The 71,209-nt window shown below is 48.4% G+C and overlaps 3 protein-coding genes across 4 annotated transcripts in view; 2 read left to right on the forward strand and 1 right to left on the reverse strand.

Annotated features, from left to right (window-relative positions):
* Positions 1-16,010: 16,010 nt before the first annotated feature.
* Positions 16,011-19,009, reverse strand: LOC122390122 (proteasome subunit alpha type-3-like). Its single transcript, XM_043382784.1, has 6 exons — positions 18,829-19,009; positions 17,969-18,051; positions 17,482-17,605; positions 17,060-17,305; positions 16,505-16,717; positions 16,011-16,306 (listed from the first exon to the last, which is right to left on the reverse strand). Exons 1-6 carry the CDS (start codon positions 18,847-18,849, stop codon positions 16,232-16,234), a joined length of 762 nt encoding a protein of 253 aa, XP_043238719.1. The 5' UTR covers positions 18,850-19,009; the 3' UTR covers positions 16,011-16,231.
* Positions 19,010-19,536: 527 nt separating this feature from the next.
* LOC122390123 (heterogeneous nuclear ribonucleoprotein U-like protein 1) lies at positions 19,537-48,415 on the forward strand. Of its 2 annotated transcripts, XM_043382785.1 has the most exons (15): positions 19,537-20,041; positions 26,104-26,190; positions 33,554-33,944; positions 34,229-34,420; positions 34,760-34,976; positions 37,908-38,004; positions 38,268-38,380; positions 38,530-38,814; positions 41,159-41,281; positions 41,541-41,669; positions 43,520-43,688; positions 45,708-45,887; positions 46,296-46,507; positions 46,864-47,127; positions 47,810-48,415. In XM_043382785.1, exons 1-15 carry the CDS (start codon positions 19,900-19,902, stop codon positions 47,852-47,854), a joined length of 2,646 nt encoding a protein of 881 aa, XP_043238720.1. In that variant the 5' UTR covers positions 19,537-19,899; the 3' UTR covers positions 47,855-48,415. The 2 variants fall into 2 exon arrangements, with proteins under 2 accessions (XP_043238720.1, XP_043238721.1); XM_043382786.1 differs by lacking the exon at positions 26,104-26,190 and having other exon boundaries at positions 19,762-20,041.
* A 15,709-nt stretch (positions 48,416-64,124) lies between these two features.
* LOC122390142 (paired box protein Pax-1-like) overlaps positions 64,125-71,209 on the forward strand; it is a 24,403-nt gene continuing 17,318 nt past the window's right edge. Inside the window, exon 1 of the mRNA XM_043382820.1 lies at positions 64,125-64,349. Coding sequence (XP_043238755.1) covers positions 64,268-64,349 — 82 coding nt within the window. The 5' untranslated portion in view covers positions 64,125-64,267. The remainder of the gene's footprint in view (positions 64,350-71,209) is intronic.

Genomic DNA, 71,209 nt, shown 5'->3' on the forward strand with positions numbered 1-71,209 from the left:
CAGGGCGCGCTAGCCGCGATACGCGCCTGACTTGTGCGTTTGCGAGGTACTTACATACGTATGTACCTCGCCACTGACCGCCCCTGCAGGCGCCACATTAGTAGGTAAGTACCACAATCGGTCCTCGAACATTAATGAGGTCCAAACTCAGGTCAGCTCCCGTCCTGACTGAACACAGCAGAAAAACGACACCTCAACAGATACCACCTAACGTCAGCCCGGTCAGCGCCTGAGGCATTTCCTTGCGCTCCTTCACTCGGTTCAGACGCCATTCATGATCCCGGTCCCTCGTGGCGGGCAACGGAAGACAGAAAAACGAGCCGTTCATGGCCCCTTACCTGTTGTTCTTGACTCCCTTCCCCTTGGGTCACCTGCTGCCGGTCCTCTAGCCTCCAACCTCCTTCGCCGAGTGCGAATCCCCCGCTGTCGATCTCGCCGACTCCCATCTCTTTCACTAATCAACACTGAACATCTCGCCATAGCTCCCTTGCCTGCGCGTCACACCCACGAGCGAAAAAAAAAAATCACTGCTGCACGTATTGCCGCGCTCGCTGCCCTCTGTCGACTGGCGCCTGGCGTGTCCCTCTCCGCTTCCCTCCCGCCCCTGCCTCCCCGCGGCCATGCGCCTCCCGCCGTCCCTCCCCCTCCCGTTGTTCCCCCTCTCTCCCCTCACTTCGCCGTGCGTCCCTATCCGATCCGTCAACATACCTTACCGTCTCCGCCGTTAAGGTGGCTAATGTTACACAAACTAATTTCCTCTCGCATATCGGCCACCAGGCGCCCCTTTTTGTCGCATGGAGCCTGCAACGCTATAAGCCCTCATATGTTCGTGTTGGCGTTCGGAGGCTATCGCCTTCAAAGAAGTCTCCATAAATGTTTCTTTTTCGTCCCACACACAGGCGCCCCTCTTTCGCATGCAGGCGCCCCTCTTCCGCATGGCGCGCTTCTCGAGTGGCTGCGCCCTCCTAGCCTTTATCGCCTGGCAAGATTATATTCGACAGGGTCGGCAGCATCTGCCTTTGTTTCAGATAAGGATGCCCTCCACTCTTCAGCATATCAAAAGATACTTTTCCCGTCATTGCCACCCTCTTCGTGTCACAAGTGCCTTTATCAGTTGCGGTGTCGCACTGCTCAGCTTTATGGCTGCCGCACCTCTTAACTTCCTGCCTCCTCTACATATTTTCGAGGCGCCCCTTTCCATAGCTTTAGGGTGCAGCTGCCCCCCTTGCCCCCCTGCTTCCGCCGCCACTGGAAAGGGATCTGTCGTAGCCCTATGAGTGTGATAAATACCCCCAGACATGAAGCCTTGACTTCCGGCTAATACCATCCGGTAAAAATATTATGAAAATGTCTCCCACAAATGGACTAGAAGGCCGGTTATGCGAACATTAGGAATGTGCAGCGTTTTGACAGAGTTTATGATGAGAGGCGCCCATTGCGAAGTCCTGAAGTCCATGCTACTGATAGCCCGATTTCAGGTGTTTAACCTGACCTTGACCCGAACTGTGACCTCAAAATTCAACTTTAAAGTACTCATCTGAAGCGTCTCGTCGCGTTCTTTCGTTTGCCGCCTCGTGCGTTTCGCTGCGCCTATTGGTTCTCGAGTTATCGGCTTGGGGCGTTTAACCCTAGAACGCCTAGGGGGGGGGGGGTTGTATCAACCCCCCCCTGAGGTTTTTTCGAAGTGCACGCTAAACGGCTTGTCGTAGCGGGCTGAAATTTTCAATACCCTCTGGGGCAACCTTTGCGCATCTTTTGCCGAAAAAAAAAATTGATCGGGTCATGTCAGGTCACGGAGTTATGACGTCATAAGAGGTACAGCCTCCGGCCGGATTTTCACAAACTGAGTGCCAACGCCCGAGGTTTCCTGCCGGTGGTACGGACATCGGTTGATGGATCGTGATGAAACTTCCCATGCATGTTGGGGCAAGTATTGGCTATCATATGGTATAAGAAATTTGACCGGGTCAGGTCAGGTCACGGAGCTATGACGTCACAAGAGGAACAGCGTCCGGTACTATTTTTGAAAAGCGCCCGAACCACTATTTTGCTAATTCTTGTCACCTCAATGGGAATATGCAGCAATATTAGCTTCTATAGGGAGCAAATGGACCTCCCAAATCCAAAAATACAATCAGATTTCAAAAATTTAAATTTTGATTTTTCGAATTTCTGCCGCCGACTGTGACCTTGCCGACTTCCGGCGCTCCCAACGCGCCTTTTTTAGAGCTAGGGAAACGAAATACATACCAAACGATAGAGAATTGATCAAGGAACACGATAGTGAATGTTTCAAGTCGATATCTCCCACCGTTTTGCCGCAATCGCCGCCGAAAGTTGAAAAAAGTCTATTTTTCCGAAAATTTGACCTTTGACCGGTCAAAAGTAGGTCAAATGTTGACCTAGGACCAAAAAATATACCACCAATCGCGAGATCTCGTTGAGAGCAATCCGTTGGTTTTTTCCGCTAAGCTCCACGACCTTCCGTTTCGAAACGCCAGGGGGGGGTCGTAACAACCCCCCCCCCCCTGGTCGTTCGTGTTATGAGAAATGGCCTGGTCGTGCGAGGGTTAACGCTCCCACCCCCGCCCCCAGCAAACGGCGGGTGGCGAAATACCCGGCCCCAGCAACTGCCGGGTTAACCCGCGCCGGGCCGGTCCTCGGTGCCAACCGCTCCGGACCGGTGGGTGTCTGAACATCCCCTCTCCTTCTAACTCGGCTTTTGTTGTATAACGTAAGTAGCGCCAAGTAGCGACACGCGGAAAGCGGCATTCGAAAGAGCTTCGAAAATCAGGACAAAAGCAGTCATTTTTTAAGTCTAGTCAAAGGTCAGGTAACCAGACGCAGAGAGAATCAAAGGAAAAATCTTGCCTATGTCAACACATTTCGAAATACCTACCGGCACATAACTCAAGAAACAATAGAGCTGCAGCGCCGCAGAAAACGCATCCGATAGCCCTTTTAAAGGTAGTGTGCCAGCTTTCCTGGACCGTATGGAGTTAATGGCCCAGATAAGGAGAACCGGATTTTTAGAACTTATCCATACCTTCAAAACTCATGGAAACGTCTTAAATTCTTCAAATTTTGAGTACCCCAGTGCGAAATTCGCCCCGACGGGTTGTCGGTCTTACCCCAACCACATTTCACACCACTATGAACAATAAATGCACACACTGAAATCGCTATTACCGATAGGCTCATCCAATCAAGTTTCGATAAACCCGTTCATCAGCATCTCCTGCGGTTTCGAACATGCCTGTTAGGTGGTGCGGTAGACCGCGCCCAAAGCCAGGGCCCCGGTAACGTGAGGTAGCCGAGTCGGGGCAGCGTGCGCTGACCCAAGCCGGAGCCGCGCGTCCTCCCGGTGTCATGTGATAGCCCGGGGCTGCCCGCGGGGATGCGGTAGACCGCGCCCAAAGCTGCGGCCCCGGCTTGGGTCAGCGCACGCTGCCCCGACTCGGCTACCTCACGTTACCGGGGCCCTGGCTTTGGGCGCGGTTTCTGCTCATACTTTGTGGTGCGGTGGTGGTGCGTCGGGCCGCACTCTGACTTCGGCCAAGAAAAATGCGTCAGCTGATCATTGTCATTTCTGCCACTTGCGTGTGGTGAAATGGGGTCATTACTTAAGAGACGGCTTTTTCATATCAATTATTTTACATAAAATCATATTTCAAACCATAAATAATGTTCGACAGCCAAATTAAAGAAACAATACCAATACAGGCTTACAGTTTAAATTCGACATTGTGTTGTCTACGATTAGACAGCTGATAACTCATTCCCGTACGTCGTAACTCTATAATGACCTTTGCTTATTGTCACATGTGCGCCGCATTCGTGATTGTTGCCGACGCCTGTTTGCAGGTCAGCCCACTACAGTTGTTATACATATCGAAAAACCGATAGACTTTTAGGCGAAAAAGGCACTATTCCAGGCCCATTTTTGATTTTTTTTTTTGCGATATTAGGTAAAAACAGAAGCTTCTTATCCTAGGAAAAATAAAATGGGAAATCTTTCAAAGGTGGCACACTACCTTTAACACTTTTTCTAAAGACAGTGCTCAGATTTGACCTAAGGTCAACGGTTTAAAATTGAAAAAAATATCTGCTTTTACTAACAATGCTTTTTTAAAATAATTTTTGACCCAAAAAACATCGAGATCTCTCGTCGAGATGGCTCGAATGAACTATAGGTAATTTGGCCTTGAGAGGTCAAAAAATATTTTGAAAATTTGACATTGGGTCAAGAAAATGCCACCTGATCGGAAAAATCATTTTGCATATCAATAGATCCGTATTCTCGACCTGAACAAATCGAATGTGTTTTCATTGCTCTAGCATGTCTCCATAAAAAAAGTTATTGTCAAAAAAAACTGCTGGGGCCTTTCATGACCTGATATGACCCCAGGGAAACAGAGGGGTCATGGTTACAATTTTTTGATTTAACGTGTCTGTTTTACCTGTAACCCGATGTTTGAGTGTTTGAAATGACTTTGGACCAAAAGAGTCGCCTTTCGATTTTCTCCCATTGACTTATAATAGAGAGGTCGCAAAATTGACCTGACCGTAAGTCACCGATAGGCGATGTATAAACTCCGAGATAAACATTTTATAAACATTTTATACATTCTGCTAGTCGTTGCAGGGGCGTCGTTTTGTATAGGCCTGGGAGTGCCCGAGCACTACCAATGTTCAGCTGAGCACTACCAATGTGTTGTTGAGCACTACCAACATTTTTCTTCACTTATTGAGAAAATTGCATTCAAACATGTCATACAAATAAAATGAATGAGGTTCTTATGTATAAAATCAACATGATAGCAAGTAACTTCAATGGTAAGTGGTAACTATCGATGAAAATCTATAGACTTACTCCACAAGTAGATTGAATTTGAATTGGTTGACCAATTCAATCTTCTTGTGGCGTTCCTAAGTCCATAAATTTCCATCAATACCTAGGTATCATTTTCACTTTCCACATCATGTCATTACGTCAAGTAATTTCAAGTTATGTGGTACCTACCTACCTACCTACCTACCAAGTTTCACAATAGTCAGGGGCGTCGTTTTGTATAGGCCTGGTAGGGCCCGAGCCTTACCAATGTTTATTTTGGCCCTACCAATGTTCGCTGAGCCCTACCAATCTTTAATCACTTATCAGTTGATAAAAAATCAAAATAAACAGATAAGCAAATATTAAATAAGCACATATGCAAGTACATAAATAAGGTTCTAGCCACAGTAGGTGCATGTAGCTGACAATGAGGTTTCACGTGTCTAGGACTCCGGTCCTTAACCCGCGCCCCGCTGGGGGGGGGGCAGAATCTGCCCCCCCCCCTCCCGTTTTTCGCCAATAACTTATAAACGCGTTACGCCAGCGACGTCAAACTTTCAGTACCTTATCATACATCAATTTGACACGTTCCCTGAAAATTTGAGCGAAATCCGTCGGAAAATTTTGGAGAAATTGACGTTTTAGTGACGTCATATTCGCCATTTTCGCCTCAAAAACGGCAAAATTTCAAACGCCGCTAACATCTTCATTTTTGAACGAATTAAGACGTAACAAAAAAGGTTATACGTGATTCTACTTTGTCTATCAAATGGCTATCTCGGTTTTTGAAAATTTTGGATTTTGGCCCAAATTTTTTTTTCAAAAAACTGACTTTTTTGGAAAAATAATTATAAAATCCAAACTTTTGAGTGTATCAAAAAAACTGGAATATATGTCAGAGAAGTGGTCTATGTGCACCTACATACCAATTTTTAGAAGAATCGGTTCAAAAATGTACGAGTTATTCAAAGTTTTATGACGTCACGACAAATAAAATTTTTGAAAAATGACTTTTTTTGGAATTTCTAGACCTCGTACGGGAACAAAAATAGCACCATTCGATTCGCCGTGAAAATCTGCATCAGATAGACACCTTTTTAGGCCTTAACAACCAACTTCAAAATTTGACCTCACTTGACCTGACCTTGACCTGACCTCGACCTGAAATTCATCCAGAGGTGGTCCATATCACTTATTGAGTGTGCCTATTGACAGACTTGTGATCAGCTCAGTTGAGCCGGCTCAAAAATCAGCTCAGCTCATGAGCCGGCTCAACATTTTGCCAAATTGTTGAGCTGTGAGCTGAGCCGGCTCAGTAATGCATTGAGCTGAGCTGCTGTCTGAGCTGAGCTGAATGAGCTTGAGCTGAGCTGAGCTGAATGAGCTTGAGCTGAGCTGAGCTGAGCTGAGCTGAGCTGAGCTGAGCTGAGCGAGCTGAGCTGAGCTGATTGAGCTGAGCGAGCTGAGCTGAGCTGAGCTGAGCTGAGCTGAGCTGATTGAGCTGAGCTGAGCTGATTGAGCTGAGCTGAGCTGCTTGAGCTGAGCTGAGCTGAGCTGAGCGAGCTGAGCTGAGCTGATTGAGCTGAGCTGATTTAGCTGAGCTGAGCTGATCCAGTTCTAATTCTTTTCAGTTCATGCTTGGAAATTAACTCAGGATTTGATGCTTCAGCTATGAGCTAGCTATGGAGTGAGCAATTACACTGCCTTCGTGATCGCACTTAAAAATATCAAAACTCTAAAGAAATCAATATTAATCACTAATCAAGCTTAAATTATTTCATCCATATTGCATGGAAATTGGAAGACCAGGGTCTTGGCCAATTTACAGGCTAATACAGCCAGTCTCAAGTTTCAAGTCCGACTGCAAGATGAATACCTACTGTCAGGCTTTGATGCTTCGCCTTGACACTCTGCTCCGCAATGTACAATTCAGCATTCTTCACTTTGTTATTTAATCAGTTATTTAAATTAATTTTATCGATAAGGTTTCTTACCTCTGCATAAAATATTTACAATTAGGAATTAGCAAATAATGTTCCTCTTCGTTGGTTGAATGTGGGCTAAGCAACCATATCCTATTGAAAGTGGGGTGGGGCAGAGGCGCTAACTGGAACTCTCACCTTCTGATGTCCATAATATGGGAAAAGCTCCCTTATTCACACGCCGACTATGAATTCTAATTGTGTTGACATTGCCTTGGTTGAGATCAGGGTGGTGTTTGGTTTCACTCAAGGTTTCACTGATACAGCACGCTGCTATCACACGTGTCAAATGGGGTTTCCATGGAGATATAAACAAACTCCTATCTCCAAGTTCCAACACTACCCCAAAATGTAACGTCAGCTCCTGGCAGGGTGCCAAGGGCGGATGGCGGCGTGGGCGTGCTGCTCTCGGCCGTGAAACACCGCCTAGTTGAGATGATTCCATGGCGTTTTTTTTTTCGTCTAGCAGATTTTCGTCCGACTTTTCTTCGTCTGGCATTTTTTCGTCTGTACATTTTTTCGTCTGTAAACTCTTTCGTCCAGACTTTTTTCGTTCGTATATTTTGAACTTATATGTTATGTTAACATCGCGGGTGCACACTCTAATGTTATGTTAACATCGCGGGTGCACACTCTGATAACATGTGATAACACTGCCAAGAACAGTCCATTTCATGTAACTATAGTCTGAGTCCAAGTAGACGCACGACTCGCAAAGTCTCAAGGTCTTAATGAGCTTATCTCTTTTGCCCATTGTGTAAGTTGCCTCGCTCCTTGTTAGAGGAGACTTACTTATGCGCCAAGAGTTGGTCTGTTTTTTAACCCTCGCCCGTATTGGTGTTTTTCCAGCCGCGAACGTATAAGGGGGCGGGGGTCCGTTGGACCCCCCCTTGCCGTTTCGTCCCTGATCGAACTAGAGCTTCGCGGAAAAAACGAGCGTGCTGCCCGCGACGAGAGGAAGCCGATGATACCCAATTTTAAGGTCCTAGGTTATCGGTTGACCTTCCAGGTCAGGTCAATGACCCAAAAGTCGGGAAAATCGGGACCTGTTAGAACGTCGTAAAACGTGGCTGCTATGAGGTTTTTCGGGGTGCTGATCACGAATATCATGTTAGTTATGATCACTGATGATGTCTTTATGCATTGAGGCCAGGTCGGGTCAGGTCAGGTCAACCAGTAAGGATTTTGCCGGGTATTCGTAGCAGCCTCTGACAGCTTCGTAACATGTTACGAAGGCACCAAAACTGCTTCGTAAATGTTCAAATGGTTGCTAAATTCGAATTCAGCTCCAAAAACTAGCCTAGAAACATGTAAAACTCGAAAAAGTGAACCGAGGTCATCAAAGGTCAATGACCTGACCTGACCTTCCGGTGACCTTGACACCCACCCTAATGCATGGGAGCAACATCATATCCCATGTTTGAACACTTGAAACCACAAAAAGACTGCTAACGCGCGGCTAATGCGAGCCGACATACGCCGAATCGCGATTCCGGCCAAACATGGTCTCGAAAAGTAGGTCAGAGGTCAAAGGTCATTAGGGTCAGGGTCATGAAATTTTCAGTATAGGTGTAAAATTGATTATCGCGAGGGTACTGAAAGTTTCGTCGCGATCGGCCGCTTTTTACGCGAGTTATTCGCGAAAAACAGAGGGGGGGTCCGTTCGACCCCCCCCCCCCTCTATACGGGCGAGGGTTAAGCATGTCCGATTTAAAAAGAACGACTGAACGATCTAAGCGTGAATTTAACTGAGCGGAAACTGAGCTAAGCTGAATTGAGCGGAAACTGAGCTGAGCTGAACGGGAACTGAGCTGAGCTGAGCTGAGCGGAAACTGAGCTGAGCTGAGCGGAAACTGAGCTGAGCTGATCGGAAACTGAGCTGAGCTGAGCGGAAACTGAGCTGAGCGGAAACTGAGCTGAGCTGAGCTGAGCGGAAACTGAGCTGAGCTGAGCTGAGCGGAAGCTGAGCTGAGCTGAGCTGAGCTGAGCGGAAACTGAGCTGAGCTGAGCTGAGCGGAAACTGAGCTGAGCTGAGCTGAGCGTGAGCGGAGCACAGCCGGTTTGAGCGGAGCGTGAGCTGAGCTGAGCCGTGTTAAACTGAGCGGGAGCTGAGCGGGAGCGGATAAAACGGAGTTGAGCTGAGCGAGCTCACTTTTTTCTTGAGCTGTCACAAGTCTGCCTATTGAATTCTATGAGTAAAATGACCCATTAAACATGTGTCGCACATGCCATTTTCTATATTTTGTTTTTGGTGACCTGACCTGACCTGACCTGACCTTGACCTTGACCTTTGAATGACAGTGTATGCAACGAATATTGTCTTGGTAGTCTAAGAACACGTTTTGGGCAATCAGTCTCAGTCCATTCTTCGGCAACTACGGTGCAAGGCCGATACTGTAGAAACTTGCATTTTGTACCCTTGACCTGACCTTGACCTGACCTCTGACCTACTTAAGCAAAAAAATTTGGGCTCTTAAGATCCGCCTTGTTGAGAGCTTTCGATTGCCGTTTTCCCCGTCTTTCTACGACCATCGGTTCGGAAGTTAGACAGGGGGGGCAGAATCTGCCCCCCCCCCCCCAGCAGGGCGCGTATGGCTGAATAGCCCAGCGGGGCGCGGGTTAATGGATTTTAAGAGGCTCGAAAACGCAATTGGTTATAGAGGTCCATAACTGCCTCTGAGTCCCGCATACCACGCGACCGCCCCTAATAGACCCCGATCCGTCTCCACACCAGCCGCTGGAGGCCCTACACCGACTTCGGAAGGTTCCGCGGTGCTCCAGAATAGGCCATAGGTATATTGATTTGAGTGGGTGATGCAGCCTGATTCCCCAGGGTTCAACGCCAGGTCATTACCGCATCAGACCCCGAAAACTGAAGCTCGTAACTACGAGGGGCGTTCAAAAAGTTTCGGGCCGAACAATGAAGGAGTTGGAATTTTGGCCTGCAAGGCGGTGTGTTAAATGATGTGTTATTGGGATGTCCACTTACGCAAATTAAGTAAGTGGCCATTAATTAAGTCTCTTCTGTGATTGATTCGGGCTTCTATTCGTAGCATAGTTCGCCATTTCGGTTAGGATGGGCGACGCCCAGAAGAGAGCAGTGATTCGTTTCATAGTAGTTAGTGCAGAAAAGGCACCAAGCGTTAACCCTCGCCCTGGGCATTTTTCATAACACGGCCTGGCAGGGGAAGGGGTCGATGCGACCCCCCTCCGCTCGTCAACTTTCCAAAACAGGGGCACACAATTGATGATGTGCGTCCATTCGATAAACATCGAGGAGAGGCTATAGGGAAGCTGACGTAAAGTGTGCACCTGATCCGCGACCACGCACCTGCGTACATGGGCGGGATGACGAACAGTGAAGCGATGAGCTTCGAGTTGTTGTCGCATCCACTTTTTTCTCTCCGAACCTTGCACACTCTGGTTAGTGGTTGCCACCTCTTCCCCAACATAAGAAAATTAGCAGCGGCAACCACGCTAACAGCAGGGAGACGAAATCAGCCGTCTTGGACGTGCAGGATGGGTCCAAAACCCACTTGGTTATGGAGGCCTTGAGGGCTCTCGCGAAGCGCTGCGCGAAATGTGTTTGTCTTAACGGTGTTTATTTGAATAAATGAACTTTTTGGTCTAATGAGTCGATGCTGTATCTCTCTGCTCCTTCATGGTCGGGCCTGTAGCTTTCTGAACGCCCCTCGTACTGTCATCCTTTTATTTTGGCAAGCAGGTCTTTCTAACTATCGTTGTGTTTCCACTCCTCGTTAGTTGTCGAACCCTTCAATTGGCGTGGGTCTTCAAAACCGTTCCTGGCCCCGCAGCCGTCTTTTTTAGTCGGCTTGGGCCCTCAAAGCTGTTCCTGTCCCCTTTCAGCACAGCCGTCCTTTTAAGTCGATGTGGGCCTCTTTCAGAATGGCGTGCATTCCTCAGACACTATTGCCTATATAACTGCACGTTTTGTGCATGGCGTCCGGTGTGGACCCAGATTTCCAAAGTTTTGTTTTTGTGTTTTTTTAGATTTCGGTTAGTCTTGTCAATGACCAGGGCGAAAAATAAGTGGCCGAAATCCGATGAGAAAGGCGGATTTGGGGGTACCCTACCTTGTAAGCCCCGTCATATATGGCCAGCCGCCGCCTTTGGGCACTACCAATCATTTTCGGAAAACGACACCCCTGAGTCGTTGAGTTGTAACCCGATGTGTGCATATTACTGCTACTACTAGTACCAACCGCTGAAAGTTTCAAGGTGATCATTCAGTCGGTGTAGCTTTGACGAACATTCAAGTTTTTTTTTTAGGTGAGGTTACTTGAAGTGACGTAGCAACTTGACCTTTAGGGACCTGCAGGTTTGAAATTTTTAACGTGTCTTTTTTACCTGTAACCCGATGTTTGAGTGTTTGAAATGACGTTCGTCCGAGTCGCCTTTCGATTTTCTCCCATTGACTTATTATAAACATTTTATACATTCTGCTAGTCGTTGAGTTGCAACCCGATATGTGCAAATTGTGCATAAACCGCGGCGCGTAGCGCCGCGAAATTTGGTACGACTATTCTCTCATCAATTTTACACATGGTGTGCAAGTTTGAACCTCCTAACTTTTAAGGTCAGGTCACCAGGTCACTTTGAATGACCCAACCTCAAGTCACTTTTTGGCAACTTTGTCACCGTGCCAGAGCTACAATAGATGTCAGAGGCTTTTGAAAGTCGCAGAAAGTTATTAGGTCATTAGTAGCTACAATTTGGTCATCTCGGAATTTTGATATCGGTGACCTAAGGGCAGGTCAATTTCTCGATCTTCCCATTATAAGTCAATGGGGGAAAAATCAACTCCCCGTTTTTACCTCTAAAACGGGTCGGAATGGCCCCATAAACCATACATGACTTCATATACGATCAACCTTCACTACCTTGAGGTCGGTTTTGCTGTTGGGCAGCTGTAAGGTCATGTGACGTCATCAAAGGTCACCAAAGGTTTTTTTGCCAATAACTCCGTACAGGAACAAGATACAGCCGCGCGGATGGTCTCATTGTGTTCGGCTCGTCAAGGCCCATCGATTAATACACATGATGACCTCGAGGTCACGTGACCTGAGGTCAACCTTTGACCTTGACCTTTCGAGGTCAACATATATCATTCGATGCGGATTGACGAGAGAATCACGATGATGTCCTTAGTTTGTTCCTATCTTGACTAATTCGAAAGTTATTCGAGAAAAACTCTCCATATCTAGCGCCGCCATTTTGACTTTTTTGATCCCTGTGACGTCATCTTTGACCTGACCTAAAAATGACCTGTGTAAAAATTGTAGACCTTGTCCGTGCGTATCCGATGCCGTTTACCGCTTGTCGCTATCGTGCTTCGTTCTCGAGATCTCAGGTCATGCATCCGCCCCCCCCCCCCGTCGGTACTAAGTTGGCGCAGACCCCCGTCGGTGCGCGTGTTAATGTTTGCTATATTGTTGGTACACGCAATGGCAGAAACGGTTGTCCGACTCCGAAGCAGGAAGCTAATCGAACTTTAATCACGGTTGTCACTTTCCAATATAGTATTGGAAGAGTTCAACAGCTCTAATTTTAGGTCTTAGGATACCAAAGGTTGGGTCATTGACGTGGCCGAGTCCGAGAAGGTCAACCAATGACCTAAGATCTTAAATTTGGTTATAATAGAGTCCCTCTCGTCAAGGAAAACACGCTCATTTATTCGGAAGCGCTTGTCTGTTTGTGAGTTTGTCCAAAATGTGAGGGCATCCAGTCGCCATCACGGGCCGAATAGGGGGGAAGATGGGGGGAGGGGTCCGATCGATCCCTCACACGTTAGTGACTGTGAAAACGCCGATACGTTGTCATGTAAAAAGTCAATTTTGCTCAAACGTTTATCCAAAGTGTAGTGATTGAAATAAGGAAGGCCTTTTCTCCACGCGTTTTCATAATCCCTGCCGACAGTGACATTCATGGCCGCGGCGACATCAGACAAATAGGTAATCCGCTTCGGCATATGACATGACAGCGACTGTTTCGACCGTGTCAGAATTTGGGTCACGTGTTCGCCATCCGTAACCAGGGCCCAATCTTACCAATGCCGTGAATAGGATTTGGCAGCACTGGCCGGAATTTACGGCACTGATATCAAAGATGTCCTTTTTATTTACCTCCAGGTAATCTTGTCCAATGATTTTGATAGCGTGAATGATTATGAATGTCGCCAGAACGAATGAATAACTGAATGTGGAATAGTTCTGAATGTTACCAAATGCCGTGAATGCGCATTCACGGCATTTGGTAAGATTGGGCCCAGGAGCCAACCCCAATGGCACGGATCCGCCCAAATCGGCTGCACATGTGGGGGTGAGGAAGGCAGCGCGAGTGATGTCAGCGCCATGTCAGCGCCAACGCTGACATGACGCCTGTCATAGGAAACTCGTCAGCAGTCAACAGACGACCCTGTCACAAAAACACATCCTACAGGCTGAAGTGGGCGCTTAGCGCACACTTCACCACTTGCGCAGCAAATCCCACACAAAAGAACACGTTCTAACATTCAACAAAAACACACCTGCGGGCTGCGAACCAGTTGCCATTTGCTTATGGTGCAGGTGAAGGGGGTCAAATGTGTGATGGCGGCTAAATCAAAGGCTGTGAAAACTACGCAAATAACAGGACTGAAAGAGAATATCAGTAAAATGTTTACCAATAACAGAGCATTCGAATATACCTACTGCGGGCGACAGGTGGCCGTAGGTAATATCCCAAACCAGTTTCAGAAGGCCACGGGCCAATAAAATTCCAATCAAGGTTATTGACGCGATTAATAAGATTATTGAAGTGGCCATCACACCTTAACCCTCGCCCGTATTGGTGTTTTTCCAGCCACGAACGTATAATATAATAGGAGCGGTCCGAGGATGGATCCCTGCGGGACTCCGATATCTATTGGTACTGCTTTAGATTTTGTTTGGTCCGTTTGGTCTAGCTGAACACACTGAGTTCGCTCTTTTAAGTACGATGATATCATATCGTAGGCCCTATGTTGTATCCCATAACTCTTGATTTTGTTTAACTCGCGCCGGGCCGGTGCTCTGAGATTCCGCGCCGGGCCGGGGGGGTGTCTGAACACCCCCCTTCTAACTCGGCTCCTGGGCCACGTAGCGACATGCGGTAAGCGGCAATCGAAAGAACGTCCAAAATGAGGACGAAAACACCTGGTCATTTTTTGGGTCAGGTCAAAGGTCGGGTCACCAGAGTTCACCAAAGGTAAAATGTTGACTATTTAAACATTTTGGAAACTGCCAACGGCTATCTCGGGAACCGATAGAGCTACAGCGCCGCGAAAAAGCGCATTCGATAGCTCTTTTACAGACCTTTCTGAGCAATGTTCTCAGATTTGACTCAGGTCAACGGGTTGGCCTCCAGACAGAGGGCAAAAACTCCAAAAATAGCCGTTTTTACGAAAAGTGTTTTTTTCGCGATAACTTTGACTCAAAAGAGCCATGACATTACTTTTGCCAGCATCGTGTTCCTCTCGTCGAGACGCGTCGAATGAACTATAATTTGGCCTTGAAAGGTCAACTTGAAAATTTGACCTCAGGTCAAGGTCATGACCTGACCGGAAAAGGTCATGTTGCATATCGGTCGATCCGCAACGTCGAGTCAAACACATCTAAGGCGTTTTCAGCGCTCTAGCACGCCTCTATCAGTCATCAGAAGATATTAGCGAAAAACTGTTAGATTCTGTTCGTGACCTGACATGACCTCGGGGACATAACGAGGGGTCACAGTTGCCATTTTCCGGTTCAGTGTGTCAATTTTACCTACATCGCGATGTTTGAGAGTGTCTTGAATAGTGTTCGTGCAAAACAGACGCTTTTCAATTTTCTCCCATTGAAATGGAGAGGCCGCAAAATTGACCTGACCTTAATGTCTATGTTAACTGTGTCAAATGCCTTTCGGATATCCAAATAAAGCCCACATACAATATGATTTAGTTCGAAAGCACTCAAGATCTTTTCTTTTTTGCTACAAGCATACACAACAGGAATAGATAGGTATCGATAGGTAAACGGCAAGGGGGTGGGGGGAATAGATAGATAAACGGCAAGGGGGTGGGGTCCGCTGTATCCCCCCTTGCCGTTTCGCCCCTGATCAAGCTAGAGCTTCGCGGAAAAAAACGAGCGTGTTGCCCGTGACGAGAGGAAGCCGATGACACCCAATTTTAAGGCCCTAGGCCATCGGTTGACCTTCCAGGTCAGGTCAATGACCCAAAAGTCGGGAAAATCGGGACCTGTTAGAAAGTCGTAAAGCGTGGCTGCTATGGGTTTTTTTCGGGGTGCTGATCACGAATATCATGTTAGTTTTGATCACAGATGATGTCTTCATGCATTTAGGCCAGGTCGGGTCAGGTCAGGTCAGGTCAACCAGTAAGGGTATTCGTAGTAGGTGGCAACCGCCTCTGACAGCTTCGTAACATGTTACGAAGGCACCAAAACTACTTCATGAAAGTTCAAATGGTTGCTAAATTCGAATTCAGCTCCAAAAACTAGCCTAGAAACATGTAAATCTCGAAAAAGTGAACCGAGCTAATCGTTATCTGAAATAGGAATTGAAACGTCACGTTAATCGTTATCTGATCACTGATGTCAAGGTCACCTTGACATCCACCCTAATGCATGGGACCAGTGGGATAGGTAATGGGGCCATGCATCATTCAGATGCTAGTGTTGATCAGGATGAAAGGTATGTGCCGTCGATTTTGGGCGAAATAGAAAGTATCCTTGACTTTTCTATTGTCGTCGACTCAACTCGGGAAACTACGTCATTAGATGCCTTGCAAAATCCCGCTGGGTTTGTGAATGGGGTGTTATGATCTAGCTTTGCGGTGATTTTCAGCCAAGTCGAAGAGGCCGTCGAATTCGAGCATCTGCTGAATGCATGATTATGAATGAACTTATGTAGAACTGCTGTTACATCTTTACAAATAACATTATTTTGGCTGGGCGAAAATTTGTCATGCGTCGCGAATTAGAGCCCATTGACCTGTGACTTTTCGGTGACACATCAACAAATGAGGAGACATACTTCAACAAGCAATCATATGATGACCTTTCGACGTTACATAAAAAATAGCATATATCCGACGAAGTCAGGTGGTGAAGCGATTTTTTTTTAATGAGCCAATCCAATATTCAATAATGGTAAAGCACGGCATCTCTTTTAATTATATTATCGAACCGGCAATACGAGAGTAGCAGCGACAAAACACAAGAGACAGTGTGCCGCCCCTGTCGGCAGCAGTGCGGCCGGACCGTTTATCTTGTCCCGGTCGGCCTCAGCAACGGACACTGGCGCACCTCCGAGGCACCCGTGTCAGAAGCACGCACCGACCGCGTCAGAAACACGCACCGCTCGGGGAGAGGCCGTGGGGAGATCACATGGCCTCGTCCGAGTCCGAGTCCTCCTCCAGGGCCGCCTTGGCGTACCGCTCGGCGGCCTCGTGCACGTCCTGTGGGCCGGGGAGGACGGGTGTCACCACGGCGCTGGATAGCCACAGACCACACGCAGACAACAGAGAGCCGCCTGGTGTCCGCAGTGGAAGTTGTATGAGTCGGAGAGGGGCGACACCACTCAGCGCACAGCTCACAGAGCCGATAAAGACACCATACCTCCTGACCGGAGGAGCTCCGGCAGACAGCAGACTCACCTTCGGCACGAGCTGGTGGCGACCGCCAGTGTGCTCGCCCACCCAGCTCAGCTCCAGCTCGAACTCCTTGTCCTTGACCTCGTCATGAATGACGTAGATAATTTTGGCAGCCTCCTTGATCAATTCGGCGCAGGTCAGCTCAGAGGTTTTGAGCTTTTCGATCTCGGTCTTGGCCGACTGGCGCGCCTTGCCGATGGAGCAGCCGTAGTAGCCCTGTGGCACACAAGGAACGTGTCACAAAATCCGAGAGTATGCCGGTAAACTCCAAGTGGCATCGTACAGCAGACAGAAGATAGCTCTGCACCGCGTACAGGGAGCAGCTGCGAGAGTCGATAAACGCCGCAAACAAGAAATTAAAATGCTTCTAAAAGCTAGACACATGGAAAACAGTATTAGCGAATTATATATCAATCTCAGTAGAGACTACTAAGTAGCTCAATGAAATTCATGCCTAATATAAATTAGGTAAGTGGGCAATGGGTATTCCTTCCATCGCATTGAATGTGACCTTGTAATTCTCTACATCGCACATACCGGCGGTCGGCGGTTACTCACGAAATGCACGCCCGAGGGGTCCGCCATGAAGAGTTCGGGCCCGTCCTCGCCGTAGGCGGCCATCATTACGCTGCAGCCGAACGGGCGCACGAACGAGTAGAGTGTGTAGGCGTGCAGGTACATGCCGAGCCGGTCGGCCAGGTGGCGGACCGGGATGGGCGCGCTGTAGTCGGCCCGGTAGTTGGACGCCTCAGTGCGCGCCGTCTCAGCGAGAGCGCGCGCGTCGGCAATCAGCCCGGCCACCGCCTACACGGGGGACGAAATAACTGAGCTGAGAGGCAGGTGCAACAATCCAGCAGAGGCGTGCTTCATTGACATTCACTGATACTTGATCATTGACACATTCATTCAATGGGGAAGAAAGGAAATACACATGACAGCACCAGTGCAGACGAGACAAAGCCAACAGAACAGGAACGTACCAATCCCACGTGGCGATCCACTGTGAAGATGCGTTTGTTGGTTGACTGCTCAAACAGTTTGGATGTGATGATCTTCTCAACTGCAAACACAACACCATCCTTGCCACGCAGACCTATAACAGTGCTGTGGGTACACAGATCAGTTGTCAGCCAGTCTATTGAACATTCTGTATATGCAGTTCATTATTTTACCCATGCACTGTGCTTCCATGCCTAATTCATATCCATTTATCTACAACCCTGTCAGATTAGATATCTCTGTTATTATCTGGGCGAAGTGATATGATACCTAGCAAACAAAAACTTATCACAATAAACTTATCTGCATTTGGGTTTTTACCTTTACCAATAAATGAGCACCAAGGGTATTGTACTCTAACCATTGTACTCTAACATTCCTAACTGTGTGTTCATTATTTATTCAAACTAAAAGTTTAAATGAGTAAATGACAAAACAAGGAAAAAAGACAAAACAAAGCTGACTCACCCACTGTTTTCCACAGCTTTCTGGGCATATTCTACTTGGAACACTCTGCCATCTGGTGAGAATTGTGATGCTGAGAGATCATACTGGAAAATGCAGAAAGCTCAGTCAAATGATGCACAGTTTTTCATATACACTACGAAGTTGAAAAGGCAGTTATACCTGCCCTTAGCTAAAATCTTTAATATTTTCAGCTGATACCTATTCATTATGAGTTGGCGTAAGGATATCATCATCTTGGATTAAAAACAACTACTTGCTAAGACAATTAATGACATTGATGAAGCACAAAACCATACAGCATTCTACATAATATTCTGGCATTTCAAATGATGTCACTCAATATTTACTGAAGAAATTTCACCATAGCTTGATAAGAATATCACATGCAAGAGCCCATTCCCTATGGCACAATACACATATTACAGTTCCAATTAGGTTTCCATGGTTTCATCAACAGACTCAGGTGCTCTAGAACATTGAGGCTATCTGAGATTGTTAATGACTGATGTTTCCATGGATACCCAAGAGCGAGATATGCGCACTGTTGTGTCATGCAGTTAAACAAAGCTAGTATGTATGTATTTATGTATGTATGTATGTATATGTATGTATGTATGTATGTATGTATGCATGTATGTATGAATGTATTTACGATCGTGGGCGATCCACACATCAACATGGCATGGCAATTACTGCCGCAATGTGTGATAGTAGCAGACAAGGTCTACTGGACAAGATATAATTAAATAGGATCTTGCAGCAATTTCCTGCCTGCTGAAAGAGCCTGTTTCTGCCTTAATATCTTAATTAATATGATAACAGATAACAATAATAAAAAATAAAAACACTTTTGCACCTACCCCTGTGCCAATGGAGCTCATGATGAAGAGCAAGGAATACAATGGCAATGAAAGCGACCAGTGTATCAATGAAGGTGGAATACAGCAGGTTTGGTTACTTTCACCTACTACCTGGAAGGAAATAAAAAAATTAATGCAAAAAATGAACTGCGAGTTCGCCGTATACGCAGGAAACACCGGCAACCACGAAGTGCATGAATCAACAAAATTGACAAAATAATGTTCGATAGTTCCATTTCCAGATGAGTAAGCTATGAAGAAACCAATGGAACACCGTTTGAAAATCTGTTGCTAGGCAATCACACAATAGGGATGCGAATAGCACTAACAGCATGCTTCCTTGAACATAGCTTACTAAAAAATCGCAGCACTAGGAATGAAACACATGCGCATTTTATGTCACCTAATAGTGATGGACAAGTACTTGCAGCTGCCGCTTTTAGAGATCCAGTATGTATTGTTCCCTTTGCTTAGATAATTTTGGCATTTTGTTTAGCTTTTCGTCCATAAAATGCGGGATCTGCTGTAACCTGACATTTTCTCGCGGTTTCAAGCGGCCACGCATGGGCCACGCCGAGAAGACGCCGACCGGCGCCCATTTTCTACAAAACGTACAAAACAATCGCCATTTCGCGTCGCTAACGCCTACAACGTTTCAAAGTAAATTTGACTAGTGTTTGCTTAGGGAGTGACCCAATATCTGACGTCACAAAACCTAGTAAATTGACTTAAAAATGCCTTAGGTTTCAGATATTACAATGCACATGTTGATGATTCTTAGCAGTAACAATCGCTTATACAATATATTGAAATACTTTTGAGCTTTTGAGGAATATTTTAACACTAACTCATTTATCCTGAAAACCTTGACCAATCAGCTGCATAGACTGTTGTGACGTATTCAGTGTGAATTCTACTTTCCCTTTTTCGATGCTCACTTTCTCTTGAGGGCACGCGGTGCGGAGAGGAAGACAATCGCGAATTGGTCGGATTACATTTATTGAATTATTTTTACTAATTGCAGGTTCTGTGTTTAATCTTTGTGAATCTAATAATCTCAATCTGTAAAAGATGAGTGTGGACCCGACTAAAATGAAGGTCGCCGAGCTTAAGGCGGAACTAGAGGAGAGGGGACTAGACACGAAGGGCCTCAAGGCTGTGCTGGTGAAACGACTGCAGGAAGCCTTGGACAACGAAGCTTTGGCAGATGATGGTGAGTACCCTGAAGATTGCATGATATATCAAGTGGTGGCAGTTTGGAAAAATTAATGCTGCTAAGTTATGGTGATACTCCAGTCTGAAAAATGTGGAAGCAAGCTCGTAGAGGTGTTTCCACAGTGTTCCTTGACAGTTTCCTCGACAGTGTTCACCCATGCCATATACTGTGCTGATAAATATTTCCATTGATTAATGTGTCCCAGCCCTTAGGCACCTATTGCTGATCGTTGCAGTGTGCTGTGCAAGGGGGTGTTTTCTTGATTGGTGACCGTGGCGTGTGCTGAGGGGGTGGAATCTCTGACAACGGCTCCAGGGACGATTTAATCAAAGATCTTGAAATTAGTGTGACCTTATCATGTGTTAATTAGGGAGTTAAGACATCAAGAGGGAGAATGTTCCAATAATCAGTCGGTGACACACCAGGGAAATAAGCTAAAATTAGAGCGCTCTATTTATTGCTCCCGCTACTTCACCGTCTCCCATAGGGTCCTGTGTTGAGCTGGTGTCGAGGCTCTAAAAATGACGCCGATTTTTGCACCCTTCTCACGAAAACCGCTCGGACCGCCTGGAAACCAATTGTTCCGCTCTAAAAATTTCATGATCGACGGGAAAATGAATGAGGAAAAGATTGGTCCTGAAATAATTCTGAACTCCCTGTAGAACATATCGAAATATGGCTGCAAACTAGGAGCATGTCAAAATCGACAAAACAATACAAATAAACTTACCGGGATTTTTTTATTTTCCATGCATCTGTGTATGAAATCAGTCGGTTTTTCGGAAAGATCATCTTCTGTTTAATAAATAATTCCACAATTGCAATCGAGAAAAAAAAAACATTTCCGCTGTGACAGCAGTTTTGGCATTGTGCCAGTATTGTGGCGTGCGCGGTGCTGCGTGGTCGTCGGGACGGAGTTGTGAGTATTTTCGGTGTTTTAAATGGTTGATGGCCATTTGAACCAGCTTCATATTATTTCCTACAAATTTTTGCATCAAATTATTGCTTTGAAAGACCATTGAAACCCCTAATCTCTTCATGAAACACGATCATATTCATCGTCGACGAAAATGGCGCGGGACTCCATGTGCATTCCGATCGAAATAAATCGTAAATTAAATAATATTCGATGATAAGTATCATATTCTAGTGACACATTTTTATAAAATAAGGCATAAACTTTGCAAGGAAGTCAACATTGGATGATTGGATTCTTATTTTGCTCACATATCCTTGTAGTAGTCAAATGGCTCAATTGTTAGATAGATGGAAGTATATGTTTTGGCTTGATGTTTGCTGTGAAACCACCCAGCCACTTGCTGGTTGAGTGGTTTTCTGATAATTACCTGATAATCATTTCTCCTTTTCCTTAAAAGAAACTAAAATTCCTTTCAAAGTAATCCATTTTAAGGAAAGGCGGCTTGCTCATTGGCATTTCATGTTCTTGTTTTGTTATTGCTGGCAGTATTTTGATACAATAATGCAATATGAATTTTTTGCAATAATAAAACCTAAGACAAACTTAGTTAATGCGTCAATCAAACACCCAACAGGAAGATTGTGTGTCCTTGTGACGTGAAGTAGAATATTCTATGAATGTGTTATATAGAATATGCCAAATATTAAATTAATTATTATTTGATACTGATAGCTGAGCAGGTGAATTATGCCACAATATAATTTCATTTTCTGGTTTTGAAATAGCCAGCAGTATCTTACTTCAACAAATGTAATATACATGGAATACATGTTGTTATGTTACCCATGTTAAAAGTTTAATAACAGCCAACAGAAGGAGCTGTTTCAGCAGATAATGTTTGTACCTTATGCATTACCTTTCTTTTCTGCAGGACCATGCTTCCGCTGGGTGGTCGACATTTGCCTCCTGAAGAAGTTGAGCAACATGAAGACCACCAGATGAGGTGTCTGCAGTTCATGTGGAACTCTGCAGACTACAAGTGTTATGCCAACCACAACCAAAGTGCTGTGATCATGGAGGCATGAACCTCATGACAACACTTCAGATTTGCAGTTGAACCAAAGTGTGATTCAAACCACCTGTGGCATCTCACTCAATGTGTGAAGCTGTGAACAGTGTGATTATTGTGCAGTGTTCAGCTGCAACTAAGACATTTATTAGTGACTTGTTTTGCAATTAGCCACCAAAAGCATTTTTTGGGCTGGCTGCTGTAATTTGTTGTGCACTGCGCAATAGTGGTAGTGTTTTGTCACTTGTCAAGTTGTCAGTTGTGCATGTTGCATGTTTCTCTTCCCTCGGCCCTCATTATCAGTTAAGTGGTGAATTGGCATCACTCAGTCTCCCCAGATCTCCATTGACTGTCTGTCAACCACCTAACTTGAGATGGTATTTGCTAATAGTGTCAGAAAAGAAGTGATTGTAGACATTTTTAGGAGTATGAGCTCCGTTTCATGCGTGTTCCAGTGGTCATTTTGTCACATGTCCCATAGTGTAATAAATGGAAACTGTTGTTCCCTTTTGAAGGTACTCGCGGATGCAGAAAGCGTTGGGCCTAATTATTAAACGCACCCTCCTATCAGCGACGCACGAAATCGACAAATATCATCCTTTTTAGAACAGGAAGAAACGAAAACTTCTGAACATAGCTGTACCTACAACAGTGCATAAGGAATTGAAATCCTGGGAGTTTTTGAAATTCGGAGAAACTCCAGTTGTCGACAGGTATGCCCCCTTGCACGTCAAAGACCGCCTAAAAAACAAACGTCTACAAATGAAGGCAGTATTCGTATGTTCGTTGTAATTGCAGCAGCCTAGCAACATGTATTGCGGTCCGATGGCGAATTACACTCGTGCTCAAAAACTATGCCGGTAACTGCCAATGCACTTAGGTCATAGGTGAGGAGAGAAAGGGTTATGTCATATATCAACATCATAGAAATGGCTTCATCTGAGCTGTGCCTATTGTACGTAAGTCAACCAATCTATGCATTTCGTTTCTTGCAATCTACTCATGCTTTCACTCCAGCTTCAGAGTAATCATCCCATATTGTACGTCTTAAGATATTGATTTCTATGGCGGTTTGCAATTACTAGCCACGTCTCACCTCAGTTTGGTGGCCCCGCATCGGCCCACTCGGCCGCTCTAAAATTGACTTACGGAGGAGGATGGTAGCTTTTATTTTAGCTTCTCCGCCGACTGCGGGGAGCGCCGTCGCCGAGGTAGGAGCAATAATTAGCTTATGTTTGGGACTAATTTCCACGCTTAATTAACATTTTAATGTTATTTTAATTAATTCATGTTAATCTTTGACGCATTCTCTTTCTATTGATACCATCCACCGGTCTGAGAATTACTGCCTTGCTGCGTAAGGGCCGATAAAAGATCGCGCTTTTAGGGGTATCTCTTCAACATGGGGCAGGAGCAATAAATAGAGCGCTCTAATTTTAGCTTATTTCCCTGGTATGTCACCAACTGTAATCACATGACTTAAAATGCTCTCTGGCACCCTATTTTCAGATTCCACCTGCTGTGGCCTGCGGGTGCCCACCTACCTTTTGTTGGTCAGTGCTGTGTCAGTGTGCTATGCTGAGGCACCTTTCATTCAGTGCTGTGTGTTATGAGCAGGGATGTGGGGTCAATGGATTTTCTTGTGACTGACTGCAACCAAAGATTAAGTTACTCCAGCTCTGACTCCGGGCAGTCTTCAAGACGTGGCAGAGTTTGACTAGACTTTCGGGCAGGGGAAAATCCAGGCTGAAAAAATACATTTTATGCTGAAAACCAGCTTATGCTGGGATGGCGCCCAAAATTTCAGCTCACATTCGGCGTATTTTCACTCGTGCCAAATTCAGCGCATGGCGGCCGCTGAAATTTTCGCCGAATGGCGGCCACCGAATTCTTCGACACGCTGGTCAATCTAGCAGCAGATTCGCCCTACGGGCGGCTCTGGAGAGGGTTTGGGGTGAGATGTCCCCAGCCCCGGTCATCGCTGCTCCGACAGTTGTCGTTGTTTTCCCTCTGCTCAGTCGAGCGTAGCCGATCGGAGGGACTTGGCAGCGGCCGTCAGGACCGTCACCCTGTCGTCGTCTCGCAGGTTTTTCAGGTGTGGGTGTATAGTGGGAGCGGGTGCCGCAGTGGAAGCGGATCCACTGCAGATGGGCCCGGCGGCCCCGCTCCGCCAGCGTAAGCACTGCAGGGCCTGCCATATTGTGGCACCCAGCCGTGATTGCTGGGCCGCCGGTCCCGCGCGTAGGGCCGATAGGGCCGACTGTCTGTCTGTGCACAGCATCACCGAGTCGCCCTGGCCCTCTTCTTGGTGGTCCAGCAACCAGCTCAGCGCCGTGGCCAGGGCCACCATCTCGGCCTGGTAGCTGGAGCACAACCGGCCCGCCGCGGCTCGCAACTCCTGCTCTTCTCCCGGGCGAACCACCAGCGCGTCAGCGCCCCTATTGGTCACTCCACCCTCCGCCGAGCCGTCCGTCCAAATCCAGGTCTCGCACTGGGCTAGGCCTCCCAGGCACCTCTCCACCGTCCGTCTGGCGTCTTCTGTCCTCCGCCGACACGCCCAGCGACAGCTCGCCGACGACGTCCAGGGCCAGCGAGACACCGGCCGTGCCCATCCACGGCTGGGGCGGCGGGAGATCATCGGGAGATCAGCGGCCTATGCATGTATACGGCCTTGATCGGCTCGGTAGGGCTCGTCACACCGGCCGCCGTCCACACTTCCCGGCCCAGTGAACCCCATCCCCCGGTACTCCTGTATGGGATGTGTTCCAGTCTGGTCAGAAATCGGGGTAGCTTTTGAAAAGTCGGGGCAGACTTCGGCATTTTGGGGCAGACCGTTAGCAGTATGGGCGGGGTGCACATTACCGACGGGAAATAAAAAAGTACACAGTGTTGTTGAAACGCCTGAGAAAAAAAGTATCTGCGCCACAATCGTCTCTAAAGCGAAGAATTCGTCGATTTTTGTAATTACTGCCATATTCGAGTCTTCCCTTTATCAGGGCTGTGCATGTTTTTTATTTTGCTTTTGATAGTCGTTTTTTTCATGAATTGGCGAATTCCAACTTCCACTATAAAATTTTTTATCAGATTTCATTGAGAAAAGTAAAACTGTCATTGAAAAGAAGGTGGCCTTTTACGTAAAGTGCGTTACATTTCGTTAGCTCGTAGGTACCGTCAGCAGCTGTGGCCCGTGAGGGTCTTAGGCGTCAGGGCAGGCTCTTGGCGATTCCCTGACCAATCAGAGTAAGCGTTGTCCGATGCTCATTGGCTTACTTGTTAGTGACATCTCGGTAACTACTGGGCCAATTGCGCTGAAAGTTGGCATGTAGGTAGGCACCCACTGCATATCCATGTGCCACAGTTGGGGTGCTGCTGCACGTGCGCACGTGCAGGAGTCGATTCCAGATCTCGAGAACGGGTGAACCGATTGCGCTGAAATTTGGTACATGGTTGGGGACCGGTTAGTACGGTGCAGTGCAAAAGTCAGTTGGGACCCATTTTGCACCTGCGCACGTTCAGGGTACCGCTTCCAGATCTCGAGAACGGCTAGGCCAATTGCGCTCAGATTTGGCATATCGCCAGGGACCGGTTAGTAGCGCAAGTTAGTTGGTGGTACGCACTCGCAATTTCGCACGTGCAAGGCCCACCCTCTCGCTCGCTCCGTCGGTCGCCCCAATAAGCGCTTTACCGGTGAAAGTAAAGTTCATGTTAAAAATCTTTTTATCTGGCGTGAAACGCCATTTTGCGCGTTCCATGGCCTTGCATTCAGCATTGCAAATATGTTTTTTAAATAACATGCAAAAGTAAAAAACAGGTTCTGGCGCAGCTGCCGTTTTCGGCTTTTTCAACGAAAACATTCATTTAAAACAGCGGTATGACCTTAGCTTTTGACAAAGTCCCATTTTGAATGGTCAGCTACCATGATATTGTCAACCTGTTAACTCAGACTCGGGAGTCAGAGTCAGTGGGATTCCGGCGACTCCAGCTCTGACTCCGGGCAAAACTGTCGACCCAACCGACTCTGCAGCCGTGGTTGTGAGGGCGCCTCTCGTTGATGTGTGTCGCGTGCCACAGGCGCTGAGGAAGCCGACAATGCGGCCGAGGCCGAGGGCGATGACAAGCTGGAGGACACTGCCGAGGAGGCTGGCGACAAGCCGGAAGGTACAGTAGGTCTATTAAAAAAGTCCCCAGCACCAGTGGGCGCTGCCTTCGCTGAGCCGAACCCCCGTCTGCCTGTCCCATATCGCGCCGGCCTCAGGTCAGGTAGGGTCAGCGGGACCGCTCGGTCCGGCCCGCGGGCGGTGGACGGGCGGCCGGTAACGCTTTCCGCCAGCCAGCTGTAGAATCCAACAAACGGGACGGCCACCGATCAGCGCAGCGAAACCGGTGTTAAAGAATGGCAGTAGATGTTCATGGCCACAATGATTATGAGATAGTCATTGTTAGCCCGTGCCCCACAGGAATGCCTAGACTCTCACGCCCTTTTGGAGGGGAAATGGGGACTGAGCATCATTCTTATAACTCAGCTTTGGGCGTTTAAGTGGTATTCGAAGTAGCGTCAAAAGTAGCCAAAAGAAGAAAAAATACTTCAGCCAATTTTAGATCGGGTCAGAGCAAAAGATCATGTCACCAGTGGTCATCGATGGTAAAATTTTGCTTGGACAGGGTGCGTTGCGCGCACCGGTGCATTGGGTTTCCAATTTCCAAGGAAACATCAACAGACTCGGAAGCTCATAACGCTAGAGTGGAGCCGAATTCATATCAACCGCCGCAACAATGCATGGCAGCGCAGCGCAGCGTGCTGCAGCGCGGGGCCGTGAAACACCGCCCAGGGCTATCCATGTGTCAGGGCAATCCAACCCACGTGATGGGCTCGGCCCCAGCGGAGCATGAGCCCCAGGACTTCCGCCCAGGCCCCCTGTCTCCCCCTAATTCCTGTCATCCTTCCCACTCTGAAGTCGACCGAAAGAGCCTAACCTAACACAACAAGCAGCTCGTTTACCGCTATGTCTGAATAATATTGTCAGATTTAATTAAGTTCAACGGCTTAGCACGTAAATAACAGCAACTGCCACCATCGGTATTATGAGAAAACCAATTGCTTTTCCACAAACACTTTAAGTTTTAAGCTAAACTTGCATGAAATTAATTTTACCAGCCTCGTTCGTGTTCCTCTTATCAAAACACTTCGAATGAATCAAAAGTTGATAGTTAACCTTCGCCGGAACAGGCCATTTTGCGTCCTTCGACGGCACAAGGGGGGGGGGGGGTACGAGCCCCCCTCGCGTTTGGCCCCTGATTGAGCTAGAGCTTCGCAGAAAAAACGAGCGTGTTACTCGTCACGAGAGGAAGCCGACGATACACAATTTTAAGGTCCTAGGTCATCGGGTGACCTTCCAGGTCAGGTCAATGACCCGAAAATCGGGAAAATCGGGACCTGTTAGAAAGTCGTAGTGTGGCTGCTAAGGGGTTTTCCGGGGTGCTGATCACGAATATCGTGTTAGTTTTGATCAGTGATGATGTCTCTAAGCATATAGACCAGGTCGGGTCAGGTTAGGTCAGGTCAACCGGTAGGGGTCACGACGGGTATTCGTAATACCTGTCATCCGCCTCTGACAGCTTCGTAACATGTTACGAAGGCACCAAAACTACTTCGTAAATGTTCAAATGGTTGCTAAATTCGAATTCAGCTCCAAAAACTAGCCTAGAAACATGTAAGACTCGAAAAAGTGAACCGAGGTCACCAAAGGTCAATGACCTGACCTGACCTTCAGGTGACCTTGACACCCACCCTAATGCATGGGAGCAACATCAAATCACATGTTTGAACGTTTGAAACCACGCAAAGCTTGCAAACACGCGGCTAATGCGAGCCGACATACGCCGAATCGCGATTCCGGCCAAACATGGTCTCGGAAAAGAGGTTACAGGTCAAAGGTAATTTGGGTCAGGATCATGAAATTTTCAGGGTAGGTGTAAAATTGATCAATGCGAGGTTACTGAAAGCTTCGTCGCGATCGGTCGCTTTTTACGCGAGTTATTCGCGAAAAACCTTAGGGGGGGGGGGGTTGCATCAACCCCCCCCCCCCTGTGCCGGCGAGGGAGGTCATTTGAAGAATATGTTCTATGTTCTATGTTATGTTCTATGTTCAAAGACATGACCTGACCAGAAATGGTCGTGATGCATAGCAGGATATTAGATCCGTATCGTGGAGCTTCACAAACACTTTAGACGATTTCATAACTTAAGCATGTCTATCAAAAATATTTATTACGTGGCTCATGTGTAAGCTGGGTGTGTGATCATGCTTACGAGTATGTATGTTGAACGCAACTGATAATGTTCGGTTGGCCACAATTTATATATTTAATTTATTCTCCCGGATTTCATATTTTTATTAATGACTGACCACTTGACGATGTCGAGAAAAAAAAAACGTTTAGGAGATTTAACAGCCTGAGATACATTCAGTATAAGGAAGGGTCAAGGGTGCTAGATTCCTTCCGTCCTCGCTATCCTCAGGAAAACCAATCCGCATCGCCCCTAGTCTTCATGCTTCCCTCTCTGGACTGGAGGTCACCCCACCAGCCAAGCTGTAGTTGATGTCGGTTCCATTCCACGGACACATAATCCTCTTTGGGTGACCGTTAGGGAGACGGCTGGACCGCCCCGACAGGGCAATCGTCCCACGGGAACAGTCACGCTTCCGGAGTCCGCAGATCACTGTCGCTGGCTCGCACAACCAAATTACTACACCAGAGCATAGTTATGTCATAGCTCTTCAAGGGCCTTCTCAGACCGAAAAAGATGGCTCCTAACAAAACAAATAATTTCCTCATTCAGTATTGTATCTCATCAGGCACCACATGTTTTCAGAGTGTTTATTATGCGTTCCGTCCAAAAAAGCGCAGTTCAACTTTCTCCCAATGACTTTAGCGATCTCAAAATAGACCCCACCTTTCTGTCAGCAATGTCAAACTTGCAAAGTAAACGTTTCAAATACATATACTGTTGCCCATTGAAATCGCTGAAGGTTCTAAAGCGATCGGTTAGTCCAAGGGTTAGTCGATGTATTTAGATATGATGAGCACAGGAACTTTCCTTGAGGTAAGGTCACTTGACGTGACTTGGTGTTATGACCTTGAATTATTTGATTCGGCAAGTCTTGCAGAGTCCATTGATGGCTGTCCTGACTGGCTAGCTCATTTTGATCGGGAGTTATTGACGAAGCACTCCTATTGACGAGCACTCCGTCACGCAAGGTGAACAATGCAAAAGTGAAGCATTAAAGGGACCCTCCCACCTTAACATTAGTTTTGAGTTGAGATAGCCAAATTGGTGGCCATGGCCTGAAAATACCGGTTTGGGCATTCACAACATCGAAAAATGCTTTAATTCGGAGATATGGAATTTCAAACTTGCAGTTTTCGGATTCTAAGGGGCTAATGCATTGGTATGCCCCCTTAGAATTTGTGACGTCAGCGGATATCTAACGATTTTTAAATCTTTTACTAAAACGTTTGTCAGCACGCGGTGGTATATGCTGCTTTGCGCGCAACAAATGCCGCACTTTCAAATAAAGTCGCTAGGAACAGCGGAGATCCCAAAAAGTAAACAAAAGCAAAAGTCTAATATCTTGAAAACCGGTGAATATTTTTCGATGAAATTTGGTAGATATTCATTTTTGCTCTTTCTGAACCGAGCGACATCACTTTCATGCCAATTCATTAACTTTTTTGAAGGTGGGAGGGTCCCTTTAAACCTTGCCAAGAATGTATGAAGTCACGATTTCATGTGCTTGAGGTATAGTTTTAGGTCATTTCCGACGCCAAATTAACTGTTTCTATATTTTCCCATTATGCTTATATGACACTAAGTGGATTACGGATTTGCATCATTTTATAACCGACAACCGTGCAGTGTGCAGAGGTTTACTTAAGACGTCATAGTTAAGTGACCTGACATGAAAACGTGGTTGATTTCAAATGATCCGGCTTGAATCAAATGTAAGGCATATGAAATGTCAGCCTTCTATCATCAGTGTGCTTTGAGCTACCGCAAAAAAAAAATACATGGTGGCGGTATCCACCCCTTCTTCTTGGCTGGCGAGGGTTAAACCTCGCTTCGAATTATTGCAGATAATGATGCGACCGAAAACAAAGCATTTATCTGTGTCTAGAACGGCCGCTAACTTGTTGGACAAGATCCCCAATCTTAACCCATTTACGCCCTTCGTTGCGTTTTCGCAACGCAAGCAAGCGTCGACGTGATCGAAGCTTGAGAAGTGTGTAAAAGAGACTAACCGATGAGACAAGTTTCAGCGTGTGTAGCATGGTTGTGCGCATGATACTACGCAGTTACAAGTCTGTGCGGCCGGTAAGTTACTGCCTAGAGCTCCCAGAGGGAAGTCGAAGGTTTTGTGAGTGATGACGTCACGAAAACCAAGATAAGTAGGCTAAGTGCTTAATAATATCGTAATGAAAATTGTGTAAACATATTCTGCAGAGTCCCTACAATAGCGTAGATATGCATTTTGTTAAGAAATAATGCTACAAAAAGGGTTTGTGACTATTTTCAAATATGACTACGGTCGCGTTGCGGGAACGCAACGAAGGGCACATCGGAAAGACAGCGGTGTTGCGAAAACGCAACGATGGGCACATTGGCAGGGTAGCGGAAGTATGAGTATCAACAGTAGACTTCACTCGTGATACGCTGTGGGTTCTCTCTTTCTCTCCCCCATCTTCCTCCCTCTCCACCTCGTTCCCCAACTCTCTCCCCCTCTCTCTCTCTCTCTCTCTCTCTCTCTTTCTCTCTCTTTCTTTCTCTCTCTCTCTCATTTTGTAGCCATGAGGCTGTAGCGGCGGAACATCTTCAATTAAGGGGGGGGGGGGGAGCACTGCTGACTTTTTGCCCCGGTGCCCCCTCCCCCGCTCCGCCGCCTATGCCATGAGGGACGTATATAGGTATTAGGTATGTTTAGTGCAAGGTGCGTTCGCACGTAAAATGTTGCGACACATTTCATATTTGCTGGCTCAAACAGCCACAAACACTCCTTTCTTTTTCTCTCGCAGATTTTCGGCCTCGGGCTGTTCGTTCACTAAGCAATGTGTTCCCATGCATCTGAAAATCGCATGGTAGGAAAAGGACCCATGCATGAAACGGTCGGCGATGCTAACGGAGCTGAGAGATAATTAGGTCCTTTGGAAATTGGATCTACTATGTACATTGTGCATAAATAATGAATAACGGGGATGTATTCTGGTATCAGGCGACAGATAGGCATCGCCATTCTCTGGATAGAATCTGCTGACTACCAGCATTTACGTTAGAAAAGATAACTGAGGGTCGGCAAATAGTGGGATAGGCCCCCTCTGAGGGTAGCTGAGCCCTTCGGCAGGGGTAATGAGGGCGGACCCATGGGAAAATAATAATTTTTAGGATTCATAACTCGCATAGATTCATAAGCTGCTTGATGTGGAGTATACGCCTCTAATCAGACCATCTAATCAGACCATTTTTAGAGCTAGCAGGATTATTGGAATTAGGGGACACATTTGTCTGACCGGACACGGTCAATCGTAGACTGGAGACTGAGCCCAGCCAGTGGGCAGCCGCCACCCATGACCCACCCCCTTCCCCCCTCCCAAGCACTCACTGCACCCGGCTACATGCGCGCTCCTATGTGAGCTGCCCGATTGCGATATACGTTGCCGGTCCAGCCCGGAACAGGGGGATGAGGCGTGGAGGAGGATTCAACTATCCTGAAGATGGAAAGGACGGATTGACGTCGAATCACCATTCTCTCCTGGCATTGTCTCGAGAAAGAGGTTACACGTGAAGGTCGCTGAGAGTGGGGCCATGAAAATTTTGGATTAGGTGTAAACATGATAAACTGGGAGTCGATTTGTTGTGATGCGCTACGCCTTACGCGGGTAATTTGTTAGAGCCGGATCGGTCCTTTTTTCTTTTTGCTGAGAGTGGGTACGACTAACCTGCAATGGAATTTAACTTTACTCCTAGGAGGGTGGTTAAAAATGATTGCGGATATACGCGCATACGAGAGGCACTGGTTTACTCCCAATCCTCCGTTTAATTGTATTCAGTGTGCACTGTGCAGGGTCTGATAGGTGGAGGTAATGGATCTGTCTAGCTTCCAAAAAGAAAGCATCACCCTGGATACGTGTCGACCACAACTTTAAATGAACAGCAATGGACAACGTAAATGGTTGATAATGACCGTGTTGCCATCTCCCCGTTCGCGAATCATGAAGTTATGCTTCCTCACTGAGGCTCTTAGACGGGTTATAGAGCATGACGGATGTGGGTTCCGCATTTTCAAGCAATAGTTGTCAACAGTTGATTGATGTTTTGTCAAAACATATTAGCATATACGGCAGTTCAGTGTACTTTATGTCCGTCTGATGTGCCCGTCGTTGCGTTTTCGCAACGCTGATGGCGCCCGGTGTGCCCTTCGTTGCGATTTCGCAACGCATGTTTTTTACGTTTTTCTCGAGAAACTTTTGCTGCAGGCAAAAATTATTTTCGATTCCATACAAGGCCCTGGTAGGAGCATAACATATTTTGATTTCGTCGATTTTCATGATGGTCAATATTCCTGGGCATAAATGGGTTAATTTGCTAGATGGGAATAAAATACTCGGCATATGATACATGTAACTGTATACGCCTCGATTTGCCCTCGCGCTAAGTCATTCTAATAATCACTGTCGCTTTTTTATCCGAGATGATGTCGCTGCTAAACGGGTTGTTTTGTTTGCTTGCTTGCGTTGAATGGTCATTACGAATTATTGAAAGATTATGATATAATAGGAATGGGGCAAGGGAGGATATTCACTGCAGTGCAGGTGTTTAATTTAGATCACAAAGGCATCATTTCCGGCATCGTGCAGAGTCACTATCTTCCCCTCCTCTGCACTGCGGCATCTCTGCGCCTCACACACGGCGTCCTCACTCCACGGCCGGCCGCCGCCAACTGACCCACTCGCCGGGCGCGGCGACCTGACCCGTGTCACTGCCGCGGCCTGCGCAATAGAGTCGGGGCTGGAATCCGGGGGTTCGGCCGGCCGGCCGCCTCTGGAGCGGGGGACTTTTTTAGTAGACCTACTGTACGTGGACGCACGCAACTATTGCTAGTTTCTCAAAGTTCCTCACCTGCTGGCGAGCCATGTATCCCAGGCATGCAATCCATCTATCACTACAGGTAAGGGACCTACCTTGCTTATCGAAACATTCTGGTGAAACATTCTGGAGCCATGATATTCCTCTTCAGCTTGCTACAACCCACCATAATTTGCTTTGGTTTTACTGGATTTGCAAGAAATCCGCTTTTCTGTTTCATAAATGTTTCGTCAATTTGTCGACAGCCGGTGATCAGAACACAAAACATCACACGCTGTGAGCTATTGAGTTTTTTTACAGGAAATACGGCGTGCCTGACGGTATTCAGGGAGATTCATTTTAATTATTTTTCTGTCTTATCTTTCGCTCTTTTCCCGCCAGCCGAGCCGGAGCCCGCGAAGGAGCCTACTCCTGAGCCGGAGCCGGAGCCTACGCCCGTTCCGAAACCCGAACCCGCCAAGGAGCCCGAGCCTGCTCCCGCCAAAGAGCCGGAACCAGCTCCCGCCAAGGAGCCAGAACCGGAGCCGGAACCTGCCAAAGAACCGGAGCCGGAGCCCGCCAAGGAGCCGGAGCCGGAGCCCACCAAGGAGCCGGAGCCTGCTGCGGAACCGGAGCCGAAGTCGTCCCCGGCGAAGGCGAAGTCTGAGCAGAGCTCCCCGCAGAAGCAGGCGACTCCGGTGAAGTCTGAGCAGGGTACGCCGCAGAAGGAGGCGACGCCGGTGAAGTCCGAGCCGGCTGACAACGGAGCCGCCCAGGAGGAGCCGATGGACCAGTGAGTGTTGGGCGGTCGGCCTGGTGTTGACGGCTGGTCGGGACCCTTGCCGGATCAGGGACGGGGGGATGGCACCGGCAGCATAATAAATATTTATGTGATATCATTCGCATAGATCTTAGCGTAACGCCATGCCATTGACCATATTAGATCAGTCATACAAGTTTTATTGCATGACGATGTCCCCAGTGATCTCAGCTGATTGGAGCTGGTATAGAAGTAATTGTTGGATCGCGCCAGTCCGACACTGCAGTGGATCTGACCGGGATGTTTTCGTCCGACAGGTCGGAGGACACCTCCAAGGACGAGGTCAAGGTGGAGGAGATCCAGCTGGAGGATGACAAGGAGGCGGCCGGTGACGGGCCCAAGGACACCAGCTCCAGCCAGGGCGATGACGTGCAGTTCATCAAGGAGGAGGGCCAGCAGCAGCGCGGCACCAAGCGCGCCCGCTCGCCCGACAGGGACGAGAAGCGACGGTCAGTGAGGTGCCTTCTTTGCTACTCCCCCCTCCCCCCCCCCCCCCTACTGGGTCAGGTTGCTGCGGTGACGTCGGTCTGATGGGGTAGCCTCAGTGTCTCCTTTGAAGTAGTATGGAGTGAATCTGACTTGCATCTCAGGGCTTTTTGATAAATAACAGCAGCGATGCATTAAAAATACTTTCTTTGTCCGCACTGGTCTCTCGTTCTATGGTTGATAAACTGGTATTGACTCTCAACTGACCTCAGTTGACCTGCTAACGTAGCCTGCTCACCTGAGGCAGTGTCGGCGGTGGCTTTGTCATGCTGACATCTTCACCCGTGTGTCCGCCCGAGCAGCCGTCCGGCGACGCCGGTGAAGATCGAGGAGAACGAGCCGGAGTTCGACGAGTCCAAGGTGGTGCTGGACTGGTACAACTCGGACCTCAGCCTGGTGATCGACTCCGAGACCCGCTGCTCGGCCACGCCGCTCTCCACCGAGGGCTTCGGCTTCATCTGGTCGGGAGCGCGAGCCACGTACGGCTTCAAGGCCGGCAAGGTCTGCTTCGAGGTCAAGGTCAGTGCAAACTCTGCGATGGGTCATTTGCATTGAATAGTTTTGTTAGGCCTCTAGGTGTTTTTCAAGGGGGTCTCTGTCAGTGTTACGCCCAATACAAGATGCCCGGTAAATATATTACTTACTACAAAGTACAGATTATTAAAGGTAAAGATCCAATACAAGATGCCCGGTAATAGTAACCTGTCAGGGGCATTCCACGATAGATCGACCAAAAAAAAATTAAATTGACACCCTCATATTTTATTTTTCGCTCAAAATTGGTGTATAGGGTAGAAATGGGCGGGAAAGCCAGCTGTGGCAAGGATATTTTTTTTTGACCTACAGTTTTCGAGATATAGCCTCGGGCAATTCCTGGAGGTCACGCAGCAACCCTATCTTTGGCGGCTCATAACTCAGAAACTATTGATTTTTGTATAAGGATAACTTTATGTCTTCCAACTCAAAATTAACCAAGGAAACTTTTGGCTATCTCGGATTTTCGATTTTCGAAAATTTTGGTCACGTGACCTCTTGACCTATTTTTTGAAGAGTGACCTTGACACTTTCCCACCTGAAAGTTAAAATTTGGTCTGATGACGATTCAAGCCTTATCAATGGTCGTTCATATGCGACAATAAAAAACATGGCTATCGGCCTGCATTGACCTCAGGTCAGGTCATCTTTGTGACCTGCCCATTATAAGTCAATGGCAAAAGTACCGGCTAGGCCACTAAAACGCATCGGACTGGTACAGTTACTTCATAATCATACCATATTAGGTTATTATTGATCACTCTGGTGCAATTTTGCATCAGTGACCCGCGGAAAGGTCATCCGAGGTCACATTATGACTCACGACATTCATATGCCTTTTATGTCTATATCTTTTGATAGAATAGGTATAGGGATTTGGGAAACACATCAATTAGTTCACTTTGGCCAGGCGCATCATGCCATACGCAGCCTTATATGTTAAGGTCATTTCGTGACCTTGACCTAGGGTCAAATTTTGGTCAAATTTCATATTTGACCTTTCGAAATAAAAACTTATACAATTCGATCCGACTGGAAAAAGCAAACACGATGGCGCTATTTTATACATCTGACTTCATAAACATAATAAGATATTGGCGAAAAACGTTTTTATTCCGTGAAAAATGTTTATTTTCAGCCAGATTAAATAACAATATTTTGGCGTGGTAAAGGCATTCGAGGTGCATAGACACGTTGGCGTAAGTACTTATACCTAAGCAATTCACGCTCATATGACTCGGTGTTGCGGTCATTTCTACAGGTACCAATCTAAAAAAAAAAAAAAATAGCATAGGTAGATATGTGATGATCAGCAGTTTCGTACATTTGGCATGAATAATAATCACTCACATAAATCACTCACAAGCTCGCTTCGCCAGGGCCAAAACTGTGAAGGGGACGAGACAGTACCACAGATTCTGTCCAGTTGACCTGACCACAGTCCGCGTCCACGAGCTTTCAGAAGATCGGGAGGGCAAGGAAGTCAAAGTGTCTTAGATAAGCACATACAAAGTAGACGAGCTTGGAAAGTTGCACTGTTGGATCGGACCAATGTTGTGTTGTGTTGTTGTGAATATGTTGTCGGTTTGCTGTGTGCCGTGCGTGCCGATTAGGGTGTACATAGGAAAATGTTTTATGTGAGTGATTATTATTCATGCCAAATGTACGAAACTGCTGATCATCACATATCTACCTATGCTATTTTTTTTTTTTAGATTGGTACCTGTAGAAATGACCGCAACACCGAGTCATATGAGCGTGAATTGCTTAGGTACAAGTACTTACGCCAACGTGTCTATGCACCTCGAATGCCTTTACCACGCCAAAATATTGTTATTTAATCTGGCTGAAAATAAACATTTTTCACGGAATAAAAACGTTTTTCGCCAATATCTTATTATGTTTATGAAGTCAGATGTATAAAATAGCGCCATCGTGTTTGCTTTTTCCAGTCGGATCGAATTGTATAAGTTTTTATTTCGAAAGGTCAAATATGAAATTTGACCAAAATTTGACCCTAGGTCAAGGTCACGAAATGACCTTAACATATAAGGCTGCGTATGGCATGATGCGCCTGGCCAAAGTGAACTAATTGATGTGTTTCCCAAATCTCTATACCTATTCTATCAAAAGATATAGACATAAAAGGCATATGAATGTCGTGAGTCATAATGTGACCTCGGATGACCTTTCCGCGGGTCACTGATGCAAAATTGCACCAGAGTGATCAATAATAACCTAATATGGTATGATTATGAAGTAACTGTACCAGTCCGATGCGTTTTAGTGGCCTAGCCGGTACTTTTGCCATTGACTTATAATGGGCAGGTCACAAAGATGACCTGACCTGAGGTCAATGCAGGCCGATAGCCATGTTTTTTATTGTCGCATATGAACGACCATTGATAAGGCTTGAATCGTCATCAGACCAAATTTTAACTTTCAGGTGGGAAAGTGTCAAGGTCACTCTTCAAAAAATAGGTCAAGAGGTCACGTGACCAAAATTTTCGAAAATCGAAAATCCGAGATAGCCAAAAGTTTCCTTTGTTGATTTTGAGTTGGAAGACATAAAGTTATCCTTATACAAAAGTCAATAGTTTTTGAGTTATGAGCCGCCAAACATAGGGTTGAAGCGTGACCTCCAGAAATTGCCCGAGGCTATATCTCGTTAACCGTTCGTCGAAAAAAAAAATCATCGCCACAGCTGGCTTTCCGGCCCAAAACAACCCCCTAGACGAATTTTGAGCGAAAAATAAAATATGAGGGTGCACAGCTTTGGTCGATCTATCGTGGAATGCCCCAGGTAATGTGATGGTATTGAATCATTCTTCATTCTCTATAAGACACACCGTGTGAATTGTGCTTTGCATCGTTACTTGTTGATCGGCATAATCATTCGCGTTCTTCGTGTTTCAGATCACGAAGCACAACGGCGTGGGTCACCTGACGCAGGAGGCCAACCCGCATGTGCTGCGCGTGGGCTGGTCGCTCAACAGCGCCTCTCTGCAGCTGGGTGAGTCAAGTGACTGCTTAGATGCTGATCCGAATACGTTCTGTTGTCCGTCGAAGCCTGTGTCTGTAAACTGCGTGTACAGCGTTCGTTGCCGACATGACTCCATCGAGGAGCTGCTGGTTGGCTGATCTGTATCAGAGGGCTACAGACTTTGTAAGGTCTCCGGGGAAGTCGAGTGCTGACTGGGTGTCTCGATTGCCCTTTGGACGGTTGCAGTGGCACTGATGCGGCATATGTGTAACTATCTCGTTTCAATCCGTCAGGTGAGGATGAGTTCACCTACGGATACGGAGGAACGGCCAAGTTCTCCACCAACCTCAAGTTCAAGGACTACGGCAAGACCTTCACCGAGGGCGATGTGGTCGGCGCGTACGCCGTAAGTCATCGTGTTTGGTTATCAATCGTTCGTGTGATATGTTTTTTATTTGTGGATTCAGCTATATTCTCGCTCTATCGTTCGACACAATGTTTATTTGTATTTTTTTCTCCCGAACTAACCCTCGTCCTGATCGCGGCGGCCGACAGGACATCGGCGAGGAGACGGTCACTCTTCACTTCACGGTGAACGGCGCGTACCAGGGCGTGGCGTGCCAGATCCCACGCTCCGAGCTCGGCACCGACGCCGACAAGGCCGCCCTGTTCCCGCACGTGCTGTCCAAGAACTGTGCGCTGTCCGTCAACATGGGCCAGATGGAGGAGCCGTGGTTCCCGGCGCCCGAGGAGCTCCCCGACTACCAGTTCTGCCAGGCGGCGCCCGAGGAGAACCGCGTGCGAGGCACCGTGGGACCGAGCCAGCGCTCCGACTGCACGGTACGTGGCAGATTTTTGACAGGTAGATCAGTCACAGACAGTTAGACGGTCTGGTATAACTCAATTAGTCGAAAGTAGCCTACGTTACTGCCTACGTCGCTTCTGCGTCGCGTGGGCATTCCATGTCAACCGGGACAGCCAAAATCGGCCACCTCTGCGATTTTGTTCAAACTTGGTATACTTATTGGCTATTGGGTGAAACCTCTGAGGGTGAAAGGATTTTGTCATATGCCCTCGGGCTACAGAGATACAAGTCGCTAAACTTCTGCTTTTTGAGCAGAATTGGACATGTATTGCATTCTTGAAAGATCTATAGCTTCAACATTTTTGAAGCTATTAATTTCAAACAAACTGAGATGTGTACATAAGGAGTTATGCTAGTTAAATTTAACAATTTTTACATTTTTAGGTGATTTTGAATTTATTTTATTTTGAATTAATTTCTTAAAATGTAATTTGTGAAAAATGGGTACCCTTCGATTTTGCTCAAATTTAGATATTGTCTTCCACTACACGTAAGACACACGTGCTGAGAAAATTAGAGTGGGCCAACGATAACTTTGGATGATATAGCAACAAGTAGTACAACGTAGCACGGGCGGTGGAAGGGGCCGATTTCGCTAACTCCACCGGTTTATCACCAATAACTCACGCCATATTTATTATATTAACGTCAAACTTTCAGTATCTGTCCAGAATTGAATTGCGAATCCTCCCGTGCAAGCAATAGGTAAATCGGTCCACAACTTTTCTAGTAATAGCGGTATTAAGTCAAACATTCCTGCCGGAGCGGCGCGGCGACCGGCGTCGGCCGTTGCCGCCTGAATGGTAGACTGTGCCGGCGCGGGACGGTTCCATCTTTGCACCGCGCTTCTTACCGCTGATTATGATCGCCTCGTGTCAAATTTTGTGTGAAGGCTTAAAAATGTACAGGCAATCTATTTTCAAATAAATACGAAAATCAACTGGTAAAAATTGAATTATTAGGTTGCAAACACAATCTTAAATCTGTGACTGAATCGTTTCCCGCGTCGGCCGATCCCCGCCTCTGCCGGCGACATCTTACTCTTAGCAGGCCACTAACTGCCAAATTTATGGTAAGAGTAACTAGAGATTCTCATAACACTACAAATGTCGTATAAAGGAAGAAATAGGAAAATCGGCCAGTAACTCTTAAACCTATGGGCGTATAAACGCAAATAGTCACTATAGCAAACTTGATTACGTTTAACCTCAATTGATCAGCTTGAAGATATTGATCTAGGGCCATGAAACTTGCACACGATAAAGTTCCCCACCGCCCCACCTACAATTCAAATTCCGTTTTTTTTTAATACCTTTTCTGGCTTAACCGGGCCTTTCTCCCCTAGCGCTGGGAGAGTCAGGCGTATTTCCTTTTTGCAACCAAAGAGAGGCGCTGCCCGGAGAATGTCCAATTTCATCATTAAAAAAAAAAACTGGTTTACGATGACCAGCTATCTTCGTGGCTTAGTAGTAAGTGTGTACCCACCTCGAAATCTAAAGGTCACTGGCTCGCAGCCGGTCAGCTTGAAGTGTTTTAACACGCATTCGTTTTTTAAGTAGCATCTGGCCAGCCGGCAACTGTCGTGAGGGCTAATGTTCGTATCTAGGTAGCATTTGGCCAGTCGGCAACTGCCGTGAGGGCTGTACATATTTACGCGTGTTAGTTTAGGTCAGGTCACGTCAGGTCAGGTTAGGTTTGCTTTGGTTTGGGGTAGAAAGAAGCATCTCCCGTTAGCGCCTCTCCTTGGTTGCTAAAACGAAACACGCGAGTGCCAGACATTACGAAGTCCAAAAGACAGTTATGTAGACGTCGGCCCATTCTGGATTTTTTATATGATGTAGCTAATGTATAGGAGAATAAAATATGTAAAAATCAGCAAAATCGAAGGGTACCCATTTTTCAGAAAATCAAAATTTATTTTTGAATTTTAATTAAGTTCACTAATTAGTTAATTACGACAACATTGTTATCCTCAAATTAAAGCCTGATCTTTTCCCTCCATTTCACACTTTGTCTCGTGGTGATATGTCTAAAACTTCAATAGTTATGACGCTTTAAAGATGATAATGTGCCTTGCCTAAGTCAATGTTTGATGACGTGTATCTCGGAAACGTGACGTCATATTTTGACAAAAAAATGTCTCCTCTCTTTTCACATATAGATGAGTAGTTTCACAAAGTTTCGCAAAAATCGGAGGAGGTGAGGTTCAAAATGATCATTTTTTGTCCCACTTGACGTGGAATGCCCCCATAGCGATGTTGACCTGCGAGTACAGATTGGCCTTTTGTCTGGCGGCTGACTGTCTTGGTGCGTTTGCAGATGATTATGATGGTGGGCCTGCCCGGCTGTGGAAAGACGACCTGGGCCAACAAGTACACGGCTGAAAACCCGGACTTGAAGGTTAACATCCTCGGCACTAACTGCCTGATCGACAGGATGAAGGTAACTACCTCGTGTTGGGCCTGCCGTGCTGTTGAATCGACTGCCGTGGTGGTAATCAGTTTAGGCAACGGAGGCGCTGGTGTGGTGGCAGTTGGTGTTGGGAAGATTTATCTCGCCTTACCTCTAGTTATGCCCAATGTTTATTGATGGGCGGCGTCTCGGCTCTCCCAGTTTGCTGTTATTCATAAATTTGTTGGACGGTCATCTGGGACTTAGCTGCTCTGGACGTGTACCGACCCCTATGACCTCCGTCCGGCAGGTGATGGGCCTGCCGCGCAAGAAGAACTACCACGGCCGCTGGGACCAGCTGATCGCCATGTGCACCCGCTGTCTCAACACCCTGCTGGACATGGCCTCCAAGCGGCGCCGCAACTACATCATTGACCAGGTACGGCCGGCCGCCGGCGAGTTAATCCCGCAGTGGCAGAGCGGAGGGCACGGCGCATCGCTGAGCAGCTGGACAGGTAGGTGACCGGAGACAGGCGGCGCACAGCAACAGCGGCAGTCAACGAACAGGTGAGGTCCAGGTAGGTGTCTTTTCTGACCCTGCCTCGTTTCAGCGGCTCCACAACGCTACGATCGATCAGGTGAGTGATCTCAAACCCGTGCGTCCCTCAAGCACCGCGCACAGGTAAGCGGCAGAGCGGGACGGCGGAGCGGTCCGTCAGTGACCCGCGGCGTGAGGGCGGGGCGCCGGCCAGCGGCCTCGGCGGCTGAGCAGCTGCTCTGGGCGGGTGGGGAGGGAGGACGGAAGGTCTCGGTAGTTACGTGTCCAGTGCTGGGTCTGCGGTGGCGGCGGGGTGGATGCGAAGTGGCGATACACCGACCCAGAGTCGGCTCACCGAGCGGCGGACTGCTTAGACTGTTTAAGAGTGTGTCGGAACTGTAAGCGTCAGCTCACCGGAGAACGGTGGAACTATATAGACAGTGACCGTCGAAATGTGCGACCAGTGATGTGTCCTGGGCTGACTAGTGACGGTATCGACTGTCGAACTATGCTCGGGGCGCACCTTGCGGTCCTGGCAGCGTTTGTGTGCAGTGTGAGCGCCGGCCGAATGGCACTAGTGAACTGTAGGCGCCAGTGAATTGTGCGGCTGTGTACTGGACCTGGGGCCTGCCGGCGGACCGGAGATGGCGATTTATCCGGTCTGGAGACTGACTGTGGCACTGGCGACGAGGATGAGACTTTGCCATGCGAACTGTGGTGACTGGCGAACTTTGTCGACAGGAGGTGGCGCGGGCATCACCGAACTTTGTGTCTGTGCCGGCTGATGGGCCACTTGGGCGATGGTGGTCCTTTGGTGTTCGGTGCGGGGACTGAATGTGTGGGCCTGTGTTGTGTGTCATGATGTACCGGCTTTACGCTGGGAACTCCGTGGACATCCGTGAACTCCCAGCCTGTCTGGATCTGGGCAGCATCCGGTCCGGGGCTGGGTAGTGGCCTGCTGCTGACGGTGACGCGCGCAGCACAATGAAAAGCATCGTGGTGGTTGAGGACAGGGAGGGAGGACTTAGCACTGGACACGTAACCGCAGAGGCTGGACGTCGGGGATGTGTGCAAGGTGTGAAATCCGCCAACTCGTAGAAGTAGCCTGTTCAATCAGCGTATTAAATGAGTGGAAAGGGTCTAAGTAGGGCTGGGGCTCGACATCTAGTGGGCCCTTATGTGGTGCTGGGGGGGGGGGGGGGGCTACCGCAAGAGGCGGGCAGCTATGCCTCAGGGTTACGGGTGCGCGGTACGGGAAGCTCAACGCTGAGCGACACTCTGCGGCGGACGCAACCGGCGGGCGTGTGGGATGGCGAAGCGCGTGCGGAAGAACGCTGTACTCCAGTGAATAGGTTCGCGAACGGATGGCGTTTAGCTGCGCGAAGTGATGGCCAGGCGAAGGCCCAAGAAAGTGCTGCGAATGATCGGCCATGCGATGACCGAAAGACGGCGGCGTGCGAGGCGAAGGCCGGGCGAAGGGCCGGAGAGTAACGACGCGAGCAGACTGCGGAACCGGAGAAGAGTGCCTAGCGTGCGAACAAGCGGCCAGGCGAAGGGCCGAAGGACATGGCGCATGATGCGGGCGTTGGCCAGTTGGCGCCACTCTACCGTTGGGCGCGCTCGGGAGCGGGGTGGGTGGCCGGACGCGCGCGCGCGACTGGCAGGTAAGGCGGGTAGGGTGGGTCGGTCTCCCTGCTGCGGCCGAATCGGTCCGGCTCCCATCACAGTGTCGCTCATATCGTGCCTCGCAGACCAACGTTTACCAGTCGGCGCAGCGGCGCAAGATGCGCAACTTCGCCGGCTTTAAGCGGCGCGCCGTGGTGATCGTGCCCACGGACGAGGAGTTCAAGAGGAGGATCGAAAAGCGCACCAGCGAGGAGGGCAAGGATGTGCCGGACTCGGCCGTGCTCGAGATGAAAGGTACGTATGTCGGCCGCGCACGTTACGGTAAGTGGTGCCGCCGCTGGCGCCGGCGCCGAAGCGACGCTGGCCCGGCGGCGGCCTGTGCTGTCCGTCTGTTTGTCTGTCTGTCTTGTGTCAGTGATTCGTAATGCTGCTCTCGCCCAGTCCTGGTCCTGTGTCCTGAACCTGGATATATTCACTCTGAGAACGGGCGCCGACGCTCCCCGGTCCCTCAGCCCGACACAGACACTGTTCACAACTGACAGGGTGGGTTAACTGACGATTGGATCGGGAGGACCGTGCTGCTATCCTCCCTCGCAGCTAAGATCGGCATCAGCGAAGATCTGTTGCTAGGTGAGTGAGTAGATGCGTCTGTGATATAGGTGGCGTTTCCTCTTGTGTTTTGGTGACTGGCTGTTTCGGCAGCGTTGTGACTCCACGACTGCTGTTATGTTTTCTTTGTGACGTCATGGTCTTGCATTGTGTTTCATCGATCACCAGATATTTATTGAATGAAGCGGCACATATAGAAGTATATGTGCGTTCGAATTCGAGCGCAGTCGAAATGAATAACCTGGGAATACCATACCTGTTAACGAGTTCTTCGATTTGTTATGGTGATACAGTATCAAGACAAAGGTTAACAAGGTAAGCATGAAGTACCAAAACATATAAAGAATTGAGAGGGAAAATCCGCCAAGCAGATTGTGTCATCTTGTTTAAAGGGGTAGGTACTATGAACACAAATGTGTTTTACCGTATTCTTGGTCTGACTCTGGGATGTTTTCGTTATTGTGGTCTGCTAGCTGCAGCCAATTGTGCAGTGGGATGTCCTTTTTTGACGAAGGGGACTCCACGGTCCTCAAGGTCTGAGGCTGCTTTGTCCTGATATTTGATGAATGTCTGATTAAACTATAAAGGGAAGTAAGTCTCCAGTTGATAATATTTGAGGAACGGCGCCATTATGTTACTGAGACTAAGGCGAAGAAGAATTTTTGGCACACAGTGGGGTATCCCAATTTACATTTTTATCTGATTGGAAACCTAAGAATGACTTCAGTGGACCATCTGTTTTCTGACATACGTTTTGACATCAAGGAGCAGTTTGTGCCAAGAGCTTGAAATCAGTCTTTGGTGTTTTATGAACCTGGAAGTATGGCGTGGGTTCCCGTAGCCCATGATATTGCCGTCTCTGTGGCCAGTGATGCAACTTCATACGGCGTGACGTGATTTTTGAGTTAAGAGTGGCTGTTAGCAGACCGATTTTGTTGCATTGTTGAAGGCTGATTGACACTTGCTTACCACGAGATGCATGCGTCTTGAAACATTTTGTTTGTGAAGCACTTTATCAAGGCACTGATCACCTGTTCCAGGCTATTACTGACCTTACCACCCTCCTGTCAGGCTATTGGAGGTTATCTTTTCCGCTGATCTAACGCAAGTCTCAGCACAAACGATACTCTTGGATGACATGATCGTCCCCGGACAGACTGGTCCGCTCTTCATATTGTGTCGTCTTCCTAATAACCAACGGTTTGTAGTAGTGACAATATTATCGCCTTGACTTTTTCTGCATTGCGATGTTTTAATGAGAATGGAAGCCGTTCCCATTTTGCTGGTATATTCGTATGCGCGGGGTTTGAGGTGCATAGGCTGGAGCCATGCACTTTGACGCTAGTGGCATTGTTCATGCTAACTTAAACATTCCCAGTGTTTATTCCCGCTTCATTGACCATGAGAGCGTAACAGGCACTGTCCGTTGCGGAGGACGAGAGACCAAGGCCCGGTGGACACACTAAGCCACCGTCTGGCGCGCATGCCAGGCCCCCTAACGCATGCGAGTCGGGAGTATTAGGCATGACCCACACGTCAAAATGCACCCCGCGAATCACATTTACACACACGCAGACGAACATACATTACACACCAATGAAAGCCCACCGTCCATCCCCTCCCCTCCACTCCCCAACCTAGCGTCGGCGCCCCACGCTCGCCCGGCTCGGTGTGTAACCGTCCCCCGTCCGCGGCCGCCGACAGCCGCCTTCAAGCTGCCTGAGGTGGGAGAGTATCTGGACGAGGTAGAGTACCTCGAGGAGCAGCGAGAGGCCGCTCAGGAGCTGGTCGACAAGTACGCCAAGGAGGCGCGTGACGCCGGCTACCTGCCGCCCTGGGAGAAGAAGGGGCGCTATGACAACCGGAACAGCGGCGGTGGCGACCGTGAGTTGGGCCGGCAATTAGGAGGGGGTTTGGTTGTACCGGGGAGGGGTCTGTGACTGCTTAGGAGAGTGCCTGTGTTTCGAACACTGGTGATGATAGGGCACTGACTTACTGCAGCATCCATGCGTATTGTAAACGCAGAAAACTGCTGGACTAGCGAGAGGCTTCGCTTGTGTCATCATCTGAATATTTCTCTAGGTGGTAGGCACTTGAAAGTGGAACAGGCATTGCATATTTCAGATTCCCCGCTAGGTGGGTGAAGTATAATTATATTGCTTGCCTTAAGGAAATAACTATTAACATCCGAAGTGTTTCATTGGTACTTTTTTCTAAGTGGTCTGTTACCTGTCTATATGATCCGCACAAAACTGACCCCGCCGCTAACCCGTCACTCCCTGGCGTGTGCAGGCCGCGGCGGGTTCCGCAGCAACTGGGGCCACCGCGACCGTCCGGGCGGCCCGCGCTACGACCACCGCGATAGCCGGCCAGGCAGCTGGCGCGACCAGCGCAGCAGTGGCGGCGGCAGTAGCTGGAGGGACAACCGGCGCGGCGGCGGCGGCGACCGCGACCGGCGCAGCAGCTGGGGCGGCCGCGACAACTACCGCCAGGGCTCCGGAGGCGTGAGTGGCGGGAGGGGGACACAGCATTGTTTTTTCTTGTGACCTGGTGCTGAGACGCTTCTTCAATGCCACCCTTATGAGGATGGTGGATGTCTTTTTTTACAAACTTCATTCTTGTCAGTGGGGGCATTTCCTGTGATATCAATCCAAATTCACGATTGATTTTATGATTGGTATTAGATAATCCTCTTCTTTTTCTCGATACATTTTGAGGTTCTGTGCTCGGTGCACACCCTGATGACAGTCCTTGCGGCTAATTATTGTTGTGTTGACTTTAATTGGTACTCCTTCGCACACTGACGTGGGGTGAGGGATTTTTGGTACCTAACCTGTCCATGTGTTCCTATGTATGTCAGTGGGGCCAGCAGCCGCAGCCGTGGTCTGGCGGCAGTTACCAGCAGCAGTGGGGCAGCCAGCAGTACGGACAGGGCTACGGACAGCAGCAGCAGCAGAGAGGCTACGGACAGCAGCAGTGCGGATACGGATACGGACAGCAGCAGGGAGGCTACGGCCAGCAGGGCTACGGACAGCAGAGCTACGGACAGCAGGGCTATGGTCAGCAGGGCTACGGCCAACAGCAGAGCGGCTATGGCCAGTACTACCAGCAGGGCTACGGACAGGTACGTGCTGAAGGCGGGACTGTGCGGTCCACAGTCAGGGGGCGCTCTGCTTGCCTGCCGACGATGATCGCGTTGTGCGACCCGCGTGGTATTGGAGGGAAGGGTGCGAGTCGGGATGATTGCATGGGATAGGGACTACGGCACTAGAAAGTGATGGTGATAAAATGCAGTGATGACGAAGTTGTGATATGTGGGGATTTGAACTGCTATCGGCCATCTGACTTGCTGACTCGATGTCGCCAGCGTTAGCTCTCTCAGCTGACCGCCCAGTATACCTGACTCCCGTATGCTGTATTGATGCCTCTTTCAGCTGTTGTGTTGGGTTCACTACTAGCATGCAATCCAACATGAATTGCGATGTTCCAAGTGACCAGTATCGTTCCCGCTGGGCACGGTGGGACTTGAAAAGCTTGGAACCTACCGACTCGGATCACGATTTGTGAAACGAATCACAAATCGTTTTTTTTTTTTTAGCTTACCCTATACTGAGCATGGTATATAGGGAGAATACAATCAAGGTTACTACGAGTCTTGTAATGTGTCTTGACCTGGTACTTTGTCATTTGTATGCAATAATCGACATAATATAGCCCTTTGATCTGTTTTGTCTGGACTGACTGAATCCCTCGCGCTAATTTTCCTCCGCCGATCCTGTCACTGACCTAACCCCTCGACCCCACAGAACTATGGCGGTGGGTACGGTTCCAGCGGCCACTACGGCCGCTAGGGCGCCGCCTGCTGCTGCCCTCTGCGGGCCGGCAGAACTGCCGCCCCCTGTCGACCGGACTCTACCGGTCCTCAGAAACAAAGAGCGATGGCGAGCGGAGAGTGGCCTACACCTGAGACGCGTCGGTGTTTTAGTTAGCGCTCGCGAGCATAGAGACGCGTCCCGTTCGGTCGGCTTCGTGCTTGAATTTGTACCTGTGCCGCGGCTGGCATCTGCACACACACGCTGCTTGTGTGAGCGGCGGTGGAACGGTGCGCCCGGGTTGAAACCGATACCGCGCCGGCAGCCGGACAAAGATCATCAGACGTTTTTACTCTCAGCACTCGGTCTGGACTAATTTGGATGTTTTTAGCGTTAGTACGTGGCTCCAAGACTAGGAGCGGGGCCGGCCCCACCGGTGGCCGGTCTCTCCCGTGCGTGCGTGTGTGTATATGCATGCCATGATTACCCCCTGATCGCCACCCCCCTCAGACGGACCCCGCGCGGACGGTCAAGTACAATGTTTGGATCGGTGCCGGTGTCGCGCGGTACATTCATCATTACACGGAACTCCCATCATTATGCCTGTGTTTTGGGGGATTGGACGGCGTTGGGGACTTGAGTGGAGGAAAGGAAGGTATATGGTACGTCTGCTACAGACTGGCAGCTCACACCGTCGGCTGCTGCAATAGACGGCTGCATAGCACACGAGCGGCTGCGATACAGAATGAGACGGCTAGAGGAACTCTAATCACTACAGACTAGTTACACCAGCTACACTACCTACGGACCACACTGCATCGATGTTTTCCGTATACACGGCGCCCGTAAGGAGTCGAGCATGACACATGCACTATGAGGTGCCCGACTTACTTTATCGTTATGTATGTACAGGTCTCGCGGGTTTTAGCGGTAGGTCGCTCGGCGGGCGGGAGGGCAACTAGTTCCGCCCCTGTATCGGCGACCCTTTGCTCCGCCCAGTTACGCACGAGTGTGTACTACATCACGTAGTAGCGTGGGGGAGGGGAGGGTTAGGGTGGCAGCGTGTGTAGAGGCTAGAACCGGTTTCTACCGCCTGGGCCGGCGGCCCGTCATGCGGTCAGGAGACAGGGAAAGGTCAGAGGTCTCATACAATGTGCGGTGCTGTGCCCCGTCCTCTCCACGTGCTGACCAGAGCACGACCCCGTCCGTTGGCCAATCGGTGTTGAGCGGTCAAGGTCGCCCGTAGCCAGCGGGCGGGGTGAGCCGGCAGCGTGCCGATCCAAGGTCGCGAATAGTATTAGCCGGTTACCAATGGGGCCGGCAGACGACTGTTTAGCACTGTTATTTCTTGGGGACGTTTCTGCTAATTATCCGTGACTTGATGAGGCCGGATATCGTGTCACACTACAGTTTTATTTTCTGCTGCACTATAGTTCCAAAACTACCAGACACAAAGCTTACCGCAGAAAATGTTGTACCTATGGATTCTTGACATCATTTTTAATTAACCCGCGCCCTGCTGGGGGTCCTGGATTTCCACGCCCTGCTGGGGGGGGGGGGGTGTTTGAACACCCCCCCCTTGTAACTCGGCTCCTGGGCCACGTAGCGATACGCGGAAGGCGGCGTTCGAAAGAGCGTCAAAAATAATGACGAAATCACTTCGGTCAATTTTTTGGTCAGGTCAAAGGTCAGGTCACCAGAGGTCATTGAAGGCAAAATTTCGCCGATTTCCAGGTCGAATGTCGAAAATTTCCAAGAAGCCAACGCATAACTTGGGAACCAATAGAGCTACAGCGCCGCGAAAAAGCGCATTCGATAGCCCTATTAACGCCCTTTCTGAGTAATTCTCTCAGATTTGACCTAACGTCAACGGTTTTGCCTGCAGGGGGCAAAAACTGCAAAAATAGCCGATTTTTTCGAAAACAGTTTTTCTGCAATAACTTTTGACCCAAGCCTTGTACGAGCTTACTTTTACCGGCATCGTGTTTCTCTCGTCAAGACGCATCGAATGAACTATAACTTGACCTTGAAAGGTCAACTTGAAAATTTGACCTCAGGTCAAGGTCATGACCTGACCGGAAAGGGTCATGTTGCATATCAGTCGATCCGTATCGTCGAGCTGAACACATCTAAGGCGTTTTCATCGCTCTAGCATGCCTCTATCAAAAGTTATTTGCGAAAAACTGTTAGATACCATTCGTGACCTAAGATGACCTCAGGGCATAAACAAGGGTCACGGACACCATTTTCAAGTTCAGTGTGTCTAAACCACTTGTAATTCGGTGTTTGGGAGTGTTTATAATGTCTTTCATCCAAAAGAGGCGCATTTCAATTTTCTCCCATTGACTTATAATGGGGAGGTCGCAAAATTGACCTGACCTTAGGTCATCGATATCAAAATTCTGAGATAAACATTTTGTACATGCTATTGCTCTTAGCAATCGTTGAAAGTTTCAAAGCGATCGGTCACTCGGTGTAGCTATGACAGACATTGAAAGTTTTTATGAGGTGAGGTCACTTCAAGTGACCTGGTGACCTGACCTTGAATGACCTTGGTCTGAAATTTTCACAACATGTGTAGAATTGATGTATGATAAGGTGTACCAAAAACGGCGGCGCTCCGCGCCGCCGTTTTTGAGATATTCGCGAAAAACCACAAGGGGGGGTGTTCAAACACCCCCCCCCCCCCAGCAGGGCGCGGGTTAAAAGATAGGCATTTGGGTTCTAGTTACACCAATGTTATTTGTTGTTAGCTTTGTAATTTTTAAAGCCAAATCCATATGAGTCGCTTGATTGAAGCAAAAAAAAAAATGATAGGAGATAAATATGCCTTAGCCTTCGACTTTTAGGGGGAGAGTGGTCCGAAACGACCTTTCTCCCTTTTTCAATCCATGTCTCCCTAAACTATTGTAGATATCGTCAGTCGTCACCAAACTTTCAGGGACCCTCTGGGCATCAATTTTACACCATGCGGAGCCGTCTCTTTCCAGAGAGTATGATAGGTTGGCCAAAAATGACGTCAGAATAACCTCATGGGTCTGCAATTTTCGACAAAAAAAAAAGAACTTTTGCGGGAATAGCTGCCACGCCTACAGTTTTGAACATAGATAAAAATGTGTAACACAATAAGATGCATATCATTAAAGCATATTATTTCAGCAATCATCATATTATTTTCCAAAAATAACCGAAAGTTTTCTAAACTTCGAGAAAATCTTGATGTTATAGAACCTAGCCCGCGCCCCGTAGGGGGAACGCCCCCTTGTCCTTTTCCGTATAATCTCCTAAACGACTGTAGATATCGTCACCAAACTTTCAGGGCCCCTCCGGTTATCAATTTTACACATTGTGACCAAAAATTTATCCAGAGGCTATGATAAGTTGGCCACAAATCTGACGTCATGTTCTGCCATTTTCAACAAAAAAAAAGGTTTCGCGGGAAGCGCTGTCAGGCCTACAGTTTTGAAGATAGGGAAAAATGTTCCGAAAATACTCCGGCCTCAAAAATCGACTCCGACTCCGACTCCGACTCCAGCTCCGACTCCGGGCATTTCCCTATAAGTCCATGTCATGATAGAAAAGTTCATGTCGGAGGTCTCTTTATCTTGCCTGAGACAATCATTCGCGCGTTTCATGGCCTTACATCGCAGTTATAGATACTATAAAAATAGCATTCAGTACCATAAGCAATTTCTAGCACAGCCGGTCTTCTGGTTTTACGCTAAAAATGATCGTCCAAAACAGAAATTTTGCCTTAGCTTCGACAAAGTCTGGTTTGGAAACATCAACGAGCATAATATTTCCAAGCAAACATGTGCATGGCATGACTTTGAGCTATGCCAAATTAACTCCGACCCCCGAGTCGGAGTCGGTAAGATTTTGGCGACTCCGACTCCGGTCAAAACTATCGGCTCCGACCGACTCCGACTCCGATTCCGACTCTGCAGCCCTGGCCGGCTATCCAACGCCGTTTAAATTGTGAAAATCGGCCGGTAACTTTCCGAGATCTTGGGGGCGGGGTGAAACGCCCCCCCCCCCGCCCCACGGGTGGTAGGGTTCAAGATGTAGGGTCCACCGATAGCCCTACGGGGCGCGGGCTAACGCGGTCCATCGATATGCCAATTATCAGATCAATAGCTCGACTTTTTGGAAAACTTATGGTGAAAAAAAATTCACAATTGACATCAATTTGTCAAACTCTCATTTTCGGCCGATCTATGCCGATCTATGGCAGCTACGATTTTTTTGTGTGTTTAGGCATACGTGGCGATCCGCCACTTATGGCGAGTTATTCGAGAAAAATGAGGGGAGGGGTTCGTTCGACCGTCCTTTCAAGTGCAAATAATAATTGTTATAAAAACAGTAACATCGGAAAAATACAATTCATTGTATCTTTCTCAATAAATTATTGTGGATTATTTCGTAATGATAGATGCATTTTAATAAGCAGAAGATATTTTTAGTTGATCTGAGGCCAGTTTTACCAACAGCAAAATCGCCGGCTGCCGGAATATTTTGCCAATAGCGGGTCCTTTTTCCTATAATTATGTATTATATATTTAGGGGTTATAAGTTGACCTTGAGGGAGGCTTCTAAAAAAAAAAAATACTGGCAGCCGGCTATTTTTCTGTTTGTAATACTGGCCTCAGCACACTTCCATTCTATATTCTATGTATGCCTTAACCCTCGCCGGACCTATTGGTTTTCTACATACGCGCCGGCCGAGGGGGGGGGGCGGGTACGACCCCCCCCCCCTCGCCGTTTCGCCCCTGGTGGAGCTAGCGCGTCGCGGAAAAAACGAGCGTGTGCGCCGTTACGAGACGCAGGGATTGGTACCCGATTTTAAGGTCCTAGGTCAACCGGTGACCTCTGAGGTCAGGTCAAGTGCCCCAAGGTACGGTTCAGTTTTTGGTGAATAACTTCGCAAAAAACGGCCGCAGAGCGCCGATTTTGGCAGCATCGTGTTCGTCTCGCTCAGGCGCGTCGAATGATATATTTTTTGTCCGGGTCAGGTCAACTTGGGGTGTTGACCTCAGGTCAAGGTCAGGTCAGCACCCCCAGGTCACGAAGTTGGTCGAAAGAGGTCATGTCGCATATCATTCGATTCGGCAGGCCTTCCTGAGTCCATTGGTGGCTTTCCCGACTCGCTAGCTCAATTTGATCAAGAGTTATTGACGAAAAACTAATATGACCTTGATGACGTCATAAATGACGTCACGCAAGGTCAACATTGCAAAAGCGACGCATCTAACCTTGCAAGGAGTGCATCAAATCACGATTCTGTGTGCTTGAGATAGTTGGAGATCGTTCCCGGCGCCAGAATAGCAGTTTTCATTTTCCCCATTGACTTATAATGGTGAGGTCACGAAAATGACCTGACCTCATATGACCTTTAGGAAAAATCCGAGATATACAAGTTGTGGGACTCATAATGGATACTAGATCCTGCAAGTTTCATTTCCCTGTGACATCTCCTCTGGCAGTGAGGGCGTTGCGAAGTTGCGACATCTGAAGACCGTGCAGAGGTTCACTTATGACGTCATAAGTCAGTGACCTGACCTGACCCAAAAATGCGGTTGGTGTCAAAAGATCCGGCTTGGATCAAAGGTCAGGTATGCCAAGTTTCAGCTCTCTATCGCCAGCGTGTTCGGAGCTATCGCGAAAAAAACCTATGGGGGCGGCACCCGCCCCCCCCCCCTCGGCCGGCGAGGGTTAACCTATCACCCCGTTCCAGCTCCTCCCAACCCCTGCTTTCACAGACATGCCACACCGGCCGAGCTACAAGGCTGGCGGCGAGCGCCTCATCCCTCCCTACACGCCAAACAGCGCCGGGCTCTCGTGACCTCTAGCCTCACCGCCCGAGGGCTCGGCCGTTGTCCAAGGACGCCCTGCGCGCGGGCCGCAGTGATAGCCTCTGCTGAGTCCCGCTTCCATTCACCGTTTACTACGCGCTGGGTTCATTCATGCCTCTGTGTTTCAGGGTCCTACCCGTTGGGTGGCGCCACTGTAGTCATAGGCGACTGCAGGGAAGCCGCGGTCAGAATGCCCCAAACGGCGGATTTTGAAGTTTTCTTTAAATTTCTCCCAAACTATCCGGCATACGGTTAAACCCTTTTCCATGATCATGGTAGGGAGCTATACGAATAAATCGGTCACATCTTCAAGCCTACAAAGCTGAAGACGAAAAAGATATAGCCGGAAAGGCAAAACCTACCCTTAAAACCCGCGAGACCTGTACATGGGAGTGGTATGTTGCAATGGTCGATGATCAGTCTCAAGATAGGCAAACCATTCCGTAGGATTTTGCTATGATCGGTCTTTTCGGTCTTATATATGTGTGCGTGTCTTCAGCATACCTCTGTCAGTCTGCCGGTCTAATGTGCGTGGGTCTGTCGTCAGTGGTCTGTCTGTCGGCTGGAGTCTGTCGGCGGCAGGCGGCCACCGAAGCGTGTCGCGCCTCTCCGGAACGGCGGAACGACATCCGACGGTCCGGAACGGGCCCGGAGCGAGCCGGCGGTAATTGGCGACTATTTTAGCGTCAATTAATGTCGGCGGCCGCTGACGGAGCGGGGCGGCGGCCGATCGACAGGGCGGCGCCGGCCGCGGCAGCCGGGCGGCTCGCCGGCTATCGGAAATAGCTCAATCGGCTGCGACGCGCTGCTGATGTGTTTTTCAGCTGGGTGATTGACAGGACGGGGTGGATGCGCAGAATCTAGAGAGTCGAGTCCGGCGTCTGCAGGGGTAGGACTCCACGCCGTCTGCCGTATGTAAGTACAACGGCAGGACTCTGAGCTAGGTACCCGTCTGTGGTATGTAGAAATCGCACGAATCCCTCTTGCCTGTGGTACTTAGTACACTAGGACTACCAACATGCTATGACGAGAGAACCGTCTTCTGCGGTACATGAATTCACTGACTGTCTGCAGTATGTACTAAGGCCATGTTCTTCTAGACAGCCCGAATTCGGGACATCTCCGACTCACTTGAAACTTGCACACAGCTGAGTCCTCTGGGGTGGGTCATTTGACCTACAGAGGTTAACAGAGGTCACGTCACGATCCCCTAAATTTGCACAGCAGGCAGTAGGCACAGTAGATAGTGGCCCACCATGTGGAGCCAGCGAACTTTTAACCCTCGCCGGCACAGGGGGGGGGAGGTTGATGCAACCCCCCTAAGGTTTTTCGCGAATATAGGCACAGCAGATAGTGGCCCACCATGTGGAGCCAGCGAACTTTTAACCCTCGCCGGCACAGGGGGGGGGGGAGGTTGATGCAACCCCCCTAAGGTTTTTCGCGAATAACTCGCGTAAAAAGCGGCCGATCGCGACGAAACTTTTGGTACCCTTGCATTGATCAATTTTACACCTACCCTGAAAATTTCATGACCCTGACCCAAATGACCTTTGACCTGTGACCTCTTTTCCGAGACCATGTTTGGCCGGAATCGCGATTCGGCGTATGTCGGCTCGCATTAGCCGCGCGTTTGCAAGCTTTTCGTGGTTTCAAACGTTCAAATATGTGATTTAACGTTGCTCCCATACATTAGGGTGGGTGTCAAGGTCACCTGAAGGTCAGGTCAGGTCATTGACCTTTGGTGACCTCGGGTGACCTCGGTTCACCTTTTCGAGTTTTACATGTTTCTAGGCTAGTTTTTGGAGCTGAATTCGAATTTAGCAACCATTTGAACATTTACGAAGTAGTTTTGGTGCCTTCGTAACATGTTACGAAGCTGTCAGAGGCGGTTGACACGTATTACGAATACCCGTCACAACCCCTACCAGTTGACCAGTTGACCTGACCCGACCTGGTCTAAATGCTTTAAGACATAATCTCTGATCAAAACTAACACGATATTCGTGATCAGCACCTCGGAAAACCACATTGCAGCCACACTTCACGACTTTCTAACAGGTCCCGATTTTCCCGGTTTTCGGGCCATTGACCTGACCTGGAAGGTCACCCGATGACCTAGGACCTTAAAATTGGGTATCATCGGCTTCCTCACGTGACAGGCAGCACGCTCGTTTTTTCCGCGAAGCTCTAGCTCCATCAGGAGCCAAACGCGAGGGGGGTCGTACCCCCTTTACTTTACTTCCCCCTTTAACCCGCGCCCCGCTGGGCGGGGGGGGGGCAGAATCTGCCCCCCCCCCTCCCGTTTTTCGCCAATAACTTCTAAACGCGTTACGCCAGCGACGTCAAACTTTCAGTACCTTATCATACATCAATTTGACACGTTCCCTGAAAATTTGAGCGAAATCCGTCGGAAAATTTTTGAGAAATTGACGTTTTAGTGACGTCATGTTCGCCATTTTCGCCTAAAAAACGGCAAAATTTCAAACGCCGCTAACTTCTTCATTTTTAAAGGAATCAAGACGTAACAAAAAAGGTTATACGTGATTCTACTTTGTCTATCAAATGGCTATCTCGGTTTTTTGAAAATGTTGGATTTTGGCCAAAATTTTTCAAAAAACTGACTTTTTTTGGGAAAATATTTATAAAATCCAAAATTTTGAGTTTATCGAAAAAAACCGGAATATATGTCAAAGAAGTGGTCTATGTGCACCTACATACCAATTTTTAGAAGAATCGGTTCAAAAATGTGGGAGTTATTCAAAATTTTATGACGTCACGACACACAAAAATTTTGAAAAATGATTTTTTTGGAAGTTGTAGACCTCGTACGGAAACAAAAATAGCACCATTCGATTCGCCGTGAAAAACTGCATCGGATAGACACCTTTTTAGGCCTTAACAACCAACTTCAAAATTTGACCTCACTTGACCTGACCTTGACCTGACCTCGACCTGAAATTCATCCAGAGGTGGTCCATATCACTTATTGAGTGTGCCTATTGAATTCCATGAGTAAAATGACCCATAAAACATGTGTCGCACATGCCCTTTTCTATATTTTGTTTTTGGTGACCTGACCTGACCTGACCTGACCTTGACCTTGACCTTTGAATGACATTGTGTGCAACGAATATTGTCTTGGTAGTCTAAGAACACGTTTTGGGCAATCAGTCTCAGTCCATTCTTCGGCAACTACGGTGCAAGGCCGATACTGTAGAAACTTGCATTTTGTACCCTTGACCTGACCTTGACCTGACCTCTGACCTACTCAAGTAAAAAAATTTGGGCTCTTAAGATCCGCCTTGTTGAGAGCTTTCGATTGCCGTTTTCCCCGTCTTTCTACGACCATCGGTTCGGAAGTTAGACAGGGGGGGGTAGAATCTGCCCCCCCCAGCAGGGCGCGTATGGCTGAATAGCCCAGCGGGGCGCGGGTTAACCCGCGCCCCACTGGGGTCTGTGTATAACACGCCCTACTGGGGGGGGGGGGGGGCTATTCATAGCCCCCCTCCTAACTCCGAAACTACTGGGCCGATCGTCAAAATTCAAACGGCGTCTGATAGCCCCGGAAAAACTGTCCAACGAAACCTAATTTCATTGACCTCGAGGTCACCGATGACGTCACAGGTCAGGTCAAAGTAAAAATTATTAGCATTTTGGCTTGTTCACATTTTGGGCTCTGGCCGCCATCTTACAAGTCAGATCAGGCTCATTTTTGGTTTCCACACTCGTGAACAGATGCTCTAGATACCTTGAGGGTACCAAGCTTGTACTTTGATTTTCAGGTCAGGGTCAGGTCATCACAGGTCACGGAAATATTATATCATGCGTCGGTCACGTGACACATGTTTTATGGTCAATTTAGGCCATAGACTTCGAATTTGATGTCGTCTGTGTCATTCGAGGTCATTTTGAGTCGAATTTAGCTTAGTTGAGGTCACTTTCAGGTCAAAAAGGTCAAATTTTGAAGTTAAAATTTTTCAACAAAAAAGGTGTCTATTGGATGCAGTTTGAGCTCAGGAACACGATGGTGCCATTTATATTGGTGTACGATGTCGAATACGTACTGAAAAATTGATTTGAAAAATTAATAATTGTGAACTTTTTGCAATAATGCGTGTATAACTTGGCCATTTTTGAAGATATTTAGCTGAAACTTGCTAGATTTAGTCATAATCATGCATTCTGTCACATATATTCCGGTTTTTTCGAAATGTCAAAAACTTTTTGAAAAAAAATATAAAAATATAAATTTTGAATATTATTATAGGTATAAAATTTTCAGAATTTTCAAAATTTTGAAAATCTGAGATAGCAGTTTGATAGCGCTGTCAATTCTGAGTCCTTTCATGCAAAGAAATTGGATCTAGCTTAAAAACTGAGCTCTTGGGAGCGATTGCCGTGGCTCAATGTTTTGCGTCGAAATCGGACGAACATGACGTCACTCTGACGTCATTCCCGGCCGACCTATGGTAGCTACGAAGTTCAAATTTTGACACAAGGTGTCAAATTGATGCAGCCGAAGGTACTGAAAGTTTGGCGCCGATCCGTCAAGCGGTTTGGAAGCTATTGCAGAAAAACGGGAGGGGGGCTATAAATAGCCCCCCCCCCCCAGTGGGGCGCGGGTTAAGTGCCGTCGAATGACTCAAAATGGCCTGTGCCGGCGAGGGTTAACCCTCGCCCGCACATGCCATTTTCCCATCCTAGAACGCACATGGGGGGGGGGGTTGCCACCCCCCCCCCCGCGCCATTTCGTTCCTGTTGGAGATAGAGCTTAGCGGTAAAGACCAAAAAGATTCTTTGGGAAGAGACGAATCCAATGATAGGTACCCAGTTTTACCTTCTCAGGTCAGTCATTGACCTTCCAGGTCAGGTCAAACTAAAAAATGTTGCTGTTTTGGGTCACCGTTGGATATCAAGTGCGCTGCTTATCAAATACCGCTGACGATGCTGTTTTCTGGTGCCAAGTCAGCTAGAACCTCTTTGTCACACTACCCGACCAGAATTTTGCTGCTGAGGTCATTTCAGGTCAAGTTAGGTCAAGGTCAATTATATGTGTTTGTATGTCTGTGTGTGTCTGTGTGTATACTGATGTGTGCAACGATTGTTATGATCTGAGAAGCTTTTACCAAAAATGCAGTCAAAAAAATTCACAAAAAGTAAATTCAGCTTGCCTAAAACGCAATTATCTTAGATGACCTAGGTTGATCTTGACCCTGACCTTGACCCCTGTACATCGTCGAACAACATGTTCCATGATAGGTGGGAGGTAAGACTGGCAAAAAAAGGCCGAAATCAGGGTGTCAAAAGCTCACAAGGCCCATGGCAAACGCAAGATGTTGAGAATTGGCCATTTGGGTCATGACATGACTTGAAAAACAAGGTCATATCTCCGAAACCAAAAATCACAGACACTTCAAATTGTCAGTGGACATCAAGAAAGGATAGAGGAGCAGCTATACGAAAAATCAGCCCTATAGCTCTAAAAATGTTGAGTGCAGAGCAGAAAGACTACCTGGGGGGTGGCAACCCCCCCCCCCCCCCCCCATGTGCGGGCGAGGGTTAACTGACCAAGCCTAAAAAAAAAGTTTGCAATCATGTCCAGCCGGCAGTGTTTGTCACAGAGGTTTTAAACTTGGTGGATTGCATGATGTTATGGGCGCCTATAACTTGTATATCTTGGATTTTTTTATATCCGTGACCTAAGGGCAGGTCAGTGGCGTGACCTTTCCAGCTTCCATTATACCACCTAAGTCAATGGAGAAAAACGAAAATGCCTCTAGATCCGTGTACACGCATAGAAACAGTCCAAATATTTCAGAATCACAATGATTTGGACCACCCGTGACGACCAAGGTGTCCTTTTTGCTGATAGCCTCTAGAAAGGCCATCCGAGGTCATTTGAGGCTTCAAACAGCTTTTTGCCAATAATGCTCGATTGGAAAGAGACAGAACGCTGGGGATGGTCTCATTGTGTTTGTCTTGCCGAGACGCATCGACTGCTATGCAACATGACCTTTTCCGGTCAGGTCATGACCTTGACCTGAGGTCAAATTAATATAAGATAAAATGGATAAAATGTTGACTATTTCAACATTTTGGAAACTGCCGACGGCTATCTCGGGAACCGATAGAGCTACAGCGCCGCGAAAAAGCGCATTCGATAGCCCTTTTACAGACCTTTCTGAGTAATGCTCTCAGCTTTGACCTCAGGTCAACGGTTTAGCCTCCAGAGGGCAAAAGCTCCAAAAATAGCCGTTTTTACGAAAAGCGTTTTTTTTTCGGCAATAGCTTTTGACTCAAAAGAGCCATGACATTACTTTTGCCAGCACCGTGTTCCTCTCGTCGAGACGTGTCGAATGAACTATAATTTGACCTTGAAAGGTCAACTTGAAAATTTGACATCATGTCAAGGTCATGACCTGACCGGAAAAGGTCATTAGTCGATCCCCAACGTCGAGCCGAACACATCTTAGGCGTTTTCAGCGCTCTAGCACGCCTCAATCAGAAGTTATTAGCGAAAAACTGTTAGATTCTGTTCGTGACCTGAGATGACCTCGGGGACATAACGAGGGGTCACACTTGCCATTTTCCGGTTCAGCGTGTCAATTTTAACTACATATCGATGTTTGAGAGTGTCTAGAATAGCGTTCATGCAAAAGTTTTACACGAACGCTATTCTAGACACTGAAAAACAGACGCTTTTCAATTTTCTCCCATTGACTCATAATGGAGAGGCCGCAAAATTGACCTGACCTTAGGTCACCAATATCGAAATTCCGAGATATACATTTTATAGATAATGTTGCTCTTATCAATCGCTGAAAGGTTTCAAGGCAATCGATCAGTCGGTGTAGCTATGACGAGCATTCTTATTTTTTTCTGAGGTGAGGTCACTTGGCGTGACTTGGTGACTTGACCTAAGGCGACCTGGGTCTGAAATTTTCACAACATGTGCGGAAATGATGCACGAACAGGTGTGCCAAAAAACGGCGGCGCGGATCTGCGAAAAACCGCAGGGGGAGGGTGTTCAAACAGATACGTCTTATTTCAGATACGTCTGAAATTAGATACGAGACCCCCCGGCCAGGCGCGGGTTAAGATATTAGACTTTTACTTTTGTTTACTTTTTGAGATCGTCGCTATTCCTAGCGACTTTATTTGAAAGTGCGGCACTTGTTGCGCGCAAAGCAGGCAGCAGCATATACCACCAAGTGCTACCAAACGTTTTGGTAAAAGATTTAAAATCGTTAGATCTGCGCTGACGTCGCACATTCAGAGGGGGCATTTTATAAATGCATCAGCCCCTCTGAATCCCAGTGCCGTAACTTTGAAATTAGATACGAGACGTATCTAATCTAATAAAATTAGACGTATTTTCGATTTGAGGCATTTTTCGATCTTGTGAGTGCTCAAACCGGTAAGTGCAAGAAGCCAGGGACCCCATTTTGGCCATCTCAACTCAAAACTTATGTTAAGGTGGGATGGTCAAGTAGAAACGCATCTACCTGTGGTTGCGGAGTTGGCGTCGGACTCGGTGCCGATTTTGGAAGTCGGTGTCGGATTTACCGAAAATTAATCGACTCCGCAGGCCTGCCAGGGCTGGGAGTCGGAGTCAGTCGGAGTCGACAGCTATATCTGGAGTCTGAGATGGAGTTGATTTTTAGGCCGGATTCGGAGTCGGAGTCGGATTTAACGAAAATCTATCGACTCCGTAGCTGTGCAAGCAGTTATTAGAACCGGTTCCCTCCCGTCTCATTGAAAACTCGTCGATTTGTCCTTCGAACCGATCTTTGTGCTCATATATAATATAACTATTCTATTTGCGTGGGTTTGCGTTTTTTTTGAAGTGCTCAGTTTTTGCAGCGAGCTTTTCCTCAATTATTTTATGGCCAACGCGACGCGTAGCGAGCCAAGATATCTTGTATGGATCCTATGGGGTATGAGTAGTATATAGTCACTATATACCGGACCTTGTCTCCCCGGGCCTGCGTAAAGAGAGACATTTGTTAGAGCCAGGCCCATCACTTATGTGGAACTTGGCCCCGGCCCTCGCCTGACCGGGTGTCGGCAGGGGTGGAGGATTAGGGGTTTCGAGGGTGCTCGAGCACTCCTCAGTGTCAAAAGCACCCCTTGAAATTGGGTAGTTCCCATAAAAAATATTCTTAATCGGTGGATACCATGTGTTAAAACTTTAAAGTGAAACACAGTCGTGTGGACAGCAGCGCTGCTGAGAAGCGGATGTAGGTACATACTTTATATACATATTACGCAGAAATGTTACGGCGCCGTTCAGTTACCACTGAAAGGCACCCCTGGCATTTTTGCGATGGTTCACCCATGGGGGTCGGCCCCTGACCGCCTCTGATTGGGCCTCGGCCTCTTACTGGACTCTGAAGTCCCGTCTGACCGGGTCCCATATATGTTAGTGGAAGTGGACTTCGTGCGCCCGCGTAGCGGCGTCCCTGCCTCTCATCTGCGGCCCCGTTTGACCGAGGCCGTGTGACATTGATCGTGTCACAGTCAGATCGAGTCCTGTCTGATCGGGACCCATGGCGTGCTTAGCGCTAGTTGAATCTGTCCCTCGTTTAGTCCGTCAACTAGGCCCATGTAAGGCCGGACATTTATTTTGATTACGTGTTCAATTCATTTCTTGATACGGCGGGTCCCTTCTGACCAGTGACCGGCCCATCTGTTTAGATATTTCTCAGAGGCAGAGCTGGACCTCATCGGTCGGGATCGCTGTGTTTCGCCATTAATTGGAACGGCCCTCGTTCAGCTTGTTTTTTCCTTACAAAGAAAAAGAAGGAAAGAAAGAAAGAAGGAAGGAAAAAAAAAGAAAGAAAGAAAGAAAGAAAGAAAGAAAGAAAGAAAGAAAGAAAGAAAGAAGTCGGAGTGGAGACATATCCGACATGTCACATTCGGACGTTTTTTCTTAGAAGAGGGGTTGGCGTCGGACGGGGCCACGGGGCCAGAATGTCTACAATATTTATCAGCGGTAGACCCCTGTGCTCTGGCATTCTTGAAAGCGGGCCCTGTTTGACCTGGCCCCTTCCCGTGTGCTTTGGCATCTCTCAGAACGGGCCCCGGCCGACTGGCCTCTGTTTCTAAAGCATTTGTTAGAAACGGGCCCCCATCTACCGAGCCCTTGTGTTTGGGCAATTCTCAGAATGGGATCTGTCTGACAGGGTGTATCTTTGATTAAAGCAGCTGTAAAAATCGGGCTCCATCCGACTGGAAACCTGTATTTGTGCTTTTTTTTGTCATTCCGGCCGGGCTCCTGTCTCAAACAATTTCCAAAATCTGATCCATTTCTAGCCGGCCACAGGGCCCCTCGCATGTCTGTAGCTATGTCGTAGAACTGAGACACGTCAGACCGAGCCCCGTGTCTTGGCATTTTTAGGATCTGGTCCCGTTCGACCTGGCCCATTCCTGATCGACTAAAATTGCTCGACCGCGGCGTGTCCCTGACAGATATTTCTGGGGGTCGGGAGAGGTTCAGCTGAACCTCTACCCCCTCCCCCAATGCTGTGCTGGTGGTGACTGATCCATTCCCTGATCCGCTGGTCGCTGTCTGCTGCGTTACGGCATGGATCCTTGCGGGCGGTAAATACCCGCCGCCCCGCTGTCCGATGCCGTTATGCTCGCTGGATTTGTTCGTGTCCGTGCGGGTGGTGTCCATGTCCACTGCGACCCGTTGCTCCCGTGTCCGCTCTCTGTGTCCCTGTGGGTAGTGTCTGTACCCGCTTTGTTGTTCTCTTAGTTGAGGTGGCCTCCAGACGTGTCAGGTCGGCCCGCTGTGCTGTCTGTCTGTCTGTCTGTCTGTCTGTCTGGCAGATCTGTCTGGCTAGCTGGCTGACTTCTCCAGGCGCGCCACCTGCCCCACGCACGCCACATTACGCACCAAACGGCCTCGCGCTGCTGAGGTGGCGGCCCATCGGAGCGGGTCGCCGCCCGTCTGACGCCTGACGCACGTGCCGTGTCACCGGCGACAGCCGCGCGGCATTCGGCGGCGCACTTTAGCTACCGGAAAAGATCGTATCATTGTAGTTACCATGAAATGTAACTGTCACTCTGATTTAGAGTCATAGTGGCGAAGAATGCCTGTGTCTTTGGCCTGTGTGTCTATATCTGGAGCTTTTATTGTGGCATTCGTTCTTCGGCAGCAGTAACGACAGGCTGGGAGGGTGGGCCGAGTTAAATTTTCCGTCACCCCCTCCCCATTTGTGCTGCTCCGTTAACCCGTTCCAGTGCTAATAGCGCCGGCGGCGACTTCTGACGCATTTCAATCGGGCAAACAGCGATCGCTGCCGCCCACCCGGCCACCCCATAACTCTGACCAATCATCCGGGGCGGCAGAACAAACATGGCGGCCGGCCGGCCAATCAGCGCGCCGCCCGCGGCCGCCGCCGACGCTGATTGGCGTGTCGGCTCGCTGCGTCTGATCGCGCGCCGGCGCCTCGGCCGGCCCGGCCAATTTGGCCGCCGGGTCCGTCGGCGTGACTGTGTCAGACGTGACGCGACCGTGCGCGCCGGCCGTGACGGTGCGAGCGCGGCGAGAGCGAGGCCACGGAGTGACGAGCGTGACACGCAGCCGCAGGGCATGACCCCGTTCAAGGACAAGGCGCCCGGAGAGCTGGTGACCAACTTTGGCTTCAGCGGCGAGTCGGCCATCTCCGGCATGGGTGAGTGATGGCCGGCAAAGTCGGCACGTCCGTCCTGCCAACAACTGTCCCCAGTCCAGTGTGTTGAGAGGAATTTGAATTGTGAACCGTACAAGGGTTTGTAGGCTGCTACTTAAGCTGATCGTATAAGTGTCTTGCATGAAAGGACAAAAAAAGAAACAAAAACTTATGAACAGCGTTCCTGTCACAAATCTTCAGCTTTGCGCTTATCACAGTGCGCACTGTGCATTGAACTTTCCACCCGTGCAGTCACACGGCTATTGATCTACTAAAACCACCAACTTTCTAAGTTTTCAATCGAAATCACCCTTCGTAAATCAAACCAAATAAAAGATTTAAAAGAATTATTTTCAATATTCTGCTTCCTCACCAATGAAATGTTTGTGTGGCGTTAGAAGATTCCACATAAATCACGTTTACACGATACATATATGATATATGAAAAAACGATTTCGGTGACGATGACCACAGCTTGAGTCCCATTATTTGCGACTCGTCCTTTTTCATCATAAGTTTTGGAAAGGCAGTAGAACAGCTTCATGCCGGGACAAAGAAAGGTGATTTATTGCAGCCATTGGTTTTCATAAATATTTAGTAGCTCTATTCTGACTGCACTGGATCAGATCAGAGAGTAACCTATCAGTAGGCATCCCTATTTACTCTTCATTTGTGTTTCAGCTTTTTATGATGATTAATAGGCAAGAAAGCAGAGATAAACTGACACACCAACATTTATATTGGCAGTATTTTTGTCTGCTGACGACTGACCGATATTTTACACGATCTTAGATTATAATTTAAAATGTACTCACTGGTCATTACACACTGTTAAAAAATAGCTGTAAAAGTTTAGAACGTATTCTATTATGCTAAATTCAAATCGCATAACTTGAAAATGCGTGATGTCATGACAGCTGTACAAATAGCTATGCAGAGACCTTTATCACCTCACCATAATGTAGACGTAGTCAAAGAACCTTTTTTCAACCGAACACGTAACTGTGCCCGAAATCAGTGGAATTCTATTGCAGCCGTCTCCCCTGATCTCATCAAGGGCTACATTTCTACTTATGAGCGCAACAGAGTGCCGAGTTTAACCGGGCCCATACGTATACAAGCATTTGTAGAGGCTCGTAAGCCGAAAAGCAAGATTCTGAGTTTTATCGCACTATGCCTCCATCCTTGATATTTGCCGTGCCCTGTCCTGGACGCTTGAGCATGCAAAAGACTGTGACGCTCGGTGGCAGCTACTGTCGAGATATTACCAGTGCGTGACAGGATATATTTCAACTGCCCCTCAGCAGGCAGCAGCTAGTATTTCACCTCGGCAACCTCCATTGTCGTGCCTTGCCGGATGGTGGATGGCCGAAATTTATCGTGAACTAGTTGTGTGGCGGTGGAGAGCCATCTGACACCGCCCTGGGTGGTGGCGAAACTGGTGCGACACTAACTTCTGTCTCTCTCTTAGTGTACAGATGCAGGCTATCAGTTGTTAGACTGAAAGACATTGCAGCTCGGCTTTCTCTAATTGTCGCTTACGCATAATCCGGTTGCATGGATGGCGTCGGTTTTCCACTCAAAATAATCGATTGAAGGAAATGTACGATTCAACCCATCGCCCGACTTACAATGTCCCAGGGAGTGTAATCTATGACTGCAGAGGATGAAATCTCGATGTCGCTAATGCTCACGGTTCGTCGGAAGGTCATCTCAGGCTCAAAAGAAACGATATATACCATTCGAAAGCTTACGGTGAGCTGAATCCAAAAATGTATTTTTTATCAAAATCGATCGATGGCCTTTTTTGAAAATTGCGTTTTTCTAAAAACTTAATAATTTTTTATTCAACGGGCTGTCCCGGACATTCTTGAAAACATAAACATGTATTTTTGAGTTCCAGTGAAAGCTGAACGCCTAAAGAACAATATTTAGCGAAGCAATATTTCCAAACATTAATATGCGTCTCCCACAGCCGAAAATAAGGCGCAATCACACAGCTCAGTGTCACGATGGACCAAAGTCAGCCACACAGAAGCGTGAAATGACCCTTATCGACTCGCAGACCCGGCGCTCTCGACCCGCCTGACCGGCCACGGAAAGAACGTTCGGCTCTCGTTCTACTAAACAAATGTCAAAGTTGTCAGTTTAACTGTCCACATCGCTATTAAAGCTATTCAGGATACCTGTGAAGAAAATTCATTGTTCTGTCATCTTCACATCATGCATTAATTTGCATCTGTTCATGTCTACTTTGCTCAATTGAGCTTGGTATCATGCCCATATAAGGAAAATTGGCCGCGCTGAAATGTCAGAGGCTGCACCGGCCTCAGCTCGGGTGGAGTGGGGGTAGCGCCCGGCGGGGCAGGGTAACCTTTGACCGGTCGCACGGCCCAGCAGCTGTCACCAGTACAGCCTCTGACAGTGAAACCCCGCTCACTTCCCCTGCGCGGGCACTGATCGCAGCTGGATGGAACAAAACATGCATAAGAAAAATGTAAATTAAAGCAAGTTGTAAATCAAGCAGAACAATGAATTTTCTTCACAGGTATCCTGAGTAACTTTAATAGCGATGTGGACAGTTAAAGTGGCAAATATTACACTTGTTTAGTAGAACGAGAGCCGAACGTTCTCTCCGTGGCCGGTCAGGCGGGCCGAGAGCGCCGGGTCTGCGAGTCGATAAGGGTCATTTCACGCTTATGTGTGGCTGACTTTGGTCCATCGTGACACTGAGATGTGTGATTGCGCCTTATTGTCGGCTGTGGGAGACGCAATTAATGTTTGGAAATATTGCTTCGCTGAATATTGTTCTTTTGGCGTTCAGCTTTCACTGGAACTCAAAAATACATGTTTATGTTTTCAAGAATATCCGGGACAGCCCGTTGAATAAAAGATTATTAAGTTTTTACAAAAACGCAATTTTCAAAACAGGCCATCGATCGATTTTGATAAAAAATACATTTTTGGAATCAGCTCACCGTCAGCTTTCGAATGGTATATACCGTTTCTTTTGAGCCTGAGATGACCTTCCGACGAACCGTGGCTATGACCCCCATGACGAGGCGGACACACCCCTGTCGTCCACGTGAATATTCTGGCAATGTCATGTCCGTAAATACTGGTATAACAGTGATATTGCGCGGAGCTGTGACTGCCATACCATTTCGTTCATCCCAATGCCAGCCGCCAATGCTGTTGTCTCCGCGCGTCCCGGCTTCTCCGATGTTTTTCTCATAGTCCAGGCCGTTCCTGTGCGTAGGTTTCTCGCCTTATTTACTTCGTACTTTCTAACCAACCAACCAGCCGGTAAAGCCGCTCTCATACTGCTCCATTTTTAGCCAGCAAAGATCCAATGCCGTCCAAGTTAAGCCCTATCGTAGATCCAGTGCGGTTTGCGCTTTATTTTATTTTAGCGCATCGTACGCCCAAATTATGTATCGTTCTGCCCCATCGAATAACCAGTGCCAGTGCGTCCCACATAACCCTAATGACGCGTCTGTGAGTTGTGATAATTGTTCATCCACACAGATGGTAATCACTCCCTGCTCGTTGGGTAACAGCAATTTCCCCGATGGTATATCGGTTAACTGATCTATATTACCGCCTTCAGAACGCTCCTCTTGTTTGTGAAGATCAGTGGTGGCTTGTGACCAGGAAAAGACAGCATGGTTGTTGAAGGGGAGCAGCAAGATCACTCAAAGGGATGCGGTAGGGTCACCAGATTTGGCCGACATTGTCGGAAGGGCCAGGCTCCAGCTGACGACGGTAGGAACACCCGATTAGGCCGGTAGGGTCAGTAGGGGGAGCAGCAGGGTCACCAGATCAGAGCGGCATGGGTCATCACAGGAGGGCGATGGGGTCGGCAGAGGAGGGCGGTGGAGTTCGGCGGTGGAGGGCGGCGGAGTTCGGCAGAGGAGAGCGCCAGGGGTCGGCTGTTTACGGCGGCTCGTCGGCAGCGTCTCCGTACCGTGGGAGCGGTCAGTGCGCCGCCGCCACCTGCGGTCATCGGTCAGTGGCGACTGACGGTCGCCGACCGATCCTCAGTCATCTGCGACCCTTCCCCTGGCCGCGGAACACCGCGCCCCACTGCTCCCCGCCGCTCCCCACCGGCTGTCCCACCGCTCCCCGCCTGCTGTCCCCACTCTGCTCTGGTGTAACGAGCGGCAGAGAGGGGCGGCGTACACGGGGTGTCCGGTGACCCCCTGTTGTCCCCCCTCCTCGGACCTCCTCAGGTCACAGCGGGCGGTAATCGGACCGCCGAACTGCCGGCCGGCCCGGGCTCCGGCGGACGACGCACGCTACATAGCACTGGGACATGGGGAGAAGGATCAGTGACGGCACTCAAAGGAGACATTTTGCTTTCTTTCTCGTGTTTCTTTTCACGAGAATATCAACTTCAAATTTCAATGTTGCCTTTAAAAATTATCTGTTTTCAGCATAGGCGGCGGAACGGGGAGGGCACCGGGGCTCATTGCCCCCTTTAAATTTGGCATTTTAACATTAGTTCTATGGGCGTTGCATGGAAAAGTGGGACCAAAAGTCGGCAGTGCCCCCCCCCCCTTAATTGAAGGTGTTCCGCCGCTACTGGTTTTCAGAGCGCATCTGCAGAAAGTAAGGATGATCTTTGACATCGATAGGTGTGTCTTTTTTTTAGGTAAAAAATAGACTTGTGAAAATGTTTCCCGTGGCATTTAAGCAGCAGGTGGAAATATTTCCGCATAACTCTAGCCTGTTGGGATAGTAACAACTGGCATGGTTGCATGCCTACATTTGTTCAACTGCGTTTCGAAAGTATGCTACGTCACAGCTTGAAATCTTTATTGCCTCAGCTGTTATGACAGACCCATCCAGACCCTGAAATTCAACCTCCCGCGTTCTCCCGCCCTCCCTCCAACGCGTTTCGTTTTAGTAGCAGTGTTACGACACAAAATGTCAAATTAGTATCCAGTCCACGGTAGCATGTGCGGGTCAGGCCTCGCGCACGTGGAGTATCCGGTTTCCATAACCCACTCTGTTCTGGCGTCATAACCGCCGCACAAAAAACAGCCGCCGTCATGAGGACCCCACTAACTGGCGGTGGCGGCTCCACTGATCTTCAGAGACGGCGCCGGACCGGTCTGCTGGGCTAGCACTCTCGCTCTCTCCCTTTCTCCATCTTTGCTGTTCTGCTCTCCTGTCCCGTGCCGCGCAGGTGCCTCTGTCGACCTTTCGCCCGTCTCCGTCGTGCGCCGCCCCACTCTGAACCCGCGACAAGAGCACACTAATTCGTCGGCACCCAAACACAGTGGCCTGCAAACAGTACCCTGTTGACGGACGATGCCGGCGGAGGGCCGGGCCGGGCGGCCGGCCGGTTCGACCTCACAAACACTGCCGACGTCGGCAGCAGGGCGTCCAGCGGCGTCGGGGGCCCTCCAGCGGCGGCGGGGCGGCGGTCCTCTGAGGACTGGAGGACCCCACGCGCGGCGGCGCCCCTTGGAAACCGTCGGTCAACAGGTCGGCGTGCTGGACAACTTCCGGTGCTCGACGGGGCGCCGACAGAGAGGGAGAGAGGGAAGCTAGGGACACGGGGTGGTCCGGGGTTCTGAGTTGATCTGTGGACTTGAGATGGTCCGAAGAGATCCGTGATAACACATAAGGAAATATGTAATGATTGTGGTGGTCATAATTTCCTGTCAATCAGCTGACCTAACACCGCGCTTGTCGTCCGTTGAATACCGTGAACAGATGAACGGCTTCCCCTTCATAAGCCTCCGTCAGTCAGAGCTGCACTCCTCGGTCAGTTTCTGTTTCCGTAAACGTAGGGCGCCCTCGGCAGCGCCGGTCCCGCCCGTAACACTGAGGTTCCTTCGAGAGGCGCCGTCCGAGGGAGGGAGAGACTCCGCGCTCTGGCGAATTCCTGGAATACCCGCGGATGAAATTCTACTCTGTGCCGGGACCCCTGGGCATTGTTTAGCCGAAATGGGGCCAGACTGGTGCGGGCACGCATCATTACTGCCAACACGGGCTTAGTGCACACTCGGTCCGGCTCGAGTGGCTGACAAGCACGGAAAAATGGGAACTACGCGCTGAAAATGAACAACAGAGACTTGAGGTAGCACAAACTTCAAATTAATGACGAATGTTGTACGTAAAGCTTAGCCCAATAAGCAATCAATCTTTTTATAAACTATAATTTGCAAACTAGAAAAGCGCATCATATATGTAATAAACACTAATCCATAAAGTTAAAAACTACCAGCCAATATGAATGGGCTTATTTCCAAAGATATTACTTTCTTATAGTTCACTAATGCTTTTACTTCAAGGGTAGGTTTCAAATAATTGGAGTAAATCTTGATTCTGTCAGTAAGCTGTTGAATGCAGCATGGGGGAATTTAGAAGCACAGTGTTGCAAACATCGAACTTACAATCCTGTTTGTTTCCATCCCATTTTGTCACTTGCCTCTCCAGTAGATTAGCTTACAGCTCTCCCAGATCCCATCTCGACTCTGCTCTTGCAAGTTGCAATGCATATCCGCATTCCGTAGCTCTTCCTCGTCTCACCATCTCTTCCTTGCAGCTCTTCCCTCTTCCCACCTTTTCTTTAGTTCTCTCACATCCCATCCTCCCGCAGCTCTCTCACACAGCTCCCTCGACTGACTATGTATCTGGAGAAAATCACAGCCCGTCCATCCACCGGAGCCGACCCGTCTCCCTGTTGACTTTTCGGGCGGCAGGGTGTCGGTGCTCGATGATGACAATATTTTCGCCGGCAGCGAGACGCCGCTTGCTGTTTGTTCAGAGCCGCTGTTTGAGCAGCGCCGACATAGCTCAGATGCCGCCGTCGCTGGCTCGCTGGAGTATGCATGTGTGTTGTGCCTTGT

Source organism: Amphibalanus amphitrite, unplaced genomic scaffold (assembly GCF_019059575.1).
Source record: "Amphibalanus amphitrite isolate SeventyFive unplaced genomic scaffold, NRLGWU_Aamphi_draft 000383F_arrow, whole genome shotgun sequence".
In the NCBI taxonomy this organism is placed as follows: Eukaryota; Metazoa; Arthropoda; class Thecostraca; order Balanomorpha; family Balanidae; genus Amphibalanus; species Amphibalanus amphitrite.

Bases quoted from the DNA above. Each gene is read 5' to 3' on its own strand.
- LOC122390123 (XM_043382785.1), top strand. From the start codon at position 19,900: ATGAGTGTGGACCCGACTAAAATGAAGGTCGCCGAGCTTAAGGCGGAA. The intron at 38,381-38,529 runs GTAAGTCATCGT...GGCGGCCGACAG, and splicing joins ATGTGGTCGGCGCGTACGCC to GACATCGGCGAGGAGACGGT. The intron at 38,815-41,158 runs GTACGTGGCAGA...GTGCGTTTGCAG, and splicing joins GCCAGCGCTCCGACTGCACG to ATGATTATGATGGTGGGCCT.
- LOC122390122 (XM_043382784.1), bottom strand. From the start codon at position 18,849: ATGAGCTCCATTGGCACAGGG. The intron at 18,052-18,828 runs GTAGGTGCAAAA...TGCATTTTCCAG, and splicing joins TGAGCTCCATTGGCACAGGG to TATGATCTCTCAGCATCACA. The intron at 16,718-17,059 runs GTGAGTAACCGC...TGTGTGCCACAG, and splicing joins ACCCCTCGGGCGTGCATTTC to GGCTACTACGGCTGCTCCAT.